This window comes from Solanum pennellii, chromosome 11 (genome assembly GCF_001406875.1).
Source record: "Solanum pennellii chromosome 11, SPENNV200".
Classification (NCBI taxonomy): Eukaryota; Viridiplantae; Streptophyta; class Magnoliopsida; order Solanales; family Solanaceae; genus Solanum; species Solanum pennellii.
Genome location: NC_028647.1, coordinates 62,430,036 through 62,482,953, shown reverse-complemented (window position 1 = coordinate 62,482,953; position 52,918 = coordinate 62,430,036). Strand labels below are relative to the sequence as shown.

Sequence of the window (52,918 nt, the reverse complement as noted above, 5' to 3'; positions counted from 1 at the left end):
CCTGCGACGGTCCGTCGTGCCCACGACGGTTCGTCCTGCAGGTCCGTCGCCAAGATCAGAGAGTCGATTTCAGTACCCAAGTTTCAGAAGTCTTAGTCTTTTGGAACGAGACCCCCTCGACGGCCCGTCGTGCCCATGACGGTCCGTCGTGGGTTACGTCGACTCACACAGTTTTTCCAGAAATAAAATCTGCTGCTCAAAATGACTAAACAGGTCGTTACATAATTTTATTTCTATCTTTAATAATAGGAATTCAATTTATCTTTTTTTTTTCTTCTCCATCTTTCATAATCTTTCCTTAATTCTATAAGTGGGATCTAATGGAATAGAATATATGCCAGACTTTATAAAAGAAATTATTTGTATTTGATGTTTGAACCAAATTGATGATACACAAAAGTACTACTCCCGCTTCGTATATATAATGAAATTTTGAAATAAATTTGTGAAAAGAATGAGAAATAATACTACTTAATGATTTATCAAGTTTGATATAGATATGTCCTCGAAAATAAGAAGTTTTGATCCAAAACAGATAATATAATTAATAGTATGTTAACACCCATGTGACGTATCTATTAGGTTTTATCTCAAAGGAGAATGATTTTGCTCACTATACATGTCGTTTTATCATTATAAAATTCAGTGTTCGATATCTACTTTGGAGCTCCTATCCTTATATACATGCATTAAAAAATATATGTTGGATATTTACTAAAAGTTCACCAAATATTTAAAATACTTGACGGTTAACATTATTATTATTATTATTATTATTATTATAATTATTAACTTTAAATTATTGTAGAAATCCAAACAAAAGTTAGATCATGTGAATTCAACTTTGCTCGATTAATTTGAATTTACATCGTGATCGTATAATATCATTAAAGGCAACATCCAAATATAGAAGTTGAGTAGTATAATTTTAATACAACAATATTTACATGTTGATATATAGTGTGAAAATGAGAAATTTTCAGCAGTATTGAAAGTGAAACAACATAAAATTTGTCTTGGTGGCCCATATTGGTATTATAAGGTGTTTAAGAAAAATAGAAGAATTACACAAAATGGAAAAAACAATTCACAACCAACTTTGATAAATTGATGTGTTATCAAAGTTGATATGTATATCAAGTATATGAGGCTATTTTTTTTAGTACCAATTTGAATTTATCGTGAATTGATTAGCTTTACGTGAATTGTTATCAAATTAAAATCTTTTTTATTTATATGATTTTGAGGCGGTAATGTTAGCAAGCTGATACTAGCGGAGTTCAAAAGAAGAAACTATGGTGAGTTATATGAATTAGTTTACAAGTTCATTTCAAATGGCTTGGTTTTTAGCGGCAATACATCGCGAACTTATATATATATCATCTACGAATACACAGTATCGAAGATGTTAAACTAAATAATATACATGAAAGAAGTTATCGTAACCTAAACTCACAACTCTCATGGATTTATTTAATTGCACGGTTTGTCCTTTAAATAGATTGATTTTTAGTTTTTGTCTATAAAAATCAAACTTATGTCTAGCGGGGTATACATTCCTTAAGGGCGTGGGGCACGACTTGTGAAGTATTGTAATGTGAAAATATAAATTTATGTCTGACAAAAAAAAGTTATTTATTATTAAGAGTAAAAATTTAAGACAAACACGAAATAGGGAGAAAAGTACAAATGACCCGATTCATTTGTACCTTGGGCTACATTATCATTGAGCCCAAAAACAAACTTACCATGTGAACTTGCCTTGTAAAAAGACTTCATTTCCTATTTTATTTCGACGTAAAATTCATCTAAAGTGCCACATATATTTTTTTTCGGAAATTATCAATTCTTCTTTTTGACCTATCCTCATCGATCCATCCTCTATCATAGACGTTACGTAGCCGATCTCGACTTGTTTAAAATTAAGATATAACAATCACTCTAGTGGGTACCATACCAATTAAAATATGGGGTTCATCAAAAAAATAAAAATTCAATTTTCATGTACTTTTCTTCTCATCAAGAACAGACTGTCTGATGTATATAATTACAAGTTGTAATTTAATGAAGAAAAAGCCCCATTTTTATGCATGGTCCACCCACCCCCACCCCCTTGTCTCTGGGATTTTTTTTTTTAAAGTTCGTTCTTCGATATTCGATATTTTTATTAAAATCTATAATTAAATTTAAAATTTACGTTGAAATTCTTAGAGGATAAAACGCTTTCTAATAATGACAACTTCGTACTAATGGAATATAAATCCCGAGATCTCTTAATTAAAAATGAAGAAGTACTTACCTATCCGTTACGACTTTTTGTTGATTGTCTGTAGGAGTTGTGTACTAATTTGCCAGTGAAACTATAGTCAGTATTGTTCAGACAAAAACTACAAAAAAACTTGTGATCCTTCATTATTATTGCTGCTGGCTACAGTACCACTTTTTTTTTTCATATTAAATTTTTGTGTATCTACACATAATTTAATATTGTCATGGTTTTTTCAAAATAAATTTTAAAGTTTATGAATTTTCAAAAATCGAGAGAAATTGAACCATCGTCAATGAGGAGAATAAAGCTTAAGTGAGTATTATCGTTGCACCAAAAGCCTACGAAGTCATTTTATTCTCCAAACATACTTCTTACTATAACTGTGAGTGATGATAGAGTTAAAATTTTTATTCGGATGAATAGAGAAGTAAACACATTAATTAAAAAAGTTACGAGAATTAAATATCTACTATATAATGTATATATGTTAAATAGTTTTGACTTTATATGTACAATTTAATTTTTTCGATAAAAAAATTAAAAGAAAACCTTTACGCCCCTAGTTTCGGAGATACGAATCAATGAATCAAATTTCCCTTTCCCCACCAAGGGGCAGACTATAGTTTCGCTTATATATTCAATGTAATCTAATAATTTTGTATTCGATCATGTATTTATATTATAGATTTTAGATTATATAATATTTATTCAAAATCGAATAATCTATCTTTTATAGAAATCAAAATATATTATCACAAAATTCTGATTCCGCCTCACATGATTCTAACATGAAGGAAATCATTATCAATAGATTCTAAAAGCCCTACTTGTCTTCTTAAAGCTAATAGCACTCACAACTTTAAATCAATTGGAAAATCCAAAAGCACAAACTAAACAACAATTTTGCATTCAAATTTTATACTATTGGTATAAGATGCCTTTTTTTCTCCTTTTTTCTTCTTTTTTTTTATCTACACATCCACTTTGATAAATTCGAGAAAAAGGGAAGTAATTTTAAATTTTTAGAATGAATTTAAACGGTGAAGCGGTTAATAATTCTGAAAAATAATCTATAGTTTTTAGTAAAGATTAAAAATAGAAAGCTAAATATGCTTAGTCAGATATTAAAATTTATCAATAACTAAAAGATTAAAAACTCTATTAACTTCTTAAATTATACTATATACATAAAAAGTTACATTCATTCTAACTAGGTCAATCAAAAGAATAAGTCTTCTCCCTTTCTTCCATTTTTTTTCCTTTTTCTTTCATCATAGATTTAATGTAAACTCATACAAATCTATACATTAAAATAAGAAATCTAAACCAAAAAAAAAAAGAGTTTAAAGGGGTAAAAAATAGAAATTATCTAATAATTAAATATATAATAAAAGAGAAGAAATTAATCACCTTTCAATTATATGCTCTTATACTATTCAGAATTATTGTTCGATGAATAAAATTTCTTCATCCATAACTAGAAACTCTCAAATTTTTGTAAAAAGTGTTTCTCAGATATCAGGAACGCAACGCAAAACAAGTATCGAACACCAGATAAACGAAAAAACCAGAAGAAATCATGTGGTCTTACTTGCATAGATCATGAATGAGAACTCAACTTTATCTTGATTCTTGTGCATCAACTTGTCTCTATCTTCTAACCACAATCTACTATCCAATCCACTTCTTGTCCTAAACATAAAAACAGCACAACCAGAGTTTGTTGAATTAAAGAACCAATCATGAACATCCCACATAACATCCACAAACAAACCATCCAAAAAAATACTTTGATTTCCCCTAAAATTCCATTGTAATCTCTTCACTCTAATCACCATCTTTTTATCAATACAAATTGATAAAACAGGATAATTATGCTGTTGTTGTTGATAATCAATGTTTTTTCCTTCATTTTCACCCTTACAACTTATCAAAATATCATGTTTTGATCCATTCTCACAAAATTGTGCCCTTGTTGAATAAATTGTGTTGCCTACTAAATGTTCTTGTCTTGACACTAAACTAAATTTTGCAATTGAAGTACAACAATTCTTGAATATCTTTTCTTCAATATCATCACCAAGACTTAGTACAATTTGAGAATCAAATGTAACAACAACATAGTACTTATCAATTGGTTCTACACCAAACATGTTGTTGTTGTTGTTGTTGTACCTAGCATCACATAAATCCCAGAAAACTTCAATTTTTCTACGATCATCATCATCAGAATCAAACTCGATTGATTTCTTCCCCTTTTTCTTCTTCGAAATCGCGCTAATTTTGAAGGAATTTGAAGGATTATCACCAAATTGTATGTACAAAGTTTGTGACACATTTGTTTTGGACCATGAAACTATGATCAACAAATGTTTTTTATTGGATAAAATAACATTGTACAAACATGTAACATTGTTTTGTGTTGAAAGGGTAGTTGATGAATTTTGAGGAAAACAAGAAGTTTTTGAATAATAATTAGAACAAGAAGTAGTTTGTATTGCATTTTCACTAAAACAAGAAGCAAAATCTCTCATTTTTATTTTTTTTTATAAAATTGGGAACTAAGAAGAAAATGAAGAGAGTGTTTTTATTTTTATTTTTTTGACCTTATTATAAATAGGAAGTTTCAGAGGAAAATGAAGTATAAATTCACTTTTCTCTGACAAGCACATGAAAAGTATTAAATACAATTTGTTTTTTTGTTTTTTTGTTTTATTATTTTTGTTTTTTTTCTTCTTTCTCTTTCTTGTACACTAAATTTTGAAAGTTAATGAGATGGGAAGAATGTCAAGAAGTTTATATTTCTTTAATTTAAGGCATGTTATTTTTGATCTCTTGATTATTGATAAATTTTAATTTTAATCGATGTTATATCAGACTCAATATTTCTAATTTTGTTTTTAATTTTTAGTCCTTCATACAGAAAATTTTGTTATATTTAACCTATTTTTAAAAGTACAAATAATTACGGTAAGTCGATAACGTAATCAGTATCTCACAAGTAGTTTTGAAAAGGTTGTGTACATAATTTTACTTTTATTTTGTGGAGATGGAGAGTTTATTTTTGATATATTTTCAATTTAAGTAAAGTATAATAGAAAAAAGACGCATCATATGATAATCGAAACAGAAAAAATAACAAGAAATTCAAATAAAAAAATGTAAGTAATTTATATATAGCCAAGTGTGTTTAGTTGGATATTATAATAACTAATTATATAATTAAAATTTATCGATAATTGAGGGATGAAAAATGTTGTTAGCCCTTTAATTTATTATTTGTCTGCCAGTTCATCTGAGATACTACTATCAATTAAAAAAATGAATTTTAAAAAATTGTGATTTTTTTTTTTAGTATATGGGATTTAATAACTATATACTATATTTAAGTACATTGCTAATGAAAGTTTGACCAAGTAGAATTATTTATATATAAATTTGGTATAAATTGCATATAAGTTTCTATTTTATTCAGTTTCTTGTAACCTTAGAATTGATGATTGATAAGACAATTAATTAAGATATAATAATTCATATTCATTGAATTCTAAGTTTCTAAGAATATATAGAATAGAATTTAAATTTAGCTTCTATTTTTTTTTATATTGTAAATATAAAAAGTATTAGATAATCCCATATTCTATTAAGCAAAAAGAAATTGTGATTCAGAACTCATTTACTTAATTGAAATTCATTTCTACGTAATATTTAGCTATAAAATATTTTTTTAATAATGACTTATAATTACCTTATACTTAACTTTTTTTAAAAAAAAAATTAGATCATGTAGAATTTGTTTTATTTTATCTCTCAAGAGTCGTTAGTTAGATAGAGACGTAGAGTTATATTGATATTATTTCTTATTCATTATTTGATTTAATATATTCAATAACAGTTTATTTTTAATCATATTTATTTATGTAATAGTAATTCTGATATTACTAATATTATGATTTGTTATGTCATAAGCTCAGAATTCTATCAAATACGTAATTAAATAGTAACATAATTAATATATGTATTATTTTTTTAATACATCTTACGAAACGACCCCTCGAAAAAAAAAAGTTGAATGGGTGGACTAAAAAAGAATTAAAAGGATATAGTGGAAATGGTCCTACAAAATTAAAACCAAACTACTATCGACCCACCAACTTCTATCCCTAAAATAGTTACTACTAAAAATAATTAATAATAACACTTTTGGTCCCTTTTAAATATTTTCTAAAAAAATTCTACATTTGCAATTATTATTATTTTTAGTATCACTATTAATATGTTAAAATTAATATACTGAGAATTTAATTGCAAATAGTCAATAAGCTTCTTTTTTCTATTTTTTTTATGTTGGTATGGATAAATTTATTTTATTGTAGGTAGAAGAAAGACACATTAAATTCTTTTGTAACCCCCATGAATCTATTAAATTTTAGATGAATAAAGTCCTTTCATATCACTCTAGTCTCCAACACCCCCCCCCCAAAAAAAAAAGAAAAAAACTCCTACGATTTCATAATATTAATAAAATAATGTCTGATTTATATCATTATCGTTATTAAAACAGATCGACTTTGCCTTTATAGGCTAACGATAACAACAAAATATTGAAACATTGTTTAGGGGTAAATTTGACCTTTCACCAAAATAATATAATTGAAAGTGCCCAAAAAAATATTAAAATGTTATTTTTGCACAATAAAAGTAATAATAATTTTTTTTTTTAAAAGGTTAGAACATCAAGGAATTTAGAAACAATTAAGTTTATTAAAAAAATTGCTAAAAAAATATCCATTAGAAAAGAGAAAAAGAAAGATAAAAGGGAAAGTGAAGATTTAATTTAAATTTTTAATAGAGGGATTTAATAAGGTTAAAAAAAAAAGCTAAATTTGTAATGATAAAAGTGTATAAAAGTGGGGGGAAAAATAATCTAAAGATAAAGGAAAAGAAAAGGCATTAGTCATATTTCAAAAATAAAATAAAATTGTAAGTGTAATGATTGATCTTTTAAACCTATTATTAGATTCTAATCATAATTACTTTTCATGTTTTTCTTAACACGAGATGCATTCATCAAGGTACATGAAAAAATAAACATTTCGCGGAATTCACGTGATACGTGTATGATTGTATGTTCTAGATGTGTTCGTCCAATATACGAATTTCAAGATTTATTCAGAACTATTATTTTATGACTCAAAGCTTATGTCTTGCACCTACTACGTATCGTTTTATAAACATTGGTTAATTATTCATAATAGAAATCATCGCATGCTCTTCCCCTTTCTCGAAACTATCTTCTTCTATCTTACCTCTCCTCTCATCGCGTTTAAAGTCTTTTATCGACTCTCAATTATATAAACTTCATTATAAAACAAAGACATATAAAATTGTAGTCCTAAAAAAAGATATTTTTAAATAAATATGTGCAATTGAAATTACACTACATAGATATTAATTAGCCGATCGCCAATAAAAAGAAGGACAAAATAAATATTAAATATCATATTAATCGAACTTTAAAATATATATCGAGAAAAAAAAAACACAAAAGGGATAAAAGAGCAATTAGAGCTAAAGAATAATGGACCCCAAATTGTAAGTTAAGAGCTATTGCCCTACCACCATAAACAACAAAAATATAATGCACTAGCAAAAAAAAATAGTACTAAAAAATAATGCACTCAAAAATTGGTTTGAAATAGGAATAAAGAGAAGCAAATCTATTCAATTAATTATTTTGTTTGTTGATTTACTAGACATAACATTGGGTCCAAGAATTTATATATATATATATTTTTCCAATTGGTGCCTAGTGTCTATTTTAAATCTAAATCGAAAAATTTTACTTAAAAATAAAGTGTACTGAAATGAATTCATATTAAAAACTTAAATTCGAAATTTTTTGTTTAAGACTGAGGAGCATACCAACTATAGCCAATGTGACCTCTTAGACCATGACTTTCAGTTGGGATGATGGAATCCTATGTCGATATTCGATTTTCGATTTGATTATACTTAAAGCTTTTATTGAAAGTCTCGTGTTAAAAAATAAAATACTTTTAATTTAAAACTAGTGATGTTATATTCATTACTATTTAAATTTAGATATTGTTATGTATATTGAACATTTGTAGAATTTTTATAATATTAGTATATTTTAATGTGTTATAATAATCATGGTTATTTTGGGGTAAACAATTAGGATTAATTATTATGATCAATTGCTTGTTAATTATTATAAGTCATCTTAAAAAAATCCTCCCATTAATGTCAATGTTCAAATTCAAGTCTTCATAAAAAAAAACAAAAAACCATAGAATAACAAATGGAAGACACTAATAAGTAATGTAAATAAATAAATAAATACCTAATCAAAACTTAAGCCATCACAACATGAAGAGTGTGTTGAATGTACTAGAACTTTGCTATAAATAATTTACTTTAAATATTGGAAAGATCTAGAAGTTTTTTTATAAGAAAAAAAATCAATTATGATAGTCTATGGTAAAGAGGAGACTGGTGTTCTGTTTCGAAAAATATTTTTCAATTTTTTCATAATCGAAAAAGTTAAAACTAAAAGAAATAAATTTCTCAGAAACAAAGAAAATGAATTCATTATGAGATGTGACTTTATATTCTTCAAAGTCTATAATATAGAATCATATGGGAATACCATATCATGATTTGAGATTTTTTAATACAAAAATTGATTCATAAGTTTATATTTTATTAAAACAACCCTACATTTATATCTACTAACCATTTATTTCGCATGTAAATAAAATTTATAATCACAACATTACTTTTTAAAATTTATTATTCTCACCGACATAAAACTTATTCTCACCGATCACTTTAATTCACCCTTCACGATTGTTGAGTAGTAAAATCTTGAAGAGCTCATGAAAGGTGTTTCATTTTTACTCAATATATTGATATGAAGCGAAAGTTAGGTTGAAAGTTAGATTGAAACAATTATTTAATTGGAGAACAAATAGCTTAGTAATAATTTATTATGCGATTTCATAATCTTTTATTTCTTTTTAAATAAACAATTGAAGCTATTTTAATAGTTTCAGACCTATAGAATTTTTATGTTTGTGAAAAAAATATACAATATCAAAATTTTATATCTCATATCTAAATAAAACTTTAATTTCATTTTATAATTTAATATTATAATATCATACCATGATTTTATTTTATGATACTATATTACTGCCATCTCTCATTTCTCATCCCACATATAACATGATACAAATTATATATAAGAAAAATATGTAGACATTCAATAAAATAATTAATACAATAATTAAGATTTGCACATATAAACTTAATATCACTATAATAAAAAAATAAAAAATAAAACAACTTGTCAAAGTTGATAAATGCTTTTTATTTTTTTTAAAAAAAGATAAACTTACTTCCAAAATATTCTAAACATAATTGTTGTGTATAACATGATAAAAATTATATATAAGAAAAATAGTAGGCATTCAATAAAATAATTAAGATGTGCAAATATAAACTTTAATATCACTATAATAAAAAATTTAAAAGTAAAAATAACTTGTCAAAGTTGATAAATGCTTTTTATTTTTTTAAAATAAAAGATAAACTAACTTCCAAAATACTTCAAACACAATTGTTGTACTTTTTTCCTTTATTTCCATATATTTCATCTGTCCTTAATGACATGTGAACTTTTGAAATAATAGTGAGTTTATTATTTTGGCTCTGTTAATTATGAAATTGATGAATTAAAATTTTTATATTTTATTTTTTTTAAAGTAATTAATTGAGAATATAATAAATTTAAAAAAATTGTCATTTCTTGATTTGTCGAAATAGACAAATAAAATGGGACAAACAGAATAAAAAAAATTGGATAAGTAATTAGGAGAAAACAGTTTGAAATATATATGTTGTATCAATTCCAAAGTTTATGCAGAACCTATTATCCATTTGCACTATTTAATAGTGTATTTTAAAGATATATAGATATTTATGTTGACATCATAAATATTGCATTATTATAAATAGTAACTTGTCCAGCTGAGTACTTACATATCGTTAAAACAACACTATTAAATTGTCCGTAAATAATAAATTCTACCTAAAATTTGAGACTTTTATGATAATTTCAATCAAAATTTAAATAATTTTGAATTGTTTTCTTGATTAGGAATAGTTAGAAAAAGGATTTAAATGAAATTTCTTCACTTTTAACATGTGGAATATCAAAATATTCTTTTCCAAAACCCAAGAAAAAACAAATCATCTTTAATTCACAACAACCAAAAATTCGAAAAGACTAAAACCAAAAAGTGTATTCTACGAACCATGCACCTTCCTAAAGTATGTCGAAAGAAAGGTGCGAAATCATGATTTAAAGTTTAATCTCTTCATTTCGTAATAACTTAAGTTTTGAGATGTTTCACGTTTTTTAAGAAAAGTAGGTTATCATATAAACTGAATATAATTTTTTATTTTTATCTTTATTAATTATTGGCAAAAATAACTAAACATTAATTATAATAACTAATTCCAATACTAACTTAAAAGGAAAAATTGGAAGAAGATTTTAAAAATAATTTTGAAAATTGAAAATTAATTTGAAAAATGAAAAAAAACTCAAAGCTTAAGTTATTATGGAATGAAGGGGTATGAATTAAGAATTTTAATTCTTTTGAATATAATTATTAGTAAATTTAATAAATATTTTAAGATAAATAGCATATTCAATAAAGGGAGCCCAAACAAAACATATGGTATGATATTGATCCTTGTATAGTTGTATTAGTATGGATATAAGATTAATACAGTGACAAAAATCACATACTTTTAAGGTTAAAATTATCATTTGTCTCTTATAAGTTTATAATTACAAAAATTTCTCAAATGATACAATAATATAAGTGCTGATACATTAATTTGATACGCGAGTTACATTAATCGTTAAGTAATACATTACATTTTATACATGATACACTAATCTGATGTACATTTTATACATGATATATTAATTTGATGCGCGAGATATATTAATCTAATGCACCAGATACATTATTTGATGCACGAGATACATTAATTTGATGCGCTGATACATTAATAAAATGACGAATTTCGGGGATAATGGTAATAAGAGAACTTAAAGGTGAGATTTTTTTCATTTATCCTAAATTAAATTATATTAATTGATTTATCCTTGTTTTCTATGTGAATCCAATATTGTATTAATATTGGTATGATTACAAAAGAAATGATATACTATTTGGGTTTTTTGTAATTGGGCTTTTTATTTACTTTGAGATGGCCACATATGTAACGGCCCGTTATTAAAAGTGGCTAGAAATGGAGTGGGCTTACACCTTTTGGTGGATAAAAATCGCAAATATTAACCAATTTTCAATTCTTTTGATAGAAAAAAAAAGGGAAATTTTTCAAAACAACAATATTTTGACATTTAATAGGATTCCATAGCAAACTTTCAATATTTATTAAAAATGACAATATTTTAATTTGTTATGAGTTGATTTATGTATTTTTTTCTTTATTTAATTTAACATAATATAATTAAGAAATGATAAACTAGAGAAAATCAAGGGACGATATTTCAAATTATATTAAGTTGCTAAAAATCTTTCTTACTTTCTTTACAAAAGATTTTACAAGACCTAAAATAGGTGGTCTCTTCCTTCTTCATAAAGGCCATTTTTTGTCATTGTCTTTCAAAATTAGTTATTGTTATGAAAACCTTAGAGTTTTATCTATTAAAAAAAATATTTTTTTGAAATTTACAAATTTGAACATCTATTCTCACAGTGTATTTATTTTATTTACCATATTTTTGTATCCTTTCTTAAACTGTATCATTCCAATATGTATGTCATTTGTATTTGTATTCATTCTAGTTTTCATGTTGTATTTTCATATGTTATTTGATATACTTTTCTCACAATGTATTTATTTTATTTACCAGAATTTTGTGTCGTTTCTTAAATAGTATTCATTCCAATATGTATGTCATCTGTATTAGTTATATTCATTCTAGCTTTCATGTTGTATTTTGTATGATTAAATTTGTATTTCTTTATTAGTTCGTATTCATTCCAATAGGCATGTCAAATGATTTTGTAGTTATTTAAGAAACATATTTGTATTCATTTTATTTTTTTATTGTATATTTTATTTTTCTCTTTAAAATTATGTTTCCTTTCCTAAGTTGTATTCATTCTAATAGATATATTATTTGTATTTGTATTCATTCTAGTTATATATTGTATTTTGATTATGATATAAATGTATTCAACATCATATTAAAAAAATGTATATTAAAATGTACTCAACATTAAACAAAATAATCATATATATGAAATTCTAAAATCTACAAATCTGAAAAAATTAAAAGAGAATCACAAAAAAAAATTGAAAATTATAAATATATGATGAATATATTAAAAAATTCAAATGAAAATTAAAAGATTTGACTAAAAATCCATAATATGTATAATCCGTGCTTTAAACATCAAATCAAAACCTAATTTCGAATGATAAAAATTATCTTGCCAATCGAGAAACTGCTTGAAGTAATAAATAATTTTAGTTTAACAATAAAGAATTTCTTGGTGAGCAACAATTTAGCACCTTGAAGGAATCTAAACTTGAAAGCTGAGACATGGTGAGGAAACATGAAATGTGAGGAAGAAAGTTGACTAATAATAAAAAAAGTAAATTGTATTTTTTTTTCCAATTTATAACGGTTATTAGTGTGTATTTTTGTCCAATAATGACTCTTTTCATAAATAAAATTAATTTTAAATACTAAAATATACTAAAATATTATTTTATAAAAATATTGTCATTCTGCCAATTTAAATAAATATTTTAAATTGTTGTTATTTTGAATAATTATGTTAATAATTGTGACTTAATTGCTAATTTATTCATAATAAAATCACTATTATGAAATTTTAGCTATATGATTATCGTGAAGTTTTACAAATTAAAATTAAAATTCCGTGATATTTACTAAAAAAATAAAAATAAAGATGATGAGTTGACCTATTTACCTCAAGTGTATTTAACCACCACCTTAAAAATTACTACTAAACAAAAAAAGGATATTCATTTTCTTAAATGACTTGAGAAGAAAGACACTTGAAAGACATTTTCCTTGTTATTTAAAATCTTGACATTGTTATTTTAAATCTCGACATTGTTATTTCATATTATATAAAAATAATACCACAAGTTAGCTCAAAGAGAGAACAATCGATCAAACCATATATTATAAGTCTAGAGTTTTGATTTCATCATTGTGGGATGTAACTCATCCATCACTCCCTCCTCCCGTCCAAATCCAGATATTCTTTATTCAACTTTATTATTCAGTCTAGTGTACATATATTTATGGTCCAGAGTTATTTTCATTCTTGTGACTGTTCGAGACACTAAGGAGGCCATATTAGAACTACAACTTCTCGAGAACCATAAGGGCTCAGATTGAATCACATCTAACTCTAATACCTTATCAAAATTGATCTCGAGTCTAACTCACCCCAAAATTAGATCAAAGGAAAAAGAATTGCTCAAGCAATAAAAAGAGACCACGGTTCTCGTCCTTCACCAATATGCAATTCATTCCATTCATCATATCGCACATTGAACTAAAGTGTTCAAATGAAAATTACCGATAAGTTTAAAAAAACGTCAATATAATGATAAAAGGGTATTATGGTCATTACACTTGAGGATAGAAAAAATTATATAGAGATATAAGTTATCCTTCGTCTCTCTCAAATGGCTTCAGCCATGGATATATCAACAATGGCGCAAGCCATGCAGCTCCATGCCCGGTTACTCAAATCGGGTCAAGAAGACCCAACCCATTTCCAAAATCTCAGCAAACTCTTCACTTTCTCCGCTCTTTCGCCGTCCGGTGACCTCACCTACGCCCGCCATATCTTAACCAATCTCCGAACCCCAAATTCATACTACTACAACACCATGATTCGTGCATATTCGGATTCTCTTGACCCGACCCGATCTATCACCCTCTTCCTCTCAATGCATTGCAGAGAAGAACAAACCGGGGTTGTCGTACCCGGACCCGATAAGTTCACTTACCCGTTTGTACTTAAAGCTTGTTCGAAGTTACGGAATACCCAGATGGGGAAACAGATTCATGGGTTGATTTTCAAGTCGGGTTTGATATCGGATCGTTATGTGAACAATGCCCTTATCCATATGTATGCAGGTTGTGGTGATTCGGGTCTTGCTTTGAAGGTGTTTGATGAAATGTCTGAAAGAGATGTTGTTTCTTGGACTTCAATGATTGATGGTTTTGTTGATAATAATAGACCTATTGAAGCTATTAAGTTGTTTGAATTGATGATGGAGAGTGGCGTTGATCCGAACGAAGCTACTCTCGTTTCGGTTTTGAGAGCTAGTGCTGATACTGGAGCTTTAAGTATTGGGAAGAAAGTTCATACCTTTGTGAAGGAGAAGGATCTTGGTATGAAGGCTAATGTTGGTACCGCGCTTATTGATATGTACGCGAAATGTGGGTGCATAGATGATGCACGACGAGTGTTTGATGAGACGATGGATAAGGATGTTTACGCTTGGACAGCAATGATATCTGGTCTTGCTAGTCATGGGCTATCGGAAGAGGCTATGGAAAATTTTGAGTTGATGAAGAGTTGTAGTGTAAAACCGGATGAAAGAACGATGACTGCTGTTTTATCAGCTTGTAGGAATGCTGGTTGGATTGGTAAAGGATTGTATCATATAAGGAGTATGAAGAAGTATAAGTTAAGACCAACGATTCAGCATTATGGATGCATAGTAGATACATTTGTACGTGCTGGACAGTTAGACGAGGCAGAGCAGTTTATCAGGAAGATGATGCCAATTGATCCGGATGTTGTGCTATGGAGGACGTTGTTATGGGGTTGTAAGGTTCACGGAGATGTTGAAAGGAGTAAACGCTTACTAAAGGACGTTGAGCTTTTGAAAATGGACTCTCGTGATTGTGGGAGTTATGTACTTCTTGGGAACGTCTATGCAGCCACAGGGAATTGGAAGGAGAAGGCGAAGATGAGAGAGTTGATGAATCAAAGAGGATTAGTGAAGATACCGGGGTCTAGCAGGATTGAGATTGATGGCAACGTCCATGAATTTACAGCTGGAGACTCCAGACATGTTGAAGCAGAACATATTTACGCAAAATTGGATGAAATGGAACAAAACGTTAGAAGAGAAGGTTATGATCCTAAAGTTTCAGAAGTCTTACTTGAAATAGATGATGATGAGAAAGCATCTCAGCTTCTCCATCACAGTGAGAAACTCGCGGTGTCCTTTGGACTCATCAGAACTGACCCGGGAACTGTTATTAGGATAGTGAAGAACTTGAGGTCTTGTGAGGACTGTCATTCTTTCATGAAACTAATCTCAAAGTTATACCAGAGAGAGATTATCATAAGGGATCGTATTCGTTACCATCATTTCAGGGATGGTGAATGTTCTTGTGGAGATAGATGGTGATTGTACGAGTAGTTGTCGTTGAGAAAATGTACCAATAGTTTGTTTTTTGCACAATTTTGAAGGACTTGAGATCTTGATCTTTCTGCAATTGTTGTTTCACAAAAAATACTGTTTACTTCTTATTGACAAACCTGTTAATAGTGTCATTACAAAGCAGCAACATACCTAGCAACCTAAACACCAAATTTACAATATTAAAAACAAACCCTATACAAAACTTCCCTTTTTTTGCACGACCAAAGATTCGAGGTAGCACAGTTTTATGCCAGCCAGGCTCAGCCTTCAAACAAAATGAGTCACAAAGATATCTTCCTGGCTTAGTTTAGGATGATGCTCTAGAGCAAAAACATATGCAATGTAAACCTACAAGTGGGGTTTGGAGAAGGTAGGATGTACACAAATTTATCCTTAGCCTAGATTCTAGAATGTACGCGGACCTTACCTTTTACCTTTGTGGGCTAAAGAGGCTGTTTCTAATAGAGTTTCAAAATCTTCAAATTAAGCTGCAAGTACTATAATAACAATAAGGAGCACAATTCCAAAAATCACCAGGAGTAAGCAGGTCTGCAGAAATCGAAGTATAATGTCAAAAATCTACAGACAATAAATTATTCAGTTCGAGGAAAATAAAGTGGAACAAGGTATGATGTGCACAAAGTGAGAAGGAACAGAATCACGAGTTCAAATTCGCAGATACCAGGTAGCAGATGAGGATGATGTAAAATTGGAGTGTAATTGCATTTTTGAATATTAAAGAACTTCACAAAACCACTTGAAATATTCTCAAACTTTGAAACACATAACCTAACCACTAATTCCTTCCACATATTTCGTCCCTTTTCTCATTTTCTGATACATCAACAAAAAAACTCGAGCAATTTCATGACTAGACTTGTTAAGATGAAATTTCAAAGTCAATCACTAGCCGTTCGCGAGGACTCTTCACTTTTGATGCCACGCCGTGTCGGATTCTTCCAAAAATACAGTACTTTTGGAGAATCCAACACGTGCACGTTGACATTTTTGAAGAGTCCGGACAACATAGAGTACTACATGCTTAAGCACACCAAACCCGCATTTTTGTCTTTAGTATGAAGAAGTGTGAAATATGTCAGATTTACCAGAGATGAATTTGATCTTTGGGTCTTTGCAGCTTTAGCAAGTTGTGTTCTCCCTTGTGCAGTTGCAGCATGAGAGTTCTCAATGTTGGAACCAATATCATCTAAAAAAAACTGCAAACATCAATATATGTATTCCTATGTACCGAAATGCTAAAATGAAAGAGAGTGATTATACCAATCATGGTTCCTTGCTCGTGAACAAGCACGGCAAGATCCTTGAAAATCTCATTCACTTCACCTATCTGTTGTTGTACTTCTTGTATTCCCTGGTCTCTTTCCTCTATAATAGCTTCATTAAATGAAATCTCATTGTCCAAAAGAACAACCTCTTGTCTGCAGCAGAGGTACGTGGAAGATAAAACAGAAACTAAATATCACGAAGCCAAAATTTGTAATTAAAGAAGATATGTTAAAGGGGGTAAAATCGTTGATCTTATATGACACTTGCATCACAATATACTTTTATTTAATGTGCCTGAGATCTAAAATTTGTAACTTCAGCATGTTGTCATTGCAAGCAAATAACACTGGATGTCAGTTCCCATTTTAAGGGTGAATTACAGTTATCATCCTCTGACTTCCCATCGTTGATGTTTGTGACAAATTAAAGAATACCTAAGGAAAAAAAAAAGGAATAACATACCATGTCTTCTCATAAAAGTATTAGGAGCCCCATTCACATTCCAACTACAATTGATAACAAGCCGGTATTTCGAACACATCACATTAACATCAACTTTGCCTTAAGTGTAATTTCGAAAAACTTAAGTTTGTTTCAGAAAAATCTCAGTTAGATTCATATCATATTTGACACCTCTTCCGAACAATTTGTCTTTGCAGAAAATTTACAATATTTTACGTCGTGTTGCATAAATGTAAATCACCAAAGTTCCAACACCTAATCGCAAAGCTTGAAATGTCATCTGATTTCTCTACACACCAAAGAATCCTCCATCTAATTTACAATAGACCAAAAAGTCACCTTGAATCCAAATTTAAAGACCAATTTCATGTAATGACCCTTCTTGTCATTTTTAGTATTTTATCTTTTGTGCATCGTTTAGAGCGTTCCTATAGCGATTCCAAGTCATTTATGACTTGCTGGGACTGACAGATCGGTCACCTGGTCATTCGTTTGGTTATTGTGTGAGCTTTAGTATTTTTGGAGCTTATGAACCTTGAACGATCATTTTCGATCAAAAGTTCAAGAAGATGACATCAGAATTCAATTCTGACGATTCCATCAGTTCCGGAAGGGTCATTTTAGTCTAGTAGCATTGTCGACATGACTCCCAAAGTTTTCAGTGTGAGTTGGTGTGATTAGGCGTTTTAACTTTAAGTTTAAAGGCTAAGTTTGACTTTAGTCAACATTCTGAGTAAACGCGCTCGGATGAGAATTCCGTCAGCGCGGTTAGCTCCGGAATGTCGAGTTTGGTCTAGTTTGACCCTTCTTTCGGGTTTTGAGGTTTTTGATATTTTTCCGAGCCCTTTTGTGGTTTTTGACTTAAAATGGCCAATGGAAGTGGGACCCACATTTTATCGAGATGACCTCTGATGAAAATTTCGACTGCGCCTTTGAGTCCGGAATGTCGACTTTGGTAGGGTAGCATATCTATTTTATTTTTATCAGGTTCCGAACGGATTCCGAGCACCCGTCGGAGACTTTAAAGAAAGTAGGCAAAGCTGAATCTGGTGCAGCCCCTATAAAAACCCCAACTTTCAGCTTTATGTTTTACTTTGGAACTTGATATCTTGAGCGATACAACTCCGAATTGGGCGATTCAAAAGGCTAAGTTGTGAGATTTTTCGAGGGCAACACATTGGTGAGCTTGGAATCTGATTTGGGGACACGATTTGAGGTAAATTTTGGGTTTTAAATGCTGTCATAGCTCATTTTCGAGCACAAGTTTTGGGAAATTTCAGAAGGTGATTTCTTGGCCATTTTAGGTCCGAATCAAGTGATTCAAGAGCCTATATTGTGGGGTTTTTCGTGAGGATCGTCGTGGTGTGATTGGTTTTGGCTGTTGGAGCTTCATTTTTGGTAAAATCTGGTAAGTAGCTGCTGCCATTGTTGCTGATTTTTAGCTTAGGATTTGGTTTTTTTTTGTTGCATGTTAATGTTGGGACCGTCTTGAGTCCTGAATTGTGCTCCATTCTGCTATACAAGTTTCGAGAGTTATTTAGGACTTTTATTTGGGGTTAATTCGGGATTTCTCAACGCGGATCCCATTTTTTCCATTTTGACCGTGAAATTGACCCGTCTCCGTTTCTTGCAATTTTAGTGTTTAAATGACTGTAATAACGTTGTGACTCTATTTCTGATAGTGTATCAACGTTTCGAGGCCTTTTAGAAAGTAAAAGATCCGGGGAGTGAATTTTGGAGCGCGCGTGATCTGCGTTCAGGTAGGCTATGGTTTCTCTTCTTAGACTGAACTCGAACATGTGAATGCATGTTGATTAGTTGGAATTTGGGTTGGGTAGTTATTGGATCATGCATAGGTGTTAAAAATTATATTTTCGGCCTTGTTCTGAGAATTATCGGGTAACTGTGAGCATGTTTATATTGACCTTCTTTGCTATATGAATTACTTGTATGTTTGAATACTGGTTGTCAGAAGTATGTTGAGCCTTAGTTTAGGTTTGACTAGGGTTTTCCTTAGAAATGCATGATTCAAAGTCGGTAGGACTTAGTTTAGCCCCGACGTCGCTCGGCCGGCTTAAATCCTTGTAGACTGATGTAGCAGACTTGAGTCTGATAGTTTGGTATTTAGCTAGACGATGAGCTTGCTCTAGCGATAGTTACTCTTATTTCTTAGATGTTACGGCTTCTCGAGTTACGTCAGTGACAATGAATTCCGCTCCGTGATTCAAAGTTGAGTTTCTATTCGACTGTAAGGTCTTACATTGATTAGCTAAGTCTGGATGGTGTTCCATGGGTTTATATGATTATGGATAGATAAAGACTCTTTCAGCATGCTATATCGACATCTTTGTCGGGTATCCGGATTTAAGGTCCGGCCTCGACCATCCACATACTTATGTAGAGCATCCGGTTAGAGGTCCGGCCTCAAGTATGTAGAGCATCCGGTTAGAGGTCCGGCCTCAGTTACTTATATTTTGCAATTGGCTACTTGTGTAATTCTGGTGAGTGTCCGGTTCAAGGCCCGACCTCCGTACCGTCAGATTCTACTTTTTGGTTCGGTGTTCTTTGGCCTCGAGTTCTATTCTCCTTAAGTTATAGTTATTTTGTGTACGCGTCGGACTTATGGGGGTCCGTTCGGGTTTTTATTTAAACTTGTGCACGAGTGTACCTTCTGGGCTTATGGTGGGTCCAGTTAGGTGTAGTTAGCTTATTTATATTAATTTAGTTAGATCTTTATACACTCGTGTGCATTATTGTGTTACTTAGCCTTCCGTTCTTGACCTCTAGTTTTGTGATTTCGTCTTTTCATAGTGCTTTACTTTTCTAGTTCAGTCGGCCTATGATGCCTACTGGGTACCTGTTATTTGGTACTCATGCTACACTCTGCATCTATTTTCGTGATGCAGGTCCGAGCACCAGTAGTCAGCGTTGATCGAGTTTGGAGCATTTCTGGTCTGGAGACAGGGGTGAGCACACAGCGTTTTGTACTATTTCAGTCTCCATCTGTTTATATAAAGACTTGTCTTTTACTTTTCGAGACAGTCTAGTTTCGGTGGTCCACTGTTGGGACTTGTACTCGTTTTGTTGGTAGCTCTGTATTAGTGACTTCCAGGCTCTGGGAGGGATCCTTAATTGTATTTATGTTTTGGTTTGCTTATGTTGTTATAGTAATTTTGCTTAGTCTTGTTTAGTTTCTACCCTCACACCCATTATGTGTTGTTCTGAGTTGTGGTTTGGCTTACCTACTGATGGGTTATAGTAGGTGCCTTCATGGCTCGAGAAATTGGGTCGTGACATTTCATTTCCTTGTGCATTCAGAAATTGACAGCAATCTTGCTGGTAAATTTTAGTAATTAATTGAACCATCGGCACACAAAATTATGATTAAGAGTAAGCATCAAAGAGTACTAATAGTAGGCTATTTTACCTTCTAGATTCCACAAGTAGAGCTCGCTGTTCTTGACTTTTATCTGAAGAGACATCTATCTCACTGTTCGTGTAACTGTTCACCAAAAGAGGATGAAGTTTTATTTGAGAATATCAAACAGCAAGTTCAATTATTGAGATACAAGTTGCTTTTAATGTACTTCATATTTCTAACTAGGTTACTATAAGTAAATTCCAGTAAAGTATAACCCATCACTTACCTAGAAGGAAGAACTGCTTGGGGAACAAAAGGTGAATATGACGTTTCCCTCTCAGCTGCAAGCCTCTGAGCTTTTTGAAACTCCTTCAATACAGCTTGAAAATCTTTAGCAAGCTTCGCATCTGTAATTTTCTTGCTAGCCTGAGAACAAAAGAATGAATTCACATTATAAGTAAAAAAGGGAGATGTAAGAAGAGCAAGAAATAGAAACAAGGCTGGCAAATGTTTAAAATGTAAAAAATTGTAATGAGAGAAGATGAATATATGTTTTGCACATACATATCAAAGTGCAGAACCCCCAAGTCAGAGACAGAGAAACAGAGGAGAGCACTATCTGAAACTTACACTGACTTCAATTCGATGATCTGTTTCACTGGCTTGCTTAAGTTTAGCAGAAGTATCTTTCACTAATTGCCCAATATGTAGTCTTGTCTTGTGCCTGCAGTTGAGAAAATCAGCACAAGTACCAAACAATTTTGAAATTATTTTAATCTCATTATACCCATTATGGAACTACAAGTAGTTTGTCCCCTTTCAGCACATCAACACACTATAATTGTTGCTGCGGCATTAAGTTGGGTTTGGGATTACAAACATTGGACTGCAAAGCTGGTATTAAGTATCTGCTTAAGCAATGATTCAACATTTAATCTCAAATCCCAAAGATCAATACATTGCCTTAACCCACCCTAGAAACTGCTTTTTTTCCTTGTTACCAACCCATAACTTAGTCCTCTATTCACACTGGGAAAAGGGCGAGACATTCACCCTGTTCAAGACGAAGGCATTTCATAGGCAACCCTTGCAGTGCTATCCCACTTTTTCAAACATTATTTTGGTGTCACAGGGCTATGGCACCTATTGACCCAATTACCTAAATGATATTCTGAAAAGGAACTGCTAGAACAAAAATCATCACCATAAACATGTAAACATGAAACGATTATTCATATCACCTAATAGAAGCACTGTGTTAGACAGATCTGGACTATGTTCTTACCATTTTTGGTGTTTTCTGGATCATGCCATGATGCATAAAACTTGCCCTGTGCAGATGGTATGAACAGTCAAATATCAGAGGAGAACAGACAGTACTGGATTGCTATCACCTGGACCCTGCTTGCGTTTTATGCTTTACTTACCCATACCTTTAGCCGATTTAGCTCTTAATACAGGGTCATTCAAGTCAGCTTTTTTTGTTATTGGGATGACGGAGAGGAACAGTAGATGTTCTAATGACAAGAGAGACGGCATAGAACAGGTTAGGTGTTTGGAAAATGTGTGCCTATGGTGTAGGAAGGCTCATATATCTAACTCACTACTGGATCTCTCATCTCTCTTTTTTTAAATAACCATGGTGTCCAAGCCAGCTAGAGCGCACCTAAACTTATTTCACGGCATACCTTTTACCTCCTACCACCAGGTACTGGGTAACTCAATCTACCAAGGCTAGGACAAAGGAGAAGAAATCGCCTAGTGTTTTCGCTTCCGTTGGGATTTGAACCTGAGACCTCATGATTCTCAACCCACTTCATTGACTCACTATTAGATCTCTTGTACTCCTTCAGTATTTAGCAGGATGTTCCTCTTTCTGATGTACTTATTTTGGTATCTTCTAGGTACCGTATCATCAGAAATAATAATAATAGCTTTTTCTAGTGCTATTATATATATATATATATACACACGAATTCACTATGGTAAAAGGATTTTGAAGAGACAACAGTTAACCAATATTGTCATTATGCTGCTTATGATTAATTACTCAACTTGCACGCTTTACGTAGTGAAGCACATGTACCACTTTTGGTGCAACATGAAACCTTCTTCTTTTTTGTGTTTCACGCTCATATGCAAGCGGACTTCCATAAGGCATATGCATTGCAAATCAAAACTTCTTTTCATACTATCTCCTTAGACCAGAAAACATGCTTTATCATCTATAACTAAACACATATCCTATACCTGCAAATTGTTTCTGATAAAAAAAAAGGACAAAGTAGATGGTCATTCTTCTACCTACAATAAGTTCATCACCCCACCTATAGGTTTGTTCTTTTCTCTTCTCCTTCCAAATGTCTCCCTCCAGAGCCCAGACTGTCTATTTTTCCAAGTATACAAGATATCACACTCTGTAAATTTTCCAACATAAATAAGAGGCTGCCATTTCGCATGCATGAAAGCTCTATGTTCACATACACAACAACATACCAAGTGTAATCACACAAGTTTGGCCTGGAAAGGATAGGAAATAGGCATACTACCGCACCACTTTTGTTCACATACACAACAACAACAACGTACCCAATATAATCACACAAGTGAAATCTGGAATAAGCTTATGATGTACGCATACCTTATCTCCTACTACATTGCTAATGATTCTTAAAAGGCTATAAATCCAGAAAAAAAATCAACTCAATTATACCTCAACTATCAAATCCTATCAAAATCATGCAATGACAATAACCAAAAAAACAAACAAAAAACTCATTTTTACAAATCAAATATCAGATAGAAAAACTCACAACTTGTCACGTAGCTCCGGGGTATCCTTAGGGGTACCTAGGGTGTTAACCAGTCTCTGAAAAGTGGAAACGGCGGTGTTGATCTGGAAAATTCCAGAGGCCAAAGCTTGAGTCGCGTCTTGCTTCCCGTTGACATTGCTCCGACGAGGACCCGATGATCGACCGGAATCTAGATCTTGAAAGCTCATTTCTTCGAATTTTGATCAAAATTCAGAAATCCAAAACCTAAATTCGGCGAAAATGGAACGAGAATTTGAGAAGAGAGATTGGATTCGTGCAACACGTTTAACTGCTTCTTTTCTTTTTTTTCCTATTTTAGAGTCCGATTAAATCTGAATTTATGAAGAGCCTATAATTGTTTTATGAAAAAATGCTTTTTATTATATTTAAACTCGAAATTGTATTTATATAGATTGTATCGTTCTCTAACTTTATATAATATCAAGCATTCTGAACAATAAATCTACAAGAAAAGTTGAATATAATAAATAAAAATAAAATAAGAAGAAAAAAAACTAAAATGACGATACAATCACATATAAATCGATCATTATATAAAATGAATTTTTTCATTATTACATAATAATACGATACGATATAACTCAAATAACAATAAAAAGATTTGTTTAAACTAATCAAAAAGAGATTTTCTACTAAAGGCTAAATTGATAAATCATTGACGCTTGAAGTTGTCTCATCGTAAATATGGTAAATAGAGACAATGCACGAACTATACTAGCATTATTAATTTAACTGAATTTGAATACATTTTCGATTTTGTAATATGAGTGAAATACACTCCTAAATTCACATCAAGTTTAGGAGAGTTTTCAATACTTCCTTTAACGTTTTATTAAGAGTTTCATGTTCGTACAAGAATTTGAAACCACTTGTTACGTCATGTGACGGATCCAGGATGTATCTAGAATCGAATGTGATTGTTAATATCACCACTACGATACAATATGCACAATCATTCAAGAACGCAATCATATTAGCATTATCGATCTAATTCAATTTAAATACACCTCCGATCTTGCAATATGAGTGACAAACATTTCTAAATTCTCGTTAACTTTTGAGGCATTTTCAATATTTCTCTTCATTTTATTAAGAATCTCGTGCTTCTAGAAGAGTTTGAGACTACTTACTTATATCATGTGGTAGATCGAGATTGCATCTAAATTTAGTTAATCAAATAAAAAAAATATTTATGATGTTATCGATATTTTAGAAATAAAACTAACAATTTATTATTAAATTTTAAAATATTTACAGTACTTTTATATATATATATATATAGAGAGAGAGAGAGAGAGAGAGAGAATTTCAATAATTTTGTGACATATCTTATAGGGAAACTTACATATACATACGATAATTAAAAATATTTACCATTTATAGTAATAATATTTCTTTTTTACTTGATCGTTTTTAATTCATTTATAATACAAGTTTAATTTATATTACAAAGAACAATTTTTTATTCACATATAATATAAATTTTAATGATAGATAATTCATTTGTCACACATTTTAATACACTTATAATACAATGTGTCAAATTTTTACCAAACAAACATAATATATTTTAAAAAACAGTTATAATTCATATATATTGCATACATAATTCACTTTTAACACATATTGCAGATTTAACATAATATTACTATAAATGATAATAAATAAAAAATATTACTAAAATCAGTAATTATTTATTAAAATATACCAATTTATATAATTTTCCTATCTCATATCTATGTCAAAAAGTTTATCATTTTTAGCTAATCACAAAACTAGTTAATTAAAAGAATAATTTTTATATTTATCAACAACAAGGGAAATGTGACAATCATTTAAGGATAGTGAGAGTATTTATTGTTTTTCTATTTTTAGTTTGCATTTTTTAAAAATTTATTTTGTCCTTTTGTATTGGATTTGGTTTTACTTGCAATATCCGTGCCTTCAATTAATATGATCCACTCTATCATGACATTAAATATTGATCCATTTTTACTTATTCAATATATTAAAATAATTATTTAATTTTATTAGTTTAATCTCAAAATTAAAAAAAAAAATCATTTTATATTTATTTATTTTAAATATCAATAAATAACTTTTAATCATAAAAATGATATAATAAAAATATTCAAAGAATTTATTATTTTTGCATAAATATGTCAAGTCAAAATAAATAAATAAAAATGAGACAATATTTTAATTTCTAAATTCACGTCATATAAATTTATCTTCTTAACATATATATTTTTCAGCGTTCAAATATAAAAATTTAATTAACGTAATTGTCAAAATTTTAGACAGTTTGAATCAATAATAACATTATTAATTATATATTTCATGTGATTGCATATATAAAATTAGGGAAAGATATAATGCATACTATCTAGTAAAATTTAAAAAAAAAAGAGATAAAATACACAATATTTGGTAATTTCTATGAAATTATTTTGAAAATTTTCGATCTAAATAATACATATCGATATAATGAGACAAGGAACATATAGAAATGAAAGTCATTCGATTATTTTTAAAATTCTAATAATTTACGACAGTAAGAAGTCTCTTGTTTGCACCATTTCAACCATTTCGTTCTATTAGAAATAGTCTTTATATCTTTACAAGATAAAATTAAAATCACATACAGTTCATTTATATATGCCATTTTTATTTTGCAAAAAAATAAAAATATAATTAGACGCAATATTTTACGAAATTCTAATTTTATTTATAAAATAACCTATTTGATATAATTTCATAGTTACCTACTATAAATAATTTTTTTATGGTAATACTAAAGTATCATCTGAGAAATAAGTTATTCTGAGATAACCATCTCAAAATAAGTTTTCTCCTAATTTTATGCCAATCATATATGAGATGAATTCTTCTTAATTATTCTTTATCCCTTGTATTAAATGAGCTTTTGACATATAATATACGTAAAAATAAAAATATTCATTAGTTTTTCATTTAAAATCTGATATCTATATTGATGTTATAGGGCCCATTCAAAGCAAAACTATCGATGAAAGATCTTTTATATTTTGAGCTCAAATATGAAATATTTGATTAACAAAAAACTAACTTCATTTACGACACCATATATAAAAGGAAAAAAGGATAAATATACCTGTAACTATTGTAAATAATATACCCCCCGTCACATTTTTCGAACGTTAATACTCCTTTCATTCAGAGACTAGAACATATACGCCCTTCATTCTAACAAAAGACTAAATAGAAACAAGTTAAACAATCTTATTCGTCGATTCGATACTTAATAAATGTCAGACCAATGCATAAAATTCTGACACATATATGTCTGTTAGTGTAAAACATATATATGCTTTAGTTTTTGAACGACAAAAACACCAATATTACAAAAAATGATGAAAAATATTTTCATACATTTATAATAGTTCGGAGATATCCCGATATAAAATAATAAAATAGTGTATTCTTAAGAAGAACGTTAGAAACAAAAAGGATAAGGGTGACATCATTTTTGGTGGAGAACAGAAGGAACCATACGGCACCGTTTTCATCACTTTGTCTCTCTAAATTCTCTTCGTTAACCATTGTCTTCTTCTGTCACTCTCTCTCTCTCTCTTCTTTCTCTCTCTACACAAGCTTAGCTAGCTAGCTCCAGCAGTGTACTAGTACAATTCTCACTCTCACATTCCTCTTTTATCTCTCACACACCAACACCTTTTACGGTGTGTAAAAAGTTCATTGCTTTATGTGAAAGTTTTCATTTTTCAAATTTTTGTTTTCTGTAGCTGTTTTTGAAAGTTGAAAAACCCTAGCTACAAGTTAGATCCACGAATACCCATTTGGGTAAAAGTTAGTTTAGTGTAGTTTTATTTGAGCTATGTGTTAAAGGGAAAAAAAATGGCTAGCTCCGACCCGAATAAGCGTCCTCGACCCGGTCCATGGCCACCTGCACCGGAATCTGCAGCAATGCCGCCTACTTCATGGGCAAAGAAAACTGGGTTTCGCCCAAAATTCTCTGGGGAGACGAATGCTAGTGATTCTGGGCAAATTGGGATACAGCAGCAGTCGACCCGGAGGAGAGAGTCCGACCCGAATTTGGATCTTGAAGCGGGTCGGGTTAGGCCTAGACAGGAGAAGGTCAATGGGGAAACTACAGGTGAGAAGGATAAGCCACCTGTGAGGAAAAGGAGAGACTCTGATGGTGGTGGTAGTAGTGGTGGTGGTGGAGGAGTGGCTAAGAGTACTAATGGACAAGCAGTTGGTACTACTGCTACTGCTGAGCCAGCTGCTGTAGCTACGACTGCAGCTGCGGCTCAGCAGCCGTCTCGAAGAGTTTCGAGGAATGAAGAGGTTGTAGATGTGTTGCCACAAGTAGTTGATGATGATGGTTTTATGTCTAGGCATTCACATATGAAATATGAGCTTAGAGATACTCCTGGTCTTGGTGAGATGATTTTTGAATATGTTGTTGTTACTGTTCTTTCCCATGTCTGTTGTGTAATGCTTTACATTTTGCGTTGTTTTCGTTGTTGTTATTGCTCCCATTTATATATCACCTTTTTCGAACAGTTTGGCATGCTTTATTTAATCCGAGAGTCGATCACATTATACCCTCTAAATACCTTACTTGTGGGATTACACTGCATATGTGTATGTTGTTGTTGTATCGTTTGAATATGTTAGTTCAGTGGTGCCACTGAGTTCTTATTTGAACACGTTAGTTAATCGAAAAAGCTAGCATTTTTCACTGAATTCCTTGTTTGATAGGATGATGAGATGCTATGTGTTTGTGCGGTTTGGTCCTTTTTCTGTTTTGAGCATGTAATTGTGATAAATGAGCATTGGCAAATGTATTTAGATTTAAATTAAGATGAGTTACACCTGTTCATGTGAAAAAGATTTGATCTTTAAGTTTTAACTGTGAAGTTAATGATGTATATTGATATGTAGCAGTTCCTATTGAACGATATGTATTTAAAATTATCTTTTAGTGTTGGGATTGTTGATATTAATTCCGCTTGTGATTGGAAAATTTGTCATTTTCCATTGAATTGCTTGTTGATAGGATAATCAAATGCCATCTATTTGTGTTTTCTTGGACTTATCTGTTTAGAGCATGTAATTGCGACATTGATTATTGAGTATAGCGAATTGTAGTTTAGGTGGAAAATTAATATTAGTTACATCAGTAAATGTGGAAAAGATTTAATCTTTTGGTCTAATAGTGAATTTACTGATGTATGTTCATATGTTGCAGTTCCTATTGGACTCTATGGATTTCAACATTATCTTTCAATATTGGGATCGTTGATATTAATTCCACTTGTGATAGTTCCAGCAATGGGTGGTAACTATGTGAGTATTTTACTTCCGTTTATTCTTATTCATGCTATGTTTACTATAGTGTAAGTTTTGTTTTATTTAACTGATGTGAACTGATAAAAGTTAGTACTTATAGGAGGATACATCAAATGTCGTCTCCACTGTTCTCCTTGTGTCAGGAGTGACGACGCTGTTGCACACGTCATTTGGCTCGAGGTTACCTCTGATACAGGGGGCTTCATTTGTTTATCTTGCTCCTGCTCTTGCAATAATTAACTCCCCAGAGTTCTTGGCATTAAAAGGAAATGTAATGTTTCAAAGCTTTTTCTTGCTATGATTCTTGTCTCACCACTGAATTTAACAATAGTACTAATTAATGGTTGCCTATCAAGTCGTTATTCATGTCAAAACATAGTAGTAAGAAGGTCTCCTACTTGCAGAAATTCAAGCATATCATGAAGGAGTTGCAGGGAGCTTTAATAATTTCTTCAGCTTTTCAAGCAATTCTTGGATACAGTGGGCTGATGTCAATATTAGTGAGGTAAGAAATTCTTGTTCAACATTTGTATGTATTCTTCTCCGTTGTCATGTTGTGCTGCCATGCCAATATATGCTTTCATAATTATGCAGCTAATATTTGGAGCCTCATGGACGCTAATAAAACTGAGTAGTCGATTCTGTTGCTTATTGGATCTTTTCATCATCATTAGTTCTCAGCTAAGACAATTCTCTTCATTATATTCTGCTCAGTGTTGTGAAAAGCGCAGAAAAGCGCGCTTCAAAGCGAGGCGACCCTTGTGCGCTTTTTTATCTTGAGGCGAGGCGATCTGAAAAAAGCTCTCGCTTCAGATGAAGAAGCGAGAAGCGACCCTAAGGTTATAGAAAATTTTAAAAAAAAATTAGGTTTTTTTTTTAAAAATAATCTGAAATATAACCTTCTCTCTCCTCACGACTCTTCTTTCACGACTCTTTCCCTTCTTTCTCTCCTCGCGACTCTTCTTTCACAATACTTCTTTTCCTTCTTTCTCTCCTGACGATCTCGACTGAGGCTGCCTCTCTCTTCAACCTCGACCGCGACTGCAGGTAACTTTTTGTTCATCTCTTTTTAGTTAATGTTTATTAGTTCATCTCTATGAGTTTCTTTTCTCCTGAAATATACAATCTTCACCTGTGCTTCATCTCTTCATCTCTCTGAGTTTCGACTACTCTAGTTTTTTCTTCTTCTTCTCTTCTTTCTTCATCTCTGCTGCCTGCTCTATTTCTAATTACTGACTGCTGCCTCCTCTGTTTTTTTTTCCAATTCTTTTGGTTTTTTTTTTTTTTAATTTTGTGATCAGTCCAGCAGCCTTGTTGAAGAATAGGATTGAATCTTTGTGATTTAATTATGTTTTTGATTTTTTGCTTTATATGTTATGACTTATGAGTATTTTTGCCTATGTAATTTCTTTCAATCTAAGACTATATTACCTCTATTTAGTTATTTAATATTTTTTTATTTTTATACTAAATGTCGCTTTTTTTTTTAAAAAGCGCGCGCTTCGCTTCACGCTTCTCGCTTCTGTGAAGCAAGCCCTCGTCGCTTTTTTCCGCTTCTCGCTTCCCAATACACTGATTCTGCTGGTCAAATTATACCCAGTAGATTGATCAATATGACCTACAAGCATTTTTTAGTGCTAAAATATAGTGATGTTCCGCTGTGCTTACGATGCTATATGATGTTGGATGATTTTAGGGAAAATCAGGATTTATTTTTAATTGACTCCAATGGAGTGGTCTCTAGGGTGCTAATTGAAGGACAAACATTTTTTTCTTCACACCGTTAGTAGGTCTAGTAGTTTAGATTGGTTAGACTGAGCCACCGATTTCATTGAGAAGGTAATTCATTCTTCTTCTCCCTTCCCCAAACACTTATTTTACTGTCTTTGGTATTTGTGTATTATGATCGTGGTGGGGCCTTTCCGTACTAGTAGACGTTGTAATACTCTTGTGGTTTCTTGTTCTTCAATTTCTTTTGCTTTGTTTCTTGTACTTAGATTATTGTATTATTTTGTTGTTGCTGTTGTTATTCCTTTTTTTTTTTCAGAATGCTTTGTCGTGCTATTCTTAGTATTTAGTTGTGGCTTCTTCACTTTTGTTGTTTCTTTATAGCTTTTCCTTGAGCCAAGGGTTTATCGGTAACAACCTCTCTACCTCGCAAGGTAGGGTTAAGGTTTGTGTACACGTTACCCTCCGGAGACTCCACTTGTGGGAATACACTAGGTTTTTTATTATTGGGATCATGGAGGGACCTATTTTTATTTGACCGGTCCCATATCATTTGCTTAGTTACCTTTTATCTTTTTCTTTTTGGGCAATAGAAAATGCCATGAATCACTTGAAAACAATATGATCTTTAACAATGTTGTGTTATTGAGGAGGGTTCTACTATTCGTGGCTGTTTAGCGTACTTAATAATTCAGTCTATGGTTATTACTAAAACAATAATAATTCAGTCTTTGGAGGCAAGAAAGATTGAGACTATCCTATAAACTGAATTATTATCATTCTCAAAACAATAATTCAGTCTATGGTATAGTCTCAATCTTTCCTGCCTCGAGATGATTGATCAATTGGAATCAAATGATAGACGATAACTATAAAAGATAATCTTGAAAGTCTCATCTTTAGATATTGACTACCAGACCATATAGATGACATATGAACTTGATTCCCCTGCCGTAACATATTAACAGAGGAAGTTCTAGTTAACGATAACACATAAAAAGAAAGGAATGTTGTTCTTCTTATAACCAATCCTCCACAACTATTTCTTCTAGGTTTAAGTAGACTTCAGTCACTTTATAAATTCTTGAATCTTAAATGGTGAAGCATATGTAAGAAGAGCTACGTGACTCACTTTAAGATTCTCGGCACAAAAGAACAAGGAAAATTTACAAGTTGAGGTTTGGTTCTTATAGAAAAATGATATTTTCTTGGTCAATTAGCTACTTCTTGGTCATTGGATAATGGCAACACAACCAAAAACATTGTGATATATGTTGGAAACTATTGGTGATGGGTCCCCTTCTACCTTTCTTCACTCAAATACCAAATCATGTTTCCTACTCGAGACATGCACCTACCCACAGGTCTCGAGCTGTACTACCTTTACAGTTGAGCCAAATCTATTCTAGAAGAAAAATTTACTGCCACTCGTAGTCTTCTGTTTCTTTTCCCTCCCCCCTTGTCATTACAGTTTTCTCTGGAATTCTTTTGTATAGGTCTTGCGAAAATTTTAGTTTCTAACTTTACTAATGCAGTTAACAAATGATCGAATTCCATGGTTATAATCAGAAATTAAAAACAATAACTGAATGAATTAATCTTGTCCTTTATTTGGCTTTCTCTAGCATAACCTTTCTAACGTTGTTTTTGTGCTTTCGAGGCTTTTGGTTTTAACTGTAAGCTTCCTGCTTCTTTTCATTCTTCAATATTCTTATTTTTGTACTCAAACATGGTGTGGAAATATTAATCTAGACACTGTTTTTCCCTTTTCTGGTCTAGGTTGATCAATCCTGTGGTTGTGGCTCCTACAGTTGCTGCTGTTGGACTTTCATTCTACAGTTACGGTTTCCCACAAATTGGTACATGTCTTGAAATTGGAGCGGTGCAGATATTGTTGGTTATTCTTTTCTCTCTTGTAAGTTGCCACGTTGTTCTTGTTTAGATATCTTCCTGTATCATGTAGAACAACTGAAATGTCTCAGTACAATGTTGGTCACGACATTTTCCTTTATTTTTCTGCCAAGGTATATCAGATTAACATTTTCTTTTGCAATTATATGATGTCTAACTTCTTCAATTTAAATCTTTTCTTGTCATGCAGTACCTCCGTAAGATATCTGTTCTTGGTCATCGTGTGTTTCTCATCTACGCGGTAAATCTGTGGTTTACTTTTTAGCTTTTATTCCTTTTCTGTTTGCTCACCTTCCTCTAACGATGCATTCATGTTTATGTGCAGGTTCCATTGGGTCTAGCAATAACATGGTCCGTAGCTTTCCTTCTGACGGCAGTGGGAGTATATAGCTATAAAGGCTGTGATGTGAATGCACCAGTATTAAATATAATATCCGATCACTGCAGAGAGAATATCCCTAAGATGAAGCACTGTCGTGTTGATGCTTTACATGCATTAGGATCTGCTCCGTGGTTTAGATTCCCTTATCCATTGCAATGGGGTATGCCCGTCTTCCATTGGAAAATGGCTCTAGTAATGTGTGTTGTATCCATAATTTCATCTGTGGATTCGGTGAGTTGTTTCCTTGTTGAGTTTTAGTTTTCTCATCTTTATAGTAACAAGTTACTCCTAAATTATCGCATTTTCAGTAGTGTCATCTTGTGAGCAGAGACTTATTTAAGAGCTGTCTGACATTAATATAGACCTCAACTCAGTTGCATCATTAATTGTGCGGACTCTTCACTTTTGATGCCGCACCTGTCTCAGATTCTTCAAAAATACACTACTTTTGGTATCCAATACGCACCCGTTGGCATCTTTGAAGAGTCGGAGCAACATAGGACTTGCATCACTGTGCCTTGAGTCAACTTGAGGAAAATATATTGGTCAAGGAGAACTTTTTATTTATTACCGTGGTGCTCGGGCTAGCTTGTGCGCACTTCGACTAATACCTCCCATCTCCCGCCAGCAACAGGGTACCATGTATCTCTGTTGGGAAGTAAGCGCCTAATGTTTTTGTCTCTGCTGGGAATCTGCGACCCCATGGTTCCCAACCCATTGACCACTAGGCCACACATGCGGACTTGTTGGATATCTGTGCATTTTGTCTTAATGCAGCGTTGTGGGTTATTCCCCCTTGTCCCAGCAGATGACCTCTTTGCAAACTGAACGAATGGAACACCCTCAGCTACGTGTAGCCTATGTAGTGGAATTTCAAAATCATAGAGTTTGGATGTTTTAAGTACTAAATTCATATGTATTAGATAATTCTTATTACTTGATCAAACTAAAAAAATGTACTAGATAAGTTTTATATTCTTGATATTGTGTGCCGCACTTCGACAAGTGTGCGCATAACCTCTTGGTTTTCACTTAGAGCAAGCATTGTGGTTCTTTGCACTTTTGCTTTCAGACACACTCGGATACTTGCTTTAAATATATTCTCAATGTTCCAAGCTTGTAAATTGACTTACTATTCCCGGACTGCCTCTTTGCTTAATAGTTCTCTTCTCAAATATTGGACAATATATAGAATGCAGCGTTGAACTGTCATTTTCTTTTTTCTAATTATTCTTTTGTCAACTTTTAGATTGGGTCATATCATGCATCATCATTGTTGGTTGCGTCCAGACCGCCAACACCTGGTGTTTTAAGTCGAGGAATTGGTCTTGAAGGTCTTTGTAGCCTCTTGGCTGGTCTATGGGGCACAGGAACTGGATCTGCAACTTTGACTGAAAATGTGCACACGATTGCTGTTACCAAAATGGGAAGCCGCAGAGCGATTGAGCTGGGGGCTTGTGTTTTAATTGTCCTGTCTCTTATAGGTATGTTTCTAGAGGTACCTTTATGAATTTATAAAATTCGCATAAATATCCTTCATAGGTTGTAGGTTTTTCTGGAAACTGTTTAACATTTTTCAACTCCCAATAATTAAACCATGTTTCATGTCAGGAGGTAGAAAAAAGTACTGATTTTGTGTTTCGAAAGAGGAAAAGAACTTCGGTTGACCTTTTTAATTCCACAATCTCTATGTTCTATTTTGTGTATTTTTTTTTAAAAAATAAAAATAGATTTCATATTAGAAACTTCATAACCGAGATAGATTAGCATGTGCTCTAATTTGGTAATGAGATGATTCACTCGGACCATACAATGAAGAGAAAATTGGACATAAATACTGGATGTCGTAAGATACGAAAACTTGCAGCATATCTTTGTAAATATCTTTGCCGATTTGAGAAGAACTTTTGGATGTTACCTTTGTTAAATAATGCATCTAGTCCCCTCTCCATTCATCATGTTCTACTGTTCTAATGATTTCAAAACTATCTAAAGGTGATGAATCTTCCTGAGTGAATTCTACTAGTTACTAATTCCGATTACTTGGGAAATGGGACATACAATGAAGAGAAAATGGTACAGCCTCTCTACCTCCCAAGGTAGGGGTAAGGTCTATACACTATCCTCCCCGGCCCCTACTTGTGGAATTACATTGGGTATGTTGTTATATACTATGTTTTTATCCGCTTCATTTTTGGGTTTGTGGCACTTAAACCTAAACTACTACTACCTCCGTCCACATTATTTCTTTTTTTAGAGTCAAATGATAAGCACTTTGACTAACATTTTACGATGTACTTTTTCATCATATTGATATGCAAAAAATTGCAATTTATAATACTTTTCGTATAGTTTTTGAATATCTAAATTTTTTGTTTAAAATATCGAATTAATGTAATCTAGTTTCACTTTGAAAATTAGTCAGTCTTTCAAAAAGCGCAACATGACAATTAAAAGTGGACGGAGGGAGTATTTCTTGACAAAGATTGAGTATAGAGATGTGAATCTGATTGATTCTATCATTCTTTGTTTGTCATTATGCATAAGGAATGGGATGAAGAATATGTGAACAAAGAGATATACAAGTTTGCTCCGACTGGCCCAGGGAGGGAACTTTTTTTCCTATATTAGAAAACTTTGAAAAACTAAGCATTTCACCTTATGGTCAACAACCTTGAGGAGGTTTTCTTTTGTTTCAAGGGTCAGGAGCATTATTATAGACCCAAAGGGGTAATTTGTGTTAATTCTGTTCTTAATTTAGAGAGGACTAAAATTATTACCCCTTTTTTTCATTATCTAGATCAATTCGATCATGTCAACTAAGGAAAACAAGTTGGAAGCGTTTATCACGATTCTTTGTCCCCTCCTCTCCCCTCAAGAAACCCCACATCTTACAGTATTGTGAAGAGAATTATGTTTAATATTTAGGAATCCCAAAGTAATTTAGTGAAGGACCTATACTCCTGCCTCGAGCTCAGAACCTGTGCACCAATTGGCGTTGTGTTCCAACTCTTAAGGGATTTCTCGAGTATTAAAAAAAGACAGGCCTTTTGGTTTAGTGGTAAAGGAAGTACAACACAGGATGTGTAGGAAAACATCTTGAGTTTGAAGCCCCTCGAAGATTAAGCTTGGTGTTTAAGTGGGAGTGGGAGGAGGGTAAGGAGGCGTACCCAAATTCCTCCGAATATCATGGATATCCTATGTCTCTCACTTTTACCCTTGAAAAGTCATGTACTGGTGTAACCGACACCTATTTGCATACATTGAGTCACCTATTTGTCATAGGGATGTAGTGCTTAACCATGCTCCCTTCTGTCATGCAAACAGGTAAAGTAGGAGGTTTTATTGCGTCAATACCGGATGTCATTGTTGCAGGCCTATTATGCTTTATGTGGACAATGCTTACCGCCTTGGGCTTGTCAAATTTACGCTATAGTGAAGCAGGAAGCTCGAGGAACATTATCATAGTTGGCCTGTCTTTGTTCCTATCGCTCTCTATACCAGCCTATTTCCAACAGTACGGCACTCAGAAAAGCAACTTGCAAGTTCCGAGTTATTTTCAACCATATGTCGTGGCTTCTCACGGTCCAATCCGCACAAACTTTGGAGCGGTATGCAGCTTCGACTTTAAAGCACATGAACTAAAATTCTCTTGAATCGGTCCTAAACTATTTGTTTTGCAGCTAAACTACGTTTTGAATACATTGTTATCACTCCACATGGTGATAGCATTCTTGGTAGCTGTGATCCTCGACAATACTGTGCCAGGGAGTCGTCAGGAGCGTGGGGTGTACGTTTGGTCTGACCCCGAAACAGCAAAAAGGGAACCTGCTGTAGCCAAAGACTATGGATTGCCATTCAGAGTTGGCAAACTCTTCAGATGGGTGAAATGGGTTGGACTATAAAGCCCGGGGTTATCATTCGCTGCTCAGAGTTTTCATCTAGCAACATTTTTTCAAGCTCGTCAGGGAAGTCTCGCCAGAAAACGAACATGAGGCAACACGACTTCTCCACACGCGAGGCAAGTTCATCGAACAAGTAGGTCTTATAGAGAGGGAGATAGTTGTGTACATGTAATATATCAGTTTGTATAAACTGTATGTAGTTTAGTTGAAATATCCAGGTGGAACTATTTATCTCTTTTCTTTTTTCTTCTTCTATGGCTCCCATTTTGATTTACATTTCTGCAGAGTTGAAAGATTCATCTATGTATGTACCACAGAGATTAATATTATTCTTTTTTTTACATTAATGTCAGCTGAAACTCTACAAAATAGTGTTCAATCATGAACTTTCTTATACACTCGATTCGTTTGTTTGTTTTAATGAAATGTTGTTATAGAGAACAGATGATATGATATAATAACATAGTTTGGTGTAATTTATCAAGGTATTGTGGAGGGGAGAAATGAGTGTATTTCATAGCGGTAGAGTCTATTTTCGATACAAAAATGAGAGTAGATATAACAAACAGAAGACATATAATCAGTAGTAATAATAATTAGAAGACATATAATATAACATAATATTGAAAATTATAGAACAACGTTCTATTTAAGATGGCAGCGGCACCCGTAAGTCCCGGTTACCGGTCCGTCTCGGTCCGGTTCCGGTTTGGTCCGTTTCTGGGACAGGTAACGGGACGAAAATCGGGATTTACTGGTCCTTCCTGTTTTTTTTTTTTTTATTAAATCTCTCCGTTTATAGCCGTTGGGTAACGGCTAGTGGCCCCCCCAACGGCTATTTGACCCAAATTTCAGCCACTTACACTGCTACCTCCCCAAACTTTTTTTAATACCCTAAAGTTTTAAAAATTACACTTTAACTCATTTTTTTACTTATAAATATCCCTAAATTTCATTCTTTTAAATCACAAAATCATCTATTCATCTTCTATTCTCTCAACTCTCTACTCTCTAATCTCTAATATATAATATCTTAAATTTCGGTGTTGCCTTATTTGGTCTTTGGAAATTGGATTTGGAGCTTCAAAATTCAACTTTCAACTTTTCACCTTCGACTTTCGGTGGTCATAAACGTCTTTTTTTAAGTAGACGTTCGGTACATTCGTTCTTACTTTTATTTTACATTTCATTTATATTTTAAATAATTATTTATTCATTTTGTGATTTATTATTTGCATTATATTTTTCGTATTATATATAATCTCACGTTTAATATTTTATTATGGATTCCGGTAAAAATATTGTTCAAAAAGGAAAGGGTAAAATAAGTGCATTTGAGCTTGTAAAAAATATCTGTAACTTTACATCCTCCGATAATGCAAAAACCGGTAGTTCTTCTAAATCAAAAACTGAAAAATCTTCTATATTAAGAAAAAATACGGATGATTATACACATGTTGATGATACGTTTTTTAATATTGATAGTAATTCAGGATTAGATCCTTATCATGAACATTTACAACGTCGCTTTGATAATTTTGATGAGGATTTGCCTAGTGATAATGATAATGATAGAGATATTGATAATTAGCTATGCAAGCGTCATCAGTAGCTTCAGAAGGCATCTTTAGTGCAGCTAGGTTTCAACTTGGAGAACATAGGCATTCATTAGCAGCCGACAGCTTGGAGATATCGGTATTATTTCGAGATTGGATTCATGCCGAGAGAAGAAATTTGAATCGTGAATCACTATCGACCAAATTTCAAGATGATGTTGATGAAGTAATGCAGGATTATAGTAACGACGGTATGAAGCAATGGAAGATCTTTCTATTCAACCAATTTCCGAACATGTTACTAAAGAAATGTTGAATGATTTACGAAGGGATTTATATGGTGGCACCTACTATTAGTAAGAGTATGATAATTCGAGATTTAATTCAAAGAAAACCCTTCCTAGAAGGCTGCTGTTTAGATTAAATCTTTTAATACTCTACTATTGTTTTTGTAAATGTAATTGTAATATCAAATAAATATTAATAAACATATAGGCTATTCGCCTTAATTTGTTTTTTTAATATTGTTGTATTAAATTTAATTTTTAATATTGTCAATTTTTAATTTTATAACTTTAAAGTTTGAATTTTAAAATTTCAAACTTTAAGAGTTTGAAATTTAAATTTTTAATTTTTTAATTATTATAATAAAAATTATATTCAATTAAAAAAATTAAATCTTTAAGTTTTAAATAATTTTTTTTAATAACGATCCGTTCCGGTTACCGGTCCGGTTCGATCCGGTATACTACCGGCTCCCTTCCGGACCGGGACGAAATATGACAAAATTTACCGGTCCGGTGCGGTTCCGATTCCGGAACGGTATCGGTTCACACAGTACCGGTTCCGTCTCGATTCCAGTAACGCCGCCAGTCTTACGTTCTATAATATAACATAACATGAAGACAATAGAAAAATGGAATCACGGTAAATGACTAGTGTGTGAGAGGTTGAGAGTTCTTGGCTAAAATCATCTCTCAACTATAACTCAAATCTAATGTACATCCTTATATTTACCTAAGTAAGCAAAAAACATCCTTATACTATATAAAAAAATAACAAGAATCATCCTTCAATCTATTTTTGCTAAGAAACTGATCGAATCGATAAAAAAAATTAATCTGTTCATGTCTTGCCACGACGGAAAATCAAAGTTACCTAAAAAGAAAAAGGATATGGATAGGAAATGACTATTTCATTCTCGAAATTTAAATTTTGTGTGTTGTCAGTTTATAAGCTTTTTCCATTATCAAGAATTGACTTGCAACTATGCAAAGTTTTGAAATATATGTACAATAGGTTCCGACGATTAGAGCGATTATGTAAAAAAATTATTTCAAAAGTATTATGTCCAACTATTTAGAGATTTTCTTTAATAAAATGTTTTGGGTGCATGTACTATATATACAATGCAATTCACATTTTATACAATCTACAGAAATGTTGGAAATTCAGTGAAATTACTTAGACGTTTAGTTATGAAAATAAAATAAATAACTATTGTATTCGAAAAATTTGAATTTGGAGTAGTATTTGGCCATAATTTTACAAAAATATTTAGAATTTGAATATATATTTGTCTAAATATGATTTAAATCCTCAATTTCTAAAAAAATAAAAAAAATAACTTAACTTTACTAGCTTAACCATGTGTGTATATATTAATTCAACTTGACACATTTAATTTTTTGTTGGTAGCGTGAGTTCTAAAAAAATATAGACAGAAGGACGAATCTTGCAACTTTTTTAACAGTTCAAGGATGTTTTTATTCACTTATATAACACAAGGATGTGGTTTAAGTTTATGTAATACTTCAAGGATAGTTTTAGCCAAAGCTCGAGAGGTTGACAAGAAGGCATTAATTTGATGACATAATGAATAAATGTATCAATTAACTTAGTTTTAGCTGATATTTTTGTTGTTTAATTTTGACTGTATACAACTAGACACTTAAATTTATATAAAGTTAAACAAGTAGATATATATGTTCTACATATCTATCCATGTAACATACACTCAAACTGAATTGTATTATGTCATATATAACGCATACGAGTTAGATTAATATGGTTCAATCTGTAGTAGCATACCCTGTCTACATTCAATGAATTTAGTTCACCTACCATATATTAGACCTTTAGGTTAAAAAAATAAAAAATAAAAAAATAATGTGTGAACTAAGTTTCTATTATATGAGTTCAAGAACAAATAGAATCACAAACATTTATTTATCGCATCTTTATAATAAAATCTTATGATTAATTTTGTCATTTTCTGAATTTTTGTGTATAATAAAAGCTTAATGCATCGTGTTATTTTATTTATTATATTTACTTTAAAATCTAATACATTGAATCTTAAAAGTAACTTAATAATAATTGGAGAAGTTAACCAATAAAATTGAAAATGAGTGAGCATAATTTCAGAAATTTCCATAAAAGTCGAACTCATACTAATATGAATTCAATTATTATAATTCAACAATTGAATTTCATTATATTGTTACATTTTATGTCTTCATATCTTAAAATTTCGCATAAATAATTATTGGTTTAAGATGAATTCGATGATATCAAACTATTTCTATGTCAATGTAAAACTGAGTAAAAATTTATTGAAGTTGCAACAAATAATAAAAATGAACAATAATATAGTAGATTTAATCCTACGAAACTTTAATAATTAAATACATAAAATTTCTATTTTAAAATCAGACTCTGCATATATAAATCATCTTATACAACGTTGAGATATTTATATTGATATTTATTTATTTACTTATTCCATGCTTTTTCTAAATTATAAATTTATGGTTCTAATTAAAGACACTTATACAAAGACATATCTATTTCTCAATACTGACATTTATCGTCAATATTTGAAGAAAATATCAACTTAAAATTGACATGTAAAAATATCATACGTAGAATATCAAGAAAAGAGTGATAATAAAAAATTTTAAAAATAAAATCTCGAGCTAAACATTTCAATTCGAGCGCAGAAAAAAAAATTATACTAACAAAAAACATTTCAATTCGAGCAAGATATTTCCTTTATCATGATTTATTTTTATTATAATAAAGATATATTGCGTTACTATTTGATTTCACATTTAGAATTTCAAAATTTCTATAAATGGTATATTGCTGGCTTATTTGATTTTTTTCATTTTTATAAACTCGATTTTGATATGTTTTATTAAAGGTGAAAGGATTCCGATTCCAAAACTATCCCACCATATAATTTATATTGGTGGTAGTCAAATACTACACTACTAATACATTTACCCATCAATTCTTACATGTAGGGTATATGGATTAGATAGGATGTACATCGATTTTATTTTTAATTTTTATGAGATAAATATATTATTTTTGATAAACTCTGATTCAAAAGAATAGTTTTTAAGTAGATTTGCCACAAAAAGAATGGTAGTAAAAAGAGCAAGAGATAAAGTAATGAAGCAACATATAATAATATACATTGAAAAATTAGAGAATACGCGAATACTAAATAATATTATACATATTGAAAAGAGGAAAGAAGGAGGCTTCCTCTCCCACTTTGCAACTAGACTCGCTATCGATTATGCTTTATCTTAATAGTCGATCTATATTTTTATTTAGAATCATGTCATATCTCTGTATATTTTTATTTAGAATCAAACAACCCATTGTCTTACTCTTATTTATATATTTTTGTCAATAAATTTCCTCTACTTATCCTATAGTTGTGTAAACTTTTTTTAATTAGACAAATTAATAATTGGAACCATTTTTTATCTTCATCATTAGAAGAGAAAAAGAACAAAGACAACTCCAACATTTAATTTTTGATTAAGTGCACCACTAAGCTAAGCTTAGATAATTAACTTTAATTTATACAATTTCTTTAGAACAAAGTCACCGCATGTTGTATTTTACTTATTTTTTCAAAATGAAACAAAATTCTATTAAAACAATTACACTAACACATTGAAAATTTAAAAGTATTCCATAAACATTGAGAAAAAATATCAATTAAAATAAGATGAAAAACCAAATAAATCATGCGCATGAGTTGATAGATTATATCTTTTTTAAAAATAACACTAACACATTGTAAAATAATAGAAAGTTTGGGACCGCTACAAATAAAAATATGAAACAAAATCCTAACTCAAGGATTTTAGATACCGAATGGTATTAAGTATAATTTATTAATTTGCTATCAAATTATCGGTTAACTCCTTAAAAAAATAATTTAAATCGTTAAGAGTCAATAATCCAATAATTTTAAAAATCAAAATCATTAAATCAATAACATTTTTTCAATTTAAATTATCAATTTCAATTCAATCATAAACTATAATAACTTATGTGATAACTTGATGGGGATTTACTTGAATTGCAAGAGAGAAATGATGGTTTAGTATTAACTTTGAGCAAGAAAAGGTAACACTTTTACTCCTTATCTTTCTCTTTCTTTTCCCTTTTTTTAAAGTTACTCACCTAAAAATAATACTAAAATTATACACATCTATATACACTACGATGTGTGATGGAATTATTAGAATTTCATTATTCTTAATTAAAGATTCAGTTAATTTTTATAGAAATATGATGAATATAGTATGATTGACTATAAATGAAAGTGAGAATTCATGTAGTTAATTTTGTCGAATTTGAATTCATCAATAATTTTTCCATAAAATGCACTTCACAATTGATCGAAAAAAAACAACACTTAACATAACTTACCTTGAGAATCATGCGATATTATTGATCATTTATTCATTCCAAGATTTTCCACTCCCAAGCACAATTTTCTTAATTATATTTTATCTCTACGACTTCTGTCACATCTAAAGCCTTTAACTAATAGCTTGAATGTAGCAAAAGAAAAGAAAAAAAAATTGATTCCAAGAATAATTTTCTTAATTATATTTTATCTCTACGACTTCTATCACATCTAGAGCCTTTAATCATTTGCTTGAAATGTAGCAAAAGAAAAGAAAAAAAAATGATTCCAAGAATAATTTTCTTAATTATATTTTATCTCTATGACTTCTGTCACATCTAGAGCATTTAACCATTTGCTTTTAGCATCCGGGTTCACCATTACCTTGTAGGATTAATTTTTTCATAGAAATTACTAAAAAAATAATTTTTTTTTCAAGCAAGAAATGTTTATTGTTTGTATCTTATACCTATGGGCTATAGGAACTCCTTTCAACCAAGAGATTGTTAATTTTGATATATTATTGAAATGGTTAGCTTTTCTAGGATGTCTATTGATCTAATTTTTTTATTCTTCCAAACTTTGTACTTTTATTTTGTTTTATTTTTAAATTTCCATTTCTCAATAATATTCCATGATCAAAATTATCCATAAAATTACGTGAAACAATTTCATAGAAGTTCTTCTGTTTGAATATATAGTTAATCATCCAAGTAGATATTTACTAGGGGGGAATTCAATGGTTAAACCAACACCAAAGTTAAATGGTATTTCTTTCGTTTTAGTTTATCTGTCTCCTTTTTAATTTGAGATTCAAACAAGTCTTTTTTTTTTTAATTATAATTTTTCATCTATTTGTTATATAATAGTTTTCAACTATTTTGAATTTTATATCTAAATTTATGGTCAAATATAATATTTGATTTTCAAAATTTAAATCATGCTACATAAATTAAGTCAAATAATGCAAAAGCAATGGTATTTTCCGGAGTTCGATTTGAAAATTTTATTACAAGTTGAGTCTCCTTCAATTCAACTGCATGTTAATGTAATTATATAAATTTGTTGTATTTTACAATGGATAAAGTTTACAAATAATCACTTTTTAAATTTACATTCTAATAATTAATTTTATAAATAAAGTAATATCGTAAGACTTTTATATATTAAATTAAAAAGTTAATAACACTAATTATTTTTCAAAGAAAAGTGGTTGGTGGGGATGGTGCTATTTCTACGAAATTCTCTAATCTCCATGAAATTCTACTATTAGAAGCAGAATAAAATTGAATCTCTTTTAATATTTCTTTTATTAGAACTAAATGTTATAAATTTTAATTTAATATAATATAACATAAATAGAAAAAAAAGGGTAACAACAGTTGTGAGTTGTTACTTGTCTCTATCTTCATGGAAAGAAACCACACTATGAATTCACATGAATATGTGTGGATGTCTAGATAGAAACGTGTGTGTTTCTTTATGCATCATATCAACAACTTTGTATTACTATTGTTATTAGACATAATAAATGAGTAACATTTTTTGCTTCTTTCAATTTGGTTATCATTTAAAAAAAAAGAATTTTGTTTGTTGTTTTTTTGAAAAAAATATTGACCTTTTTAACGTAATTTTAATTTTTCATATGATATATTTGAAATTAAGAACGTAAAATTTTTTTTAAAAAATATTTTTTTAAAATTTCATATCAAGTCAAAAGAAGACAGAAAATTAAAGAGAAAATGCACAAGTACTCTCTAGATTATGATCGAAATTTCTGAGACACACACATCTTAACTAAACTAAGATCCTATTATTTCCTGAACTTATTTTTTTTGTAATTTTGTGCATCTTTTGTGACATGACACTCTCCGTGACTTCACGCAGTTGAGACGCGTGAAAAAATATTTAGATGTCATGTAAGCCAAAAAGGTACACAAAATTATAAAAAAATAAGTTTAATGGATAATAGTATCTTAATTTAATTAAAATGTGTCTCTAAAAATTTGATTATAATCTAAAAAAATATTCGTGAATTTTCTAAAATTAAATAAGAACAAAAAATACCCATCATTTTGGAAACTTAAATATAGTATTTTAAAAAAATTACTAGGATAAATAATTAGTACGAAACAACCTTTTACTAAGGGGGTGTCAAATAGTATAAAAAATCCCCTTTAACTTTTTGTGTTTATTTAAGTTTAACATTTCTTAATTTCTTCGTCTCATTTTCTGTAATAATTTTTCTTTTTTAATTCATTCTAAAAAGGCCACTTTATTATAATTAGAAATGATATAATTCTAATTTTGCTTTTTATTACTGAATACATAAATATTTAAGAATTATTTTAAATTATAATGTTCAAAAGTAATTTTTTTAAAATAATATATCAAATTAAATAATGTCACATAAATGATATAGAAATAATAGTATATATATATTTTTTTAATTTCAACCTAAAATGTAATCTATTAAGATATATGTAATCTTTGAAGGTACAAAAATTATTTTCGATTGACCGTGAAATTAATAAGAGAGCAAAAAATGGTAGGTGAGAGATTGACCAAACCTCCTCCACCCACCCACTCCCCCAATATAAATACCATGTTCATTTCTTTCATTTTTCAGCTTGGATGTTCCCTTAGAACTACAAGCTTCAACCAAATTTCTCTCTTTTTATATTTTTCTTTTTTTTTCTCAACTAGGCCCCTAATTTTATAGAGTAATTGCAATTTGCACCCTAGAAAAATGCAATCGCTTACTCCATCATCGTCGGGGATAAATCTCAAATCCTTAATCCGGACGAAGATACGGTCGAACCGGGTTAACCCGATTCAACCGGTTATCACATGCGTTTACCGGTTTGACGCGGCCAACGCCGCCGTTAACACCGGTACCGCGAATACCAACTCTGCCGGACACGCCGGCGGTTCTAGAGCCGACTGGCAGAGTTCCTGTGCGATTTTAGCAAGTAAAGTTGTGTCGCAGCAGCAGAACGCTGAGAAGAGTGGCGGTGCTGGTAACATCACCGCCGTGAACGGCCATAAGGCGGCGATAGATCTCGATCTAGTTCCAATCGATAACCAACCTAAGCCGCTCACCATTACTGACCTCTCCCCAGCGCCGATGCACGGTGCTCAGCTTCGCGTCGCTTACCAAGGCGTACCTGGAGCGTACAGCGAAGCTGCCGCCGGTAAAGCTTATCCGAAATGTGAAGCCATACCTTGTGATCAATTCGAGGTTGCATTCCAAGCCGTTGAACTCTGGATCGCTGACCGTGCAGTTCTCCCCGTTGAAAACTCTCTCGGAGGATCTATTCACAGAAACTACGACCTCCTCCTTCGTCACCGTCTCCACATCGTCGGAGAAGTTCAACTCCCGGTCCACCACTGCCTCTTAGCACTTCCAGGCGTTCGAAAAGAGTATCTCAACAGAGTCATAAGTCATCCACAAGCCTTAGCACAATGCGAGCTCACATTAACAAAACTCGGTTTAAACGTAACTCGTGAAGCTGTTGACGATACCGCCGGCGCTGCTGAATACATAGCTTCACACAACCTCCGTGACACAGCTGCAATCGCCTCCGCACGCGCTGCCGATCTATACGGTCTCCAGATCTTAGCTGAAGGAATCCAGGACGATTCAAGCAACGTAACTCGTTTCGTTATGCTAGCTCGTGAACCAATAATTCCTCGAACCGATCGTCCATTCAAAACAAGCATCGTCTTCGCACATGATAAAGGAACAAGCGTTCTGTTCAAAGTGTTATCAGCTTTCGCATTCAGAAACATCAGTTTAACGAAAATCGAGTCACGGCCTCACCGGAATCGTCCGATCCGGCTAGTCGACGACGCTAACGTCGGAACGGCGAAGCATTTCGAGTACATGTTCTATGTAGATTTCGAAGCTTCCATGGCGGATGTTAGAGCTCAAAATGCATTGGCTGAAGTTCAGGAGTTCACGTCGTTTTTGAGGGTTTTGGGAAGTTATCCAATGGATATGACTCCATGGTGTCCTTCTCGTGAAGATTAACAACCACCCCCACCCCCCTTTACCCTCCCACCCCCACCTCATGAAAAATTAAATTAAATTACATTTAATATGTTTTATTTTAGGATTTATATCATAGTTTAAATTTAAATTACATTTCATAATCTTTGGTGAATGTGTAATTGTTTATACTCAATTTTTTTTACCCATATGTGATGAATTTATTTATTTTCTAGTTCAATAGTTATTATAGACTTTTTCTTATGGCTCGAAAAAAATAAAATTTTAATCTATAAATCTTAACGTAAAATTGATGATATGTTTAGATCTCAAATGTGTTTTTTCAATTATCTTACTATTTATGATCTACAAATTTATTAAAATCGGTGATTGAATTTCCGATGACTTAGTTCAATTGTCTCTCTCTCTTTTTGTATTTTTTTATTTAATCATCTGATATTTAATTATTTAATTTGTGTTTTATGAACCTAATTTGAGGAAAACACTTTCTATCAATTTTTTTATATATATATATATTCTTGTAATTGATATTACTAGTGTTTTTCAAATAATTGTAGAAATAGGATCAAATAAATGTGAGAATTTTAGTCTTTATGTGGCACAAGGGAATATAATTTTTAGGCTAATGGTGGCTTCACGACAAAGAGTTATGGAAGATGCAAAAGTCCGAATTTTTATTTACGAATTCTGAATTATAATTTTATTTTGTTACTTTTAATATAATATAATATATGATTAATTAATAAAGAGCATTTTTATATAAAAATTATATATCGTGGAAATTCAAATTAATCAAGATCTTAATTAACCTAACATTTTGTTATAAATAATCGAATATTTTAAGAAAATAGATTTCCGTGAAGTTCAATTATGTGTTTGATCAAAGTTCTTGGAAACATATTTCTCTTTTTTTAAAAAAAAAAAAACAATCACCACTTGACTTGTACTCACAAGTTCTAAAAACTACCAAAATATTTATAAATTTAACTCAAAATTATCATTTTTATATTGAAATATATAATACATTATTCTATAACCATAATATGATATTTAATAAAAACTACAATAATTCTAATAACAAACTACTACAATTCATTAAATTACAAAAGCTACAAAGATTTACCACGAAAATTATTTATATTAATAAATTGTACTAACTAATTATTCTATAATAATCTTTCATATTTTTCTAACAATTTCTTCACATGCATTTTTTATTAGATAATTAAAATAAGTAAATAAAAATTATTATATATGTATATATATACACAACTTGTGCTCTCAACAACTTTTTCTTGACTTCTTACAAACTTCAACCTCATGTGATGTTCCCACAAGGCATCTTAATTTCTTTTTCAATCTTTTTTTAGTCAATTCAAAAAAACATTATTAACTTTATATAGTCAAATAATTTGAAATTCAAAAATCACTTGAAATCATTATAAAGTTATTGCCCTATCACATTTATACCATCTGAAATAATTTTATCAAGTGATGGAAACATTTATGATTTGTTATTTCAATCTTCTTTTTGTTGTTACTATCAACCCTAATATAAAAACATATTACCAAACAATTAGTAGGTCATATAGAGTTTTCATGAAATTAAGTTCCTAACTAAAATTTTGGGTTTGGAAAATAAATATACATAAATTGAGTAACTAACATCTAACACTATTGATGCTAAAAGAAAAATCATTTCCAATAATTTAAACTCGAAAACTTTGAATTATAGATTAAGAAATCTAAACCTTTATTGGTGTAAAAAATTCGTTAAACATACTCACTTCATTTTGTGATAATTAAAAGTTTAAAAAGAAATATTATAGCATACAACTTGTTAGGTTGTGGAGCCTGATTAATATATATAACTGTTTACGCGGTTTAACCTAAATTTTAGGCTGTACCATTTATTCTCTGTAACAAAAAATACTCTGATTTATTAATATATATACCCCACCGCCGTGGAAGTTTACTCACGGGGTGTTACCACGAAATATTGGTTTTTTCTCTTTCTCTCTCTAAATCTCTCATCTCTTTCTCTTGAAAGTTCTTCTATTCTTCATTCATCAAGTGTGTGTGCGTGAATTCGATCCTAACACAACTATTATAACTTTATAAAAAAATTTGACCTTACATAACATTTGTTATGATTATAAAAGTTTTTAAGAGTAAACTAGAAACAAATATTAAATTTAATTATTGTTAAAGATAAAATATGTTTTTTTTTTCTAAATTGATTTAAAAAAGAAAGTGACAAAAGAGCTATTAATAATTAAAATTATTGAGATTGGTACTTTTGTTAGGGTCAAGGAAAATTGTAGTATTAAGGACCATATTCTATATATTTGCCATTTGTAGACATTTCATTTGATGTAGAGATTTTTTATTTTTATTTTTGTGATGATAAGTTTGTACTTTTTTGTAATTGTGGCATTATTTTAAAAAGTTCTGAACCACGTTATCCTTTTTGGAGTCATATGATTGGATTTATAATAATAATAATATGAAATATAATGTATATAATAATAATATTACTAATGTTTTTATTATCATGTTGACATTAGTTATATTAAAATTATTATCTATACATTGTCAGTTTATGTATTAAAAATAATATGTATTGTTTATATAAAAATCGTCTTTAAATATGGTAAAAAACATGTAAAAATAATTTGAAAAACAATTATATCTTTAATCACGATGCATGCTTTAAAAACTCTTACATTATTATATATTAATAATTTGTCATGTATTAGTTATAACTTAGACAAAATATTAATATAAATAACATAATACACAAAACTACTACATATTTTTTCTTTTGAAAAATACATTCTACCAAATAGGGACGTATCTATGTTATAGTCAAGGTGTCCAATTGAACACTCATCATTGCTAAATAATACCGTATATTTAAATATAATGATATACGAAATGATTAAATAATATATTCTGAACACTTTTAATAAAACAAAGTGTTGTAGCCTAGTGATTTTTTTAAACGCCTTGAAAGAGCCTTAGGATGCTCATGTGTTTGAATCTCGTTAACTCTCCTTTTATCAATTTTTTGATTTATGAAATTCCTGACTTTATCATATCAAACAATCCCACCTTAAACGTCTCCGATATTTTATTTTAGTTTTTTCTTTTAATTATTTGAATGTAACTTGTACAGTATACAAGATGTATAAACTGAAAACTCGATTCACTCTGAAAGTATATTTCATCTAAATATTTGAAATTAGGAAGAGAATGGGTTGGTGAACAAAAGTAGAAAATGTGATCGAAATAGTAAAAAAAATAAAAATTAAAAAAATTGATTGTAATCAAAGGCGGAACTAAGTGAAAATTCACGAATTTGGAATATTTTAACCTTTAATTCTTGTGGTAGGTGGGAAATATAACTTTTCAATGGCTTACTGTTATTATCTTTATTTTTAAAATTTTAATATTATTATTTTCGACATCATTTATTCATCAATCTTAGGGGTGGATTTAACTCATTCATTGCGGGTTTAGTATCACCAGTAACTTTATAAATATAGAATTTTGAACTAATAACTTTAAAATTATATAATTTTAAATTTATAAATTTTAAATTCTAATTTCGTGTCTAATTATTTTTTATTGATGTTTCCCATTCTTATAAAAATGTCAGACAATTGTAATTTTTTTTTAAAATTCCATTTGCACGTTGGTAATAATTTTAAGGGGTAATACTATTTTTAATACTTGAATTATTGAATTTTTTAAATTTTAATCCTTGAAATGGTTAACAAAATGTATTTAACCTCGAATTAATCAAATTATGTAATTTTGGTCCCTTAATGTAAGTAATATATTATATTTATAATATTTCAAGGATATTTTACTGTTAAATATTGAATAATAATACATCTTTAACCTATGTGTCACGAGTTCGACTCAGAATTTTTTTTAAATATATTGACTAACACCCTCATTTTCCTACTCAACTAACTCAGTCATCCTTCCAGATTATATTATATATTTGAAATTAGGTCTATATGATTATAAAGTTATTAATATTAGAAAAAGAAATACATTAGGGAGCTAAAACAACTTTTAACTAATTAATCTAATATTAGGTCTAATCAAATAATATTAGGTTAAATTAATTTCCACGAGTTTTTCGTTTTATTAATTAAGATATTTCATAACTCACATGAAAGTGACTAGTAATAAATTATGTGACAGAATTATAAAGGCATCTTTTTTAAAAAATTATTCTTATAAGTTACTCATGTTATCATGTAGAAAAAGAATAAGATATTAATGTACTATAGAGGCCTAAGTTCAAACATGGTTACGAAGTTGTCTTTGTTAGAAAGTTTTATCGATTTTTTATGTGACTTTAAATTAGTCAGACCATAATACAAGTAATAATAATTAATGCGGAACTTCTTTTATAGAGTTATTCAAAATAAAACCAAAATCAATAACCCAAATAGAATAAAGTTATTGGTTCGATAATGTGTTATTGGTTTAACAGTTTTGATTTTTTATCAGGTTATTAATTCTTAACGATCTAATTTTTTCTTAACGGATTACTCTGCAATGTGTTAGCGTTATTTTTGAGCAAGATACAATCTATCAACTAATGTGCATGGTTTATTTGATTTATCATCATGTTTCTAAGTGATTTTTAATTATTTTTTTTGTATCAAATTGCAACGGTTAAACCGATAATGATTAATCAATATGTCACTATCTTAATGATTTTTAACAATTTAGCTTGTCATAACTAATAAGTCGATTCGGTAAAGTTCAAAAAGGAACAGATACGCAACCCATAACTAATAATTCGATTCGATAAAGCTAAAAAAGGAACAGATACACAACCCTACTTTCTGATGTGACTATAAATTTAGTTGGACGACAATACGAGTTAGAAATATTTTAAAAAGAAAAATATTTGGTGTTGAGAGTGGGATTTGAACCCACGCCCTTTCGGACCAGAACCTTAATCTGGCGCCTTAGACCAACTCGGCCATCTCAACATTAACATTATTCACGTTATCTATTATTTATACAATAATGTTTGTAGTCGAAAAAACAAAGGATGCATAAGAAATTCTAGAATCATACAAACTTAGTAGAAAAATGATCTTATACTGTAAAAATTCTTTCACAATGACATATGTAGTTGAATATAAATAGAATTAAGAATATTCATACGAAAAGTTATAGTTCTATTTTTTTAACAGTCATCAACTAAATTTTGTATATATATCATAAAATATGTCTATTCAATTCTGAATCAATGATAATTGATATTAGAACGAATAATATATAGTATCTTGGATAAAATTAGTGAGTCCTATCATAGACGATCATTTGCATAGTTCAGAAACACTCTAATATACAAATTTAAAATTTTAATTTAATCTTAATTACTATAAAATCATTTCATTGAGAACCAAATTTTTCTGAAATTACAATTAAAATTATTATAACCTATAATCCAAATATTATATACATGTTTATTTTCTTATAAAAGAAGAAAACTTCAATGACCACTGACAATTGTCAAGATGTGGTGTATCTATATA

At 30.6% G+C, this 52,918-nt stretch overlaps 5 protein-coding genes, 1 long non-coding RNA gene and 1 other non-coding gene across 7 annotated transcripts; 4 read left to right on the top strand and 3 right to left on the bottom strand.

The window, feature by feature from the left end:
• Positions 1-3,657: 3,657 nt before the first annotated feature.
• Positions 3,658-4,914, bottom strand: LOC107003418. The gene has a single exon (XM_015201741.1). The coding sequence runs from the start codon at positions 4,801-4,803 to the stop codon at positions 3,847-3,849; it is 957 nt and encodes a 318-aa protein (XP_015057227.1). The 5' UTR covers positions 4,804-4,914; the 3' UTR covers positions 3,658-3,846.
• Positions 4,915-13,912: 8,998 nt separating this feature from the next.
• On the top strand, positions 13,913-15,905 carry LOC107004860 (pentatricopeptide repeat-containing protein At4g21065-like). Its single transcript, XM_015203243.2, has one exon. The coding sequence runs from the start codon at positions 14,072-14,074 to the stop codon at positions 15,815-15,817; it is 1,746 nt and encodes a 581-aa protein (XP_015058729.1). The 5' UTR covers positions 13,913-14,071; the 3' UTR covers positions 15,818-15,905.
• Positions 15,906-15,911: 6 nt separating this feature from the next.
• On the bottom strand, positions 15,912-24,071 carry LOC107004861 (syntaxin-22-like). The gene is made up of 7 exons (XM_015203244.2): positions 23,756-24,071; positions 21,573-21,666; positions 21,229-21,368; positions 21,009-21,083; positions 17,114-17,271; positions 16,939-17,039; positions 15,912-16,381 (listed from the first exon to the last, which is right to left on the bottom strand). Exons 1-7 carry the CDS (start codon positions 23,941-23,943, stop codon positions 16,316-16,318), a joined length of 822 nt encoding a protein of 273 aa, XP_015058730.1. The 5' UTR covers positions 23,944-24,071; the 3' UTR covers positions 15,912-16,315.
• LOC107004862 lies at positions 18,263-20,761 on the top strand. Its single transcript, XR_001454791.2, has 4 exons — positions 18,263-18,797; positions 18,886-18,989; positions 19,264-19,341; positions 20,488-20,761. It is a non-coding gene; the product is annotated as an uncharacterized LOC107004862 (long non-coding RNA).
• Positions 24,072-27,670: 3,599 nt separating the features above from the next.
• On the top strand, positions 27,671-37,409 carry LOC107004629 (nucleobase-ascorbate transporter 12). The gene is made up of 10 exons (XM_015202910.2): positions 27,671-28,217; positions 29,031-29,128; positions 29,232-29,402; positions 29,536-29,636; positions 32,639-32,774; positions 32,961-33,011; positions 33,096-33,383; positions 34,402-34,636; positions 36,480-36,763; positions 36,836-37,409. Exons 1-10 carry the CDS (start codon positions 27,671-27,673, stop codon positions 37,055-37,057), a joined length of 2,133 nt encoding a protein of 710 aa, XP_015058396.1. The 3' UTR covers positions 37,058-37,409.
• Positions 37,410-45,838: 8,429 nt separating this feature from the next.
• On the top strand, positions 45,839-47,582 carry LOC107004996 (arogenate dehydratase/prephenate dehydratase 6, chloroplastic-like). Its single transcript, XM_015203443.2, has one exon. The coding sequence runs from the start codon at positions 46,083-46,085 to the stop codon at positions 47,364-47,366; it is 1,284 nt and encodes a 427-aa protein (XP_015058929.1). The 5' UTR covers positions 45,839-46,082; the 3' UTR covers positions 47,367-47,582.
• Positions 47,583-52,285: 4,703 nt separating this feature from the next.
• Positions 52,286-52,366, bottom strand: TRNAL-AAG. Its single transcript has one exon. It is a non-coding gene; the product is annotated as a tRNA-Leu (tRNA).
• Between the last annotated feature and the right edge of the window lie 552 nt (positions 52,367-52,918).

Coding starts and splice junctions, on each gene's coding strand:
- LOC107004861 (XM_015203244.2), bottom strand. CDS start 23,943: ATGAGCTTTCAAGATCTAGATTCCGGTCGATCATCGGGTCCTCGTCGG. Junction 21,084..21,228: donor CAAGCAGTTCTTCCTTCTAG/GTAAGTGATGGG, acceptor TTTGGTGAACAG/TTACACGAACAGTGAGATAG. Junction 17,272..21,008: donor CTACTTGTGGAATCTAGAAG/GTAAAATAGCCT, acceptor CCTCTGCTGCAG/ACAAGAGGTTGTTCTTTTGG.
- LOC107004996 (XM_015203443.2), top strand. CDS start 46,083: ATGCAATCGCTTACTCCATCATCGTCGGGGATAAATCTCAAATCCTTA.
- LOC107004860 (XM_015203243.2), top strand. CDS start 14,072: ATGGCTTCAGCCATGGATATATCAACAATGGCGCAAGCCATGCAGCTC.
- LOC107004629 (XM_015202910.2), top strand. CDS start 27,671: ATGGCTAGCTCCGACCCGAATAAGCGTCCTCGACCCGGTCCATGGCCA. Junction 34,637..36,479: donor AATTGTCCTGTCTCTTATAG/GTATGTTTCTAG, acceptor TCATGCAAACAG/GTAAAGTAGGAGGTTTTATT. Junction 36,764..36,835: donor TCCGCACAAACTTTGGAGCG/GTATGCAGCTTC, acceptor TTTGTTTTGCAG/CTAAACTACGTTTTGAATAC.
- LOC107003418 (XM_015201741.1), bottom strand. CDS start 4,803: ATGAGAGATTTTGCTTCTTGTTTTAGTGAAAATGCAATACAAACTACT.